We start from the raw sequence: 72,089 nt of genomic DNA on the forward strand, positions 1-72,089 counted from the left end.
ATGAGAAACTAACGAGGGAGCCAATGATCAGAGGGGTGATGGACCATATGAACCAAAGACCAGAGGAGAGCGATCAACCAGGTTGTCCAGTACCAGAACGGTGACTGACCAGAGGAGAGTGACTCACAAATGGGAGTCAAGGACCAGAGTGGTGACAGGCAAGAGAAGAAACTCACGAGGGATTGCTGCCAAGTGGGGGGCCTATGTCATGTGAGACACCAGGAGCCATTCCTGGATTTTCACTTTCCATGCTAGTTCTTGTAGGCCCTTACTTATAATAAGTAGAACACAAATACCAGTCCCAGCATTCAACAGGAAATGCATGAACTGGTTCAGTGTCATGCATGGCCGGGGCTACCCGGTAGGTATGCAAGGGAGCCAAGGGCCAGAGGAGGGCCGCTAATCAAAGACCAGTTGGACGATGACCCGAGAAGCCAAGGACCCAAAAAGCCAACGATGTGCTTTTATAAGTCACACACATACAAGAATCAAAATAGGCACTAATTGTCAGAAAAATAAAATGGAATTTTAATGAATGCTTTTTGTTCTAACAAACTATGACTGTGTTCTCTATCTGTATGTTTGCTTCATTGTTTTATTTGTCTTACTTTTGAGACCTATCCACAGTGGCTTAGAGGTGCACTTGCTTTTCCAGCTCATTTGGTTGGGAGTCAGCTTGGTTTGGGCTTGTTTTAAATGGTGCATTCAGCTAACATTTTCCTTCTGACCTGGCAACGCTGGGCAAGTGAAGGATGCAACAATTGCCTTCGACATAGTGAGGATGGCACTATGAATCCACTTTCCAGGCTGTTGGGGGATGGTCACCCTGGGGATGGACAGAGTTGCCAGGTGAAGCCCATGGAAATATAGGGGTAATATGGCAGTGCCCAAGACAAGGGTCAGAGGATTGGCCAGGAACCTTTAAAGAAATAAAGGAAGAGGCCATCAAAGGGGTGAGCTGCTGGTGCATAAAAAGAGGCACCAATGGTCTGGAGACAATTGCTTTCTCCCCCCAGTGTTTGGGCATGGATGGCCATCACCTTTTACCTTCCGACCCGCCCTGTTGGCAGAATAAGACATTACTTTGTCGCAAGAGACAGATTGGCAGTTACAAATGCAACCAGGCTGCCCAATGTTATATGCAACAAGCAAATTAAAAAAATGAGTGGGATTTCTGCCCCCTCCACAAATGGACAAGCACCCTCTGGATGTCGAACCGCAGGGGAACTCTGGTATAAAATTGCAGACCCCTTGCCACTTGCCCCCTTCACCAGGAGCTGAAAGTAGCATCACTCCTTTTAGCTCAGGCCAGTGGTGACCAGCATAAACATGCCAGCTGCAGAGGGGACATGGGTAAGGAGTTGCAGTCCGACCCCGGTGGGGGCTTGAAGGAACAATTCCCAAACGCTGGTCGCTTGCGTCACTCCTTGTCCATAAGGAATGTAATGATGGGGTTGATGTGATATTTTTGATTTAACATTATAATAAATCCTTCAGGCTTTTTGTCTCACAAAGTAAAGAGTTTAATCAATTTGTGTGCAATTATATGTTAAACTTAATATGCAAAATAACCCTATTACATTTTTATGGGGCACTGCAGTGGAAGAGTGTCAAGGTATTTAACCTGTGCCCAGCTGTATCAGTATCCTGACCTGCAGCACCTGCCCTACAAGGGGCATAGAGCAGGTTCAGAGGTCACAGGTGCCCAGTTGACCTCTTATGAATTGGGAACATTTAATGGGTGCCCTGCCCTTCGTTACGGTGGGAGCTGGCAAGTGGATTTATGCCCTTGAGAAACATACAGCAGGCATCAACTAGCGGTGGGGAACATGGACAGTCTGTTTGCCTCCCTGCTGGGGGAGCAGGCGGACGTGGTATGGAGAAAGCTAGGGTATAAGGGGATAACGTTTAATAATACCACCCATGATGGCTCCCCATTTAACAACTGTCGAATGCAAGTATGGAACATATTAATGGACTTGTACCCCGACAGACCTGGCCTGCGATCTAAAAAGGCTCATACGATGAGCATCCCACACTTTATATACAGCAGATACAAGATATGTGGCGTTTAGAGATGGGAGAGTCATGGGACAGAAATATCACCATTTTTGATCACGTGTTACTCAAGGGGCTCCCCTTGGAAGTTCAAGCAGATTTTTAAAAAAATTGTTGGAAAAGAAGCAAAGTCGTGGCCCAAGATACAGGCACACATAATACATTATTGTCGTCGGAAACAGGAGAAGGATCAGGCAGTACAGATACAAAAGGCAGAAGCAAAGTTTGTACCAAAAAAATTGCTAAGCTAAGCATGGAAGGGACAATAATAACAGGCACTCTGGAAGGGCAACCTGCGCACAGCCCCCCGCAGGCATGGGCACAGGAGCCTAGGAATGCGAGGATGGAAATAGGAACTTTCCAGAGAAGAAGAGGTCATTTTCAGACGGGTGGAGGGGAGGATTTGGAAGCATGCGACCCCGAATGGGGCAGCAATGTTGGTCTTGTTGGAAGATGAGTCATTTTGCATGAGAATGCAGGAACAGGCCGGCCATACCCTTATACCATAGTGTCCCAATGTATCAACCCACCTTTAGCTCTTAAACAGCCTTCAACCAGCAGCCCCCAATTTTCCCCAGGCCCTGTACCGCAACAACCAGTGCAGCAGCAGGCACATAATTGTACTCATCCCCCCACTCAGCTGTGCAATAAGAACACATTGCCACAATGTACAGTAACTTACTAAACGGTGTGACGATCCTAAAGATGACATCACTACTCCCCATAGAGGAGCCCTTTTCCATGAGGCTACGGTGAGGAGGCCGCTAACGGATAGTTCCCCTAAGGGTGGTAATATGTGGGAGGACGTCATGGGGATGAACTCCAATCCTGGGGATAAGGATTTTAATCCAGGATATGGCCCTTCTAACCCAAACTCCCACGGGCCACAGCATCACCTAACCCTTCCTTGCCGATTATGATATCTGAGGCAATGTGTTATTGTAATGTATCAGATAGTCTAGTATTGACAGATGCTAGTATGGGGAAGAGTTCAAGAACGCTACAGCAAAGCATGAAGAATATTCAAACAGCTGTTGTGTTGTCAATCGAACTGATGTTGCATTGGGGCAGGCCCAACTCTTTAAGCTAAACACTAACGAAGAACAATAAGAACGATACCTGGAAGTCTATGGTCAGTGAGCCTGGAATCCGACAGAGAGCTTGTAAACCCAAAGCTAAGTGTGGAAGGACTGTTTTGAGGCAGTGGTACAGAGTTGAGAAAACGGATGGAAGGACACCCAGAACACTTCTACCTAGACTGTTCAGAGCCGGCACTCCGGAAGCTGAGAGACAGTCTTGTGGATGCGTGACCTGTAGTGGGTGGACTGTGTGGTCCAAGAACTACGCTCAGACTGCCCACACTATCCTAACGCGGAGCCTTTTAGGCAATTGTATGGGAAGCAAGAGGAACTGTGGTGGTAGCGCAACCTGTAACTGGTGGACTGTGGTGTCCGATACTTGCGCCCAGACCACCAACAGTACCAGGTTTCTAAGTCACGTGGACCCAATACAAGTGGTAGAAAGAAGCAAACATAGCAGCAGCTCACTAAGCCAAGCAGTCCTAATGCGAGTAGCATAAAGAAGTAGAAGCAGCAGCGGGTCACTAAGTCGAGATGACCCAAGACGAGTGGCCGAAAGAAGTAGAAGCAGCAGTGGGTTGCCAAGTCATGTAAACCCAATATAAGTAGTTGGGAAAAGTGGAGTAACAAACCCGCGTCCCCTGGCAAACTTTTGAAGAGTTCCATGACAGAAAGTAACGGGAACTGTGAGAAGTCTGGGAGGGGCCGGGAAAGCTTGAAAGACTGTATGTAATTGGTAATGTTAAGAGGGAATTAGAGAATCCCCGAATAGTTACAAAGCCTCTCACTCATCCTAGTGGGAACACCTGTGATGAAAGTGTTGAATTAGAGCCTAAGCTGAGCAGTGGGAAGAGAGATCCAAAGGTCAGGAAATTTGGATGAGAGGAAGACCCAGTCTGCTTGGAGTGAGTTGAAGTAATTAATGAGGAACTTGCAAATTACAACGCTAAGAAAATCTACCAAGAAGTGACTCTAGACTAGGATAAGGGAGTCATTCTCCTAGTCCCCGGACATGGTGGAACTTTGGCAAGCATACCTTAAGAGACTTGTGCCCTGTGGAAGAGATCCATTCTTCTGGGTTCGGATAAGAACTCTTTTCTTAAGTTAGTTTTGTGTTCAAGTGGTAGAGATGGGATGGGGATTTTGACCATGACTGAATACTTTCTTTTGGACACCACCGACTTCCTGACAGGCACGCGTTATAGTTTTGTTGAGGCACTTAAACTACCTCTCGTTTCAGGGATAGTTATGCTCGCTTTTCTTTTTAATCAAATTCTATAGCAATCAACAAGCCCGCTCTTGGTCTGACTCCTCATTCTATGATACCACAACGGGAGCAAGCGTGTTAGGGGGCAATGCTTTCCCGCTCCTAGGATTGAATGTTAACCCTCAATAGGACAGCCCAGTGTCCAGTACTATCAGTAACTGCTGACCCGGATGAGGAACCCTGATTGTGAGTGAAGATAAGGGATCCAACATTCTCTTTTTTGTTCGACACAAGGGCTACTAGATCCTGCATTACGCAAGGGGCGTCCCGCTGTCATACAAAATAATGGGCACACAGGGGTTTTCAGAAGCTATCATATTGGGTCCTTTAACTGAAGAGTTACCTGTCACCGATGGATGCAAGAATGATCAGTCCCCTTATTGTATTCACTAGGCTCTCCCCAGTTAATCTTGTATAACTGTCCCATCTGGAAAAGGATAACACTGAATGGTGCACAGTTTCATGCATTGACCCAAAACAGCGGTTAAGAGATGTGTCCGACGAGCAGCTGTTTGTGGACACTGAGGATTCAGGGGAGATAGTTTTCCAAAGCTCCATACCCTGTCAGTCAAGGGTAGAAAACAGAGGTTCCCACCCCCTGCTCCTTGCCAAAGCATTGCCATCACATATGCAGAAAGACCTACGGAGGGTGCCCATCCATGTGTGGCACAGTAGCTCACATGATGAAAGGCTGCTGTAAAGCATAGGGGTTGTGTGCATCAAACTATAAACGAGGGGCAATTCTGCCCAGAGTCAACCAATTTCCCATGTCAAAAGAAGCAGACAAAGGCATTTATTCCACTCTTCTGGGCTTATGGCAGCACGGCATTATACAGCCATCAGATTTACCATGTAACACAGCCATTTACCCTATGAAAAAAGCAAAAGTGTCATTGTGGAGGATGGTGCTGAATATGCACCCTTTGAAAAACATTATGGAGGCAGAATTCCCAGAGGTTCCTAATCCCGCCACCATCCTTTATAATATTCCCATGGAAGCCACTTAATTCACTGTAGTAGACCGCAAGAATGCCTTTTTCTCTATCCAATTACGCCCTGAGTTGCAACCGCTTCCAGCGTTTACCTACAAAGGACATAGGTTTCAACACATACAGTTGCCCCAAGAGCACTGTGAGTCCCCCAGCATTTTTAACAGGGTGGTACAGATGGACCTAGGAAACGTACAAACCCAGAGCACAGAGATCCAATAAGTGGATGGCCTTCTGGTCTGTAGTACAACAGAAAAGCTACTATTGATTGATTGTTTTGATTGATTGTTTATTTGTATAGCGCCTATACACAATGTGTTTCAAAGCGCTTCAAGGATGGAGGAAACATGGGAAAATACACTTACATTCTTACAGGTCCTTGATACAAATCAGAATGTGAGAAAACTATCATATCATAACAGATAGTACAAGCGCATGGACCAATAAGGGAGAGGAGGGGAAGGAAAAAAGGAGACAATACTAGCAGTAACATTACTATGCCTGATGACAATTGTTGCAGTGCAAGAGTGACAAGAAGAAGGGGGGGAGGGGAGGTGTGGGGGAGGGGAGGGAAGGGAAGAGGAGATGAACAAAACAAGTGACCATCTTAAAGGTCAACGCCTGATCATGGTAGTGCTGAGAGGGAGAGGGAGAGGGAGGAGAAGACAAGGAGGAAAAAGGGGAGGGCAGACAAGCTCTTATCAAAGGTCAACGGGCAATAATAAGAGTAAGTGCCAAGATAATTGAAAGGTGAAGTGGAGGAAAGGGGGGGCAAGATGGCTGACAGAAGAGAAAGAGACATGGGCGAGAGGAGGCAAACAGAAGGACTCAGGAGTGGGAGGGGGAGCACACAGGGACAAGGGGGCCAGTGGAGGCACACAGAGGGACACAGGGGCCAGTAGGGGCACACAGAGGTCCTAGGGGGGCACACAGACATTCACGGGGGCACATAGACATTCACAGGGTGCATTAGGGGTACACAGACACTCAGGGGGTGCATTGGGGGCACACAGACACTCACAGGGTGCATTGGGGCACACAGACGACACTCAGGGGGTACATTGGGGGCATACAGACACTCACAGGGTGCATTGGGGGCACACAGAAACACACAGGGTGCATTGGGGGCACACAAACACAAGGGGCACATTGTGGGGCTCACAGACATTCAGGGGGTGGATTGGGGACACACAGACACTCACAGGGTGCATTGGGGGGCACAGAGACACTCACATGGTGCATTGGGGGCACACATACATTCAGGGGGTGCATTGGGGCACACACACACTCACAGGGTGCAATGGGGGGCACACAGACACTCACATGGTGCATTGGGGGCACACAGACATTCAGGGGGTCATTCCACAGTATTTGTATTGGCGGTGCCGTGGTGATAGGTTTTCCTTGGCAAATATTGCGTCGAGGGTGTGTCCTGCCGAGTGTGTTGCCCCTTTGACCAGCTGTTGTAGTTTCATGGCTGTAGGTTGTCCAATCAGTGAGTTTTGGGAGTTGGCGTGACTTTCTTCAAACCAGATTTTGAAGTCCCTCAGGATGATTAGATGTTAGTGCTTGATGGCTATGTTGGTGATGGCTTCTATGAAGTTATCAACAAAGGTTGCATCGTATGTCGGTGGTCTGTACACCAGGATGAATGTGATGTTGGTTTTTGGGTTTGCTGATAGGTGTATGACCATGGTTTCACAGTTGATGATGTTGAGAGGTTTGTCTGTTTTTATTTTCAGAAGTCCTTTGAATGCTATTGCGATGCCGCCTCCTTTTTTATTTTTCCAGTTTACTTGAAGGTATTTGAAATTAGTTGGGAGGCAGCTTTGGAGTGTGATTTTGTAGTTGTCGTCCAGCCATATTTCTGTGATGAATAGGATGTCAATGCAGTTGTCATTGAGTAGGTTAAAGATCTCAGTTGAGTGTTTTGACATGGATCTTGCATTTATTAGGTTGCAGTGGAGTTTGTAGGTGTAGTTTGCTTTGGGTTTTATTGTTGGGATCGTCTTCCGATCGGTGTTGAGGTTTCCTTTCTGGTCGATCTCTAGTTGAGGTGTTGGTGCAGGTGCGTCTGTGTCGTCGAAAAGTTCTTCTAGTTTCTGTCAGGGGTTTTTATTTTCATCAGGTTCTTCTTCCAAGAATTGTGGGTGTCGGGTGGAAGTTCCTCTTGTTTTGTTGATGTAAGGTGTTATAATGTCTATTGTGTTTTTGTTGTTTCTAGTGTTGTCCGTCCTTCTTCTGCGTTGTTGTGTTCGGTTGTCTGCTGTTGCTGGTTCTAGCGTTGGGTTGGTTCGTTCTGGTGACCGATTGTTTGCGAGGTATGGAGTTAAGTAGAGAGATTTGTCTCTTCTCTCAGTGTTGGTTCGGTTTTCGTTCCTGTCTGTGGGAGTGTGTTCTGCAGTTGTCAGTCTTTGTTGCTGTTCTGGTGTGTTTGTTCTGGGATGCCATTGACAAGGTAATAGAATGACCTGAAGGATGACCCTCAACAGTTATTAAAATAAGTAAACAGGGGGGTCAATCAAGATGAAGAAACCTCTGTACCAATGATGGATGCAATAGCAACTTAGATTAGAATATGTTCTCAAGTATACAGATCTTACCAAGCTAATGGTGGAACGAGGCAAGGCAGTATGCAAACAGTGCCTATGACAAGAGCAATAACAATAACTTGACATATGATGCTCAAAGGCTATCAATATAAGTCAACATTATGGCTGCAAGATAAGCAAAAATCTGTACTAAAGGTAAATGCAATGACAACTCAGTTCAGCATAGCGTCCCAAGTATACAGACCTTATAAGGTTAATGATGGGACGTGCTGGAGGCAGTAAGTAAATGATGGCAAAGTCATAATACTAACTTGGCAGATGATCCTCAACAAGTATCAAAATGAGTGACAGGTAAGGCATGCAAGGCAAACAAGCATTTGCAGTATGGGTGTATGCAATAGTAATTGAGATCAGCAAAGCGCCCCAAGTATATAGACTGGACCAAGTTGATGATGAGAAGTATAAGAAAAGAAGAAGTTGCTCTGGCAAAATGAAGCAGGGATTGGACTAGTCAATGTGAACAGAACGCCATATGCTGAAATGTAGAAGATCCGCTGAGAATGGAGGCTGAGTGAGGTTTGCCTAGGTTGGTAGGCAGATGAGGATGCTATACTGGCAACGTGGGTAACACTGAGAAGGTAGCTCAAAGTGGAGTAGTGTGCTGTACTCTGAACCGCCTGACGAGGTGGGGGCCAAAGCAGATAAATGATGTTGTGAAACCTCCAAATTGAGCCTGAATGGCAGTCCACGGTGAGGCATCAGTGAGGACAGAATGTAGCCAGAGAGGCTCTGTGAAGGAGGATGAGCTCCTGGGTGCTGCTGGCTAAGGGGCTGGCTTTCAGTTACAGGTGTGGCACCTGAGAAGTGAAGCCCCGAATGTGAGAGGTAAATCCACAGGCGTGGTGGCAAGAGACGGCCTGAAATGCCCTAAGAGCACGTTTGAAGGGCAGAAGGTGCTCCAGGAGGAGGTAAAATCCAGCCCAGAAGGAGCAGAAAGTAGAGCAGTATAATGAAGGTGCAGGAGGGCTTTTAGTAGACATTAGCTCGTCGCCATTCTGAGATAAGTGATTTCCGGGTGTCCAGTAGGTTTCTCCAACTGAAGTACTTATTTTCATAAAGAAAAGAATCCCTCCTGCTGCAGCTGATTCCCAACTCCAGAAGGCTGGCTCACACATATACACAATGCTGTAGAACATTGTGCAGACTCTATATCTCAATGATTCTCAACTCCACAAGGCTGGCTCGCACACATATACAATGCTATAGAACCTTGTGAAGATTCTATATCTCACTGATTCTCAACTCCAGAAGGCTGGCTCACACATATACACAATGCTATACATTCAATGCTATAGATCTTTGTGCAGACTCTATATCTCACTGATTCTCAGCTCCAGAGGGCCAGCTCACACAATATACAATGCTATAGAACCTTGTGAAGATTCTATATCTCACTGATTCTCAATTCCAGAAGGCTGGCTCGCACATATATACAATGGGCCTCGTTACAAGTTTGGCGGTTCGGTAATAACGATACCGGTAAGGCATTACCGGCATCGTTTATGGGACCGGCCCATCACGACCTGCAATGCCGGTCCTACAGGCATTGACAGGGACCCGCTGTGGACGCGCACCACTGTACCAGCATGCACGTGTGCGCACGTCTGCCTTGCCTGTAATACCGGCATGCCGCAATGAAGAGGACATTATGAGATGCACGGACATGCCCATACCGGCATCCAGATGCCGTTAAGAAGGGCCACCAGGATGCCGGCAATACCGGCATCTCGGATCACCCGTTAATAGGAAACTGCTGTGTTTCCAACTGCCACAGGTGCACACAATCAGCACAGGTGGAGACAATGGAGCCTGGCCCTGCACAAAAGGAGCACACACACACACCACACCCCTTCAAAGACCAAAATGATACCACTTGCACTCGCCATACTGGAGCAGGAGGACATGCCTGCACTGCTACTCCTTGAGCAGGCAGTACAACAGGCAACACAGAGGAGATGCAGGAGGAGAAGGAGGGTGAGACTGGTCCAGCAAATCCCACCAGTGCAGGCAGTGGTTCCCCGCAGGCAGCCACCAATCCCACGTATAAGGGCCAATCCATTCAACTTAACCCCAGCACAGATCCACACCCTGTACCGTCTGGACAGGGACACCATCACCACCATAATGGAACTAATACATGAAGACTTGGTCAGCCTGATCAACATCTGCACCGCCATCCCCCCTCTGCTGAAGGGGACATCTGTGCTCCACTTCTTGGCCACAGGCACCTACCAGCACACAGTGGGCCAGCTGCATGGCATCTAACGACCATGTTTCTCTGGTGTGCTAGACCAAGTGTTGGATGCACTCTGAAAGTACGCAAGGGCCTACGTATCCCTAATGCAGATACCACAGGAGGCGAATGACACCAAAATAGCATTCCATGCACTGGCAGGCATGCCCAATGTAATTGGTGCCCTCGACTGCACCCACGTGGAGTTGGTAGTCCCACATGCCGTGAAGGTGGTGTACTGCAATCTGAAGCTATTCCACTCCATCAATGTGTAGATGGTGTGTGATGCCAGCACGATGATAACACATTGCTGTGCCAGATTCCCAGGATCCATGCATGATGCAATGGTGCTGCGGAACTCATCGCTACCCCGCTAAATGGAAGGCGATGTCGTACGACGTGGCTGGCTGCTGGGTGAATCTGCTCTCTGGGCCATGGGAGAGTGTTTGGGGGGATGAACATGCATACGCAAGGAGACTGCCCACTGGGCCATGGGAGTTCCCTCAATGTGGTGTCTGGACACTGTCCATGCTGCCTAAAACCGTGCCCATAATCAACCAAATAAGATGCATGACACAGACAATGAAGGCTGATGCACTCTGGCCACACACCAATGTGTAAATGTCAGACTCACAATCAGTGCACACCCTTGAACATGTCCACCGGACATCACCTGACCATGCCCTCAGCATCACAATGCACCATCAGATGTCCACAAAGCTCAATACACATGACCGCATTCAGCCTGCTTTGTAGGGGTGTACGTGATTATTTAGTAGCTGAAAAATTCAAATCAGGAAGTTATGAATTCAAAATGTCCGGCACACAATAATCACGTACATACCCTCTGCCTGCTATCCCACCTCCCATCACCCCCTAACGCTAAAACGTACCTTCTGTGGCACACTTACCTGTTGTGCTTCTCTGCAGGTCTTTTCTTGCGATGTGAGTTCTGCCTCCCCATTGAGGGGTAGAACTTCCACCACAGGGTACTTTTCTTTCTTTCTTTTCTCTTTCTTTGTCCCCCACTTTCCTTGAGATTCAAGGTCTCGAGGTGTTGGTATTGGAAAGCTAACTGCTCTCTCTCTCTGTAGCTCTAGCCACTGGGATGCCGAGTCCGAGAAGAGAAATGTAACAAAAGTCTCTATGAAGGGCAGCAGTTTTTTACTTTGCAGTGCCCTCGTTGGTCGACGATTTCTCCGACTCTAGGAGTTCTGGGAAGATGAAACTTGCTGTGGTCTCCTGTAATGCTTGGCAGATGAGAGTAAGACCTCTGGGGACCTTCGATGACTTCTGGTGGTGACGGCTGCATGGGTCAGGATTTCACAATTTTCTGGCTTTCCGTCCTTTGGTGTTTTTGTTTCTGCAGCTGCAGCACGGACCTCTGAGGGCTTTTGGTGATCTGGACTCGATCACTGGAGTGGACTTCAGGCCCTCATCAGGTCTGGACCCTCTGACATCTTTGTATTATTCTAGTGGCGGGAAACCCACCGATGGACCTTCCTCTGCACTCACTGACCCTGGTCCATCTCCGGCGAGGAAAAAGTAGTCAGTGATGATGGCAAGGATGTCCCTTGAAGTATTCTTCAGCAGTTTGGAACTTTCACAGCTCTGGCTCCCAACTCCATTCACATCGGTCCCAATCCTAGGGTGTACCCTAAAAACACAGTCCCTGGGAAGGTTCCGGTCGGTCTGACAGGAGCCAGCCACAGCGCAATATATGGTACTTCCGCCCAGCAGCCATTCAGGGGGAAGGGGCAGTGTCAGGGCTCCCCAGGACTTTGGGAAAACAAGGTGTGAAGGCAAAAGAAACCAAGAGGCTACAGTGGTCATCTTGCCTTTGTCCAGGAATCCATTGATTCCTATTGCAGGGCCTGGGTGCCCCAAAATGGAGGACACTCAGAGCCACTGTCAATTCAGCAGGTAGCTGCTACCAGCCCATACCCTGTTCTGTGTGCAGCACACGTGTGCCCAAAGATATATACTAGGCATACAAGGTTGTACCCCCACCGTTGCGTGCCATATGGGTATGTAGTTGAGGTGAGTGGGCACAGCTTAACTTAAATCTGACGTGTCTATGATGTCTTTATTAGATTCTAAAGGTGATCATTCTTGTGAAAGAGGTGCACACCGAATGATTAGTGCCTCCGTGCCGGGCTCACAAAATGAATGAACAATAAAATGAAGGCAAGTTTGCCTGCTGTGTGGGCTGCACTCCCTAGACATCACAATGTGGTTATATTCAGTAAGTATGGTTGTACATATCTTTCATTCAAATTCTATATCCCATGAATACACCAGACTTAGTTTTGTTTTTCTTCATTAGCGCCAAACTGGCTTATTTGAACAGAATTCATTTGCTGATGCACCTACATTCGATGCATTTCGGACTATGAAGTCCTTCTTCAGGACTAATAATGATTATCTTACACGTCAAGTCACGTGTTCCAACCCATGTTCAATAATCACACAGTTTATACAAATAGTTGAACCAATGTTTGTTAAGCAATGGTTCCCACATTCACAGTAATAAAACATTCAGGCAGCAAATTCATATTATGCATCAAATCAAACAGTCATCAAATACATTTCCGTAAAATGAATGCACAACGGCCACAAGACAAACAACAAAAGAACAACATGTAAAATAATGCAAAAGAAATATTTGTGAAACATGGTACATCATCAATGTTCTTGAGACACACCACTGTTTATCATGCTTACATAATATCAGCAGGGAGAAGAATAACACCAGAAAGGGCAGCAGCAGTACAGAACACATCGCAGCCTACTACTGTTAAGCAGTTGCCGCAGTTGTTAGGTTTATGCAACTATTCTTGAGCATGGATATTTGACTATTCATCTTATACCAAAGCCCTCTTCCAAGGGCTAAAGGAAGCTAAAAAAACAAAAGGACCAATTGTTTGGACAGTGCAGGTGACTGAATCATTTCAGGAGCTCAAAAACGTGATCAGTAATGCCTGTGTTTTACCCACATCATATTACAAAAACAATGTGTTCCTCTGGCTTATTTCAGTGGTCTCCTGGACCCTGTCATGCAGAGGTACTTCCTGTGTGAGCAGGATCTGGCAGCCACTACATTTCCCCATGCAGAAATCATCTACCATTACCATGGGATTCCCTTTCACACTTTAAGTAGAGCATGTAGTTCTTTCAATCCTAGAAAAGTAAAAATCTACTCTCACCATCCAACGAGCATCATGGTATGAGGTCATTCTGTGAAACCCCTCTATTCATATTGTGAGATGGTACACCATGAATCCAGCAACCTTTATTGTGGAGCCAATACATCCAAATGGCACGGTGCATGATTGCACTACCTATGAGGACACTACTGGTGAAACTGCCCATGTTAGGGAGGAACCGCTCAAAGAGGGGAAGGTGATCTTCATTGATGGCTTGTCAACAATAGATCAGAACACAGGAGTAAGGCACATGGGAGCAGCAGTCGTGATCCTCTAATCAGGGGAATACCATGTGTTAGCAAAGATGCCACTGTCCTTACACTACTCTCCGTATGCGTAGAAAGCTCAAGGTGACGTTTCCCTGCCCTTCGGGCCATTTAAATATCTACATATCGATTACTTGGACGTGGTTAACAGGTGCAGTAACGTTTGTTACCTAATTGGTGGGTTCTGCCCATTCTCACAAGGGATTGAAGCAGGTTCATGTGTTCACCCTGATACTAGGTCTGTAGCAAAAGTTCTAGTATGTGAAGTGTTTCCCCCATGGAGGATTTGTGATGTTTACAGGTCTGACAATGGTACTCATTTTTATAATGAAATGTTTAACAAAATATGCTCTTTGCTAGGTATAAAACCCAAACTATGCACTATTTTTCACCCACAAGCCAGCGGGATGTGCACTGCATAAACGGTTTGTTAAAGCAGACACTTGAAAAATTATGTAACACGCTTAAGAAAAGTTGGTAGCACTGTCTGCCTCTTGCTTTATTTGCTCTACGCAATCAGCCAGGGACTGACCATCACCTCGCCCCACGTGAAATAGTAACAGGCAGGATATTGCATACCCCGCTCACACCCACACACACTGTTAGAGATGCACATACTTCTGCTCAAATTTATCAGGTTTATATCTCACCAGGTTGGGCTTCAATGACATGATCATGATCATCGTGGCCACAACAGGAGCCATCGCAGCTGCAGCAATCACAGCTTTTCCCAGGTGACTGTGTCTTCATCAGGAACTTCGTTCAACAATGGAAGGACCCCAGGTTCGAGACCCCTTTTGAAGTAATCTACGTAACTCCCACAGCTGTTAAGGTCTCCGGCGCAAAGTAATCTATTTATTTATGTATTTAATTATTGTCCGTTTCGGTTGCACATCTGAACCTTTCATGCATAAACCACATTAACACAGTGAAAACAATTAATATTCAATACGTTACAATTTTGCTTCAAAACTACAACATTCCTTACAAGACAATTCATAGAAAAGTACAAAAAACTATTTTAAGATCAGGACTAAAATGCAGTACTAAAATCAGTCAATACCATTTCCACAAATTCTAAAATTGCAATTAACAATGAAATAATTTGTGTTTTGGATACAGACCCATAACTGCTGAGCCCTAGTAATTTCTCGGTTCTGTATACATCTGTTCAACTTCTCATAGCGTTGATTCTCAAGGGCAGGGCACTCCATGCACTAATGTCTTAGGGTCTCAATGCTATGACCACAGTAAGGACATAACCTTTGATCCAGAGGAGAATTCTGCCTCATACCTAGGAAGTCCAGTGATGATAGCACATTCAATAAATGTATTAGCACTCTAGATCTAACATCTCTTCACTGGTGTTTGATCAACTAGGGAGCAATAACGTTAACATTGTTTACATTCCAATTAAAATGATCACTTAAACATCAGTGTTCAGGTAAAAACTCCCATGTCTTAATCTATTCATATCTGTAAAGTTTTAACTTCACTTTAATAAGATTATTACTGAAGACTCTATCTTGTCCAACAGGTCCTTACACTTGCATTTACAACTTAAAAGAGCCCTACTTGTGCTTCCACCCTCCACTTTAAAGGCATTCCCGGTGGTAGTAACCCTAATTCATATCTGATTCCCATCATTGCCACTGAACCAGGCAGACGCAGCACCTACGGATCCCGCCACCCAGCACCACAACCTCATTCATGGATTTCAACATCTATAAGCAGCCGTGGTGCAGAGTGGCGCAGCGACCCTGCAGCAGTGCCAGTTACGCCTCTAATCCCGCCCCATGCGCCATGACCAGCGCACAAATCCAGTACATGGCGCAAAGGCCAGTGGACCAGCATACAGCCCCCCAACCACGAAAACGCGTCTAAAACTATCCCGCGCACGCCACAAAATACACGTTCCCCTCCCGCGGCGGCGAAAACGAATGTAAAACTCCCCGGGCAACCCTCTGAATACACGTAACATGCTCGCGCCAGGTAAATAGTGTAGAAAAAGCCCCCCCCCTGTGGCGTGGGCTGCCTGTGGGGCATGCACAGGGTGGATGGGCTGCCTGCGTGTATTTGTGGGGTGCGTGTGAAGTATCACACTTGATGGGCCTTGGTCGAGCTGGGCATGTGTATTCAGAGAGGTGCGCGTGAAGTATCACACGCGATAGGCCTTGTGCGAGCGGGGTCCGTGTATTCTGAGGGGTGCGTGGGACGTTTTACACGCGATAGGACTTGTGCGAGCGGTGTACGTGTATTTGGTTGGTGCGTGTGAAGTATCACATGCGATAGGCCTTGTGCGAGTGGGGTACGTGTATTCTGGGGGTGCGCAGGGCGTTTTACACGCGATAGGCCTTGTGCGAGCGGGATACGTGTATTCTGGGGGTGCGTGGGACATTTTACACGCAATAGGCCTTGTGCGAGCGGGGTACATGTATTCTGAGGGGTACGCAGGACGTTTTACACGCGATAGGCCTTGTGCGAGCGGGGTACGTGTATGTCGGGGGTGTACGGGACATTGTACACGCGATAGGCCTTCTGCGAGCGGGGTACGTGTATTCTGAGGGGTGCGCGAGATGTTTTACACACGATAGGCCTTGTGCGAGCGGGGTACGTGTATTCTGAGGGGTTGGGTGGGACGTTTTACACGCGATAGGCCTTGGCGGAGCGGGTTACGTGTATTCAGCGGGGTGCGCAGGGAGTTTTACATGCGTTTTCGCTGCCGCGGGAGGGGTATGTGTACTCCTGGGGTGCCCCAACACGAATTGGCAGTGTGTGTCCTCCCAGGTGTGCCCTCTCCCCCCTCCCCAGGCCCTGCAGGCAGCCCACAACACAGGGGACTACCCTGCACCCCTGGCCATGCCCCGCAGGTCGCCCATCCACCCTGGCCATGCCCCCCCAGCCAGCCCACATGTCACCATGCACAAGTGAGAACCGACACATGTCCCCCTGCACCCTCACCCACCCAGCAGTGACAGGCACCTGCCAGCAGGCCCCGACTCATGTCCCTGCTCACCCACCCACCCAGCAGTGACAGACACCTGCCAGCAGGCCCCGACTCATGTCCCCCAACCCACTCACCCACCCAGCAGTGACAGGAACCTGCCAGCAGGCCCGACACATGTCACCCCACCCACTTACCCACCCAGCAGTGACAGGCACCTGCCAGCAGGCCCGACTCATGTCCCTGCACCCCCACTCACCCACCCAGCAGTGACAGGCACCTGCCAGCAGGGCCCGACTCATGTCCCTGCACCCCCACCCACCCAGCAGTGGCAGGCACCTGCCAGCAGGCCCTGACTCATGTCCCTGCACCCCCACTCACCCACCCAGCAGTGACAGGCACCTGCCAGCAGGCCCCGACTCATGTCCACCCCAACACGTCATGACGATCCACAATCATCGGCCTTATGGACACCCAAATCACACCCCACGCCACCCCAGTCCAAACACACAACCAGGTATTACATCCACCCCACATTGAAATCCCCATCACATGATACATCCCAAATTGCAAGTATGCACATCAACACATTTCCGTCACACACACACAATGGGTGCATGTGATTGTGAAAACACACATCGTGACATGCATGAAACCAAAGAGAGAATACCACACATTGAAGTATGAAATAAAAATGTATTAAACACAAAAGCAAGGGAATGAAATGAAACACACAATAATGGAAATAATGAAGAAAAAGCTGCATGTCCAAAATATAAAATAAAAATGTGTGAAAGCAGAATCCAAATCAATCCAAAAGCACAAGGGTCCTGTCCGTCAAAACAAATCCAAAGTGAAAAAACAAGACAAAACCATTAATCCATGGAACAACAAAAAAAAATAAGTGAAATCCAGTGTAGAACTATATACAAAGTACAAATCCAGGGTCCATGAGCCCAACCATTAAAAGGAAACCTACAAAAAACCCTACCTAATGAACAACTATATACAAAAAGGTGGGGCATTGTCCAAGTGCCCCAAAAGAAATAAAAACAGAAAGGAAACCTAACACTAACTAACTATATACAATGGCAGCGGGCAAGTCCTACGGCTCACTCTGTGATGTCCCGGGCCAGGGCATCATCGAACTCCATGTCGATGTCCCGGAAGCAGGCCTCTTCCCTGGCCCCGAGGTCTCGCTGGGATGCAGTCCTGGCCTGTTCCAACTCCCTGCGAGTTGCCTCGTGGCACTCAGCCCGCCTCAATGTCCTGCGCATGGAGAACCCCCCCCCTGACCATGGTGAGCCGTGCCTCTTTCGCCCGCCGCCGCTCCGCATCTATCCGCTGGCCCAACCGCTGCCACTCCCATTCCAGGGTCCTCCTGCCCTCCGGACGATGTCTGCCCCTCTGATGTTGATGGCCCCGAGCCATCGTTGCTCCCACCTTGAGCCTGCTGCTGCTGTCCATGTGCCCTGCCCGATGATGCCGGCACATCCTCCATCTGCTGGTCTCCAGTTGGTGGGGTGTCCACCCCTGCTGGACCTCCGACTCCCGACTGTGGCAGGGATGTGATCTCCACCAAGCTGGCTGCGTTGGTCGGGCCAGGTCCACAGGGGGCCCTGGTGGAATCTGTGCCGGAAGACGGCAGGGAGAACGACTGGCGCATAGTCTCCACAGAGGAGGAGAGAGCCGCCAGAGTGCTCGACACATGTAGGAACCATCTGACCAGGGCCCCTCCCAACTGTGCCACTTTGCCACGCAGCTCTTCATGATGGCGTGCCTGGTCCCCCCAGGAAGCACGCACATCATCACGAATGACACGCGTGCGCATCGTGACACCAGTCAGGACGGACCCCATACGGTCATGGGTCTCCTCGTCCGCAGGTAGTGGAATGCCAGATGATGTGGGCCTCCCCCCTACCTGCTGACGGGTCTGGGCATCCCTGCTGGTGCATGGTGGTACAGTCACAGGGTCAGGGACAGTGACATGCACAGGCCCCTCCACGGCGACCTGTGCTGCCTCCTGCCGCTGGCCCTGGACTGCACCACCTGCACCAGTGGTACCACCCCCACTAGGCCCCATGTGCGGCTTAGACCACAAACCTGGATGGCTCTGCACCGTCGTCCGCCATCGCAAGCCCCTGTGGGGGCTCACCCGGCCCTTCCGCTGCAGCAGTAGTGGCAGCCACGGCACCAGTCCCCTCGCTCCCGGATGATGGTAATTCCTCGGAGGGTGGCTGGGCCTTGCATCGTCGGCCGGTGGAGAAATCCATGCCGCTTTGCTCCACAGTGCCGTCTCCGCCCTCTTCTTCACTCAATGCTGTGTAGAGGGAGACATAGAACACAAGCATCAGGGTACTGTACAATGGTCCCCTAGACAGGAAGCAATAGCACATGAGTGGCACTGTCAAACGTCACATCCATCCTTTCCCTCCACAACACATGGGTCAATGCAGGCAACACACATGGAGAAACAGGCCCGGCGCATGCAATCAACATTAGAATCCATGTACAAGGGCCTCTATTGACATAAATGTTGTCTTCAACTCACATGCATCATGGGTCATACTGATCCCATGCACACACATCACCGGAGGCTAATGCATCTGGCCATGTACACCACAGACACAGTGGCTACAAGGATGACTAGACTGCATCAGTGAATCAACACATCGTCATGGACATGTGTCATGCATCCATGGCGTTTCAAAGTCACAAACACACTACTCAGACACACAGACATGTACACCATACATGTCCATGACAGCAGCACCCATCTCTCACACCCCATTCATGTCCAAGAACAGAGACAGGCATGCATTCATGTGTGCATTCTGCATGCTGCTCCCCATGTTGCATTGGAACACATGCACCATCCATGTGGTTCACGCATGACTGGTCTCACATGCAGCACCATGATGTCCCTGCACACACACATCCATACATGGCCTATGTCACACATACTTTTTTTTTTTTTTTTATTTGTTTTGGCACAAGCCTTTTCAAAATAATAAAATTATAAAATTTGCAAGTGTATTTCATTGTTATCCACCAACCCTCCTAAATGTTCCTAACTTTTGCTGGTTCCAAATTTACAAATGCTTCTACTTTACTTTATATTAGATTGTCAGGCCACTTTCTATTATGATACTGTATGTCACACATACAGTATCAGACTACCAGCACACTGCAACATGCCCTGTTTCACACAGCAATGCATGGCCACTTACCGCTCAACTCCAGACGGTCTGCCTCTGAAGGATCTGGACGTGGAGCACTTGGGTTATGCGTTCCAGGACCCTCATCTGGATGTTGGTCAGGCTGACCCGGCACCCATCTGCATCCTCTGCCTTCAAGAGGCGCTGGGCCTTGCTGAGTGTCCTGGACCTGAAGTCCTCCCAGCGCTTCCGGACGTGTTTGATGTCGCGGGTTGCCACCCCCTCCGCGTTGATGGCAACCACTATGTCCTCCCAGATCCTCTCCCTTGTTGGTGCGCGATGGTGTGAAGAGGGCATCATAATGCCCCAGAACTTGCTCCACCAGGATAGCAACTTCCTTATCGCTGAAGCTGGTAGCCCTCTGCCTCTCTGGCTGGGGGTCACCATTGGTCTCGGATGGTGTTTGCCCCGACATGGCGATCCCCGAGGCAGGTGTGGGTGGGCAACTGGGTCCTGGGGCTGGGCTGTGGAGCAATGGTATACCAGTCGGGAGTCTTATGTTCCAGCAGGGGTGTACACAGCAACTGGACCCCTGCATATGGCTGATGTGCAGGCACCAAATAGCAGGGCACGTGGGCAGCAGGCAGGCAGCAGCAGATGGCAGGTGGGAGCGTGCTCGGGGGTATGGGGGGCAGGAAAATGGCCTTCTGGGCAGGAGCGTGGTCTTCCGTGTGTTGTCGCGTGGCCATCTTGATACGGAGTGATTTGGCACGTGAAAAAACTGCACGTCAGCGTGTAATTCGAGGAAAGGCTCTTAGCGTGTAAGCGTGTCTGTGACGTTACGCACGCGGGTATTTCCCTCGTGACAGGTGCATAGTGATTCAGCACGTGAAAAAACAGCACGTCTGCGTGCTAATGTGTGTAATCCGAGGAAAGGGCCTAAGCGTGTAAGTGACGTGACGCATGCGGGTGTTTCCCTCAGCACGGGTTAAAGGTGAGCGGGGCCAGCAGTTCGCTGTACGTGCCTTTCGACCGACATGTGTGTTGCTACTTCGTGTTGTTTCGCGCACCAACACAACTTCACAGCAGATCAAGGACGTATCTCTTCTTTTGGCGGGGGTATTGGCTAAGCGTGTTTTTCATTATCACGCTAGTCTGACGGTGAGTCGCGCACGCTATTTTTCCCACTGCGGGTGCCCCTGTGTATCGCATAACCATTGTCGAGGTCATAGTCATACTCTCTTTCTCTTGCAACGACCGCCGGAGCGGCTGCTGCTCCTTTCTCCCTCCTACCATCTGATGCCTCGCAGTGCACTGGGTGCACCTCCATGCTGCAGGCATGCATCCCCTGGTCCTCGGCGAGTGGCACACGTCCTGTGCAGAAAAACGAAATGAAGGTACGCAATTGCAGTAATGGACCTTATGCTCAGCAACATTTGACTTTGTGCTACTTTTGGAGCCTGTTAACGCTCAGCTTTGTCACCGTTTGGGTGTACGCTATTTCGTTTTCTTGCTTACTTGCCATTTCAAGATGGCTGTGTGCGCCTGCTATGCACCGGAGTGCTAGGGCTGGTGTGTGCATGGGGCCCAGGATTGGCCATGGCCCTCTACATCTTGGCCAATGAGGAGGCCGGCAGGCTTGGCCGGCCCTCCCCCAAAGGCCCGATCCTAAGGCCCTGTCTACCGCTGTCCACCGTGGTACGCCGGATCGCCGGCCCCATGTGAGTCTTTGTCTACCCCCCGTGAGTATCTATGTGCCCCTCCTGCCCCCCTGCCCCTCGTGAATATCTGTGTGCCCCCCCTGCCCCCTGTGAGTATCTATGTGCCCCTCCTGCCCCCCCTAACCCCTGTGAGTATCTGTGTGCCCCCCTCCCCCCTGTGAGTATCTGTGTGCCCCCCTGCCCCCCGTGAGTATCTATTTGCCCATCCTGCCCCCCCTGCCCCCCGTGAGTATCTGTGTGCCCCCCTGCCCCCCGTGAGTATGTGTGTGTCCCCCTCCTGCCCCCCGTGAGTATCTGTGTGCCCCTCCTGCCCCCCCCTGCCCCCGTGAGTATCTGTGTGCCCCCCTCCTGCCCCCCGTGAGTATCTATGTGCCCCTCCTGCCCCCCCTGCCCCCCGTGAGTATCTGTGTGCCCCCCTGCCCCCCCGTGAGTATCTGTGTGCCCCCTGCCCCCGTGATAATCTGTGTGCCCCCCTGCCCCCCGTGAGTATCTATGTGCCCCTCCTGCCCCCCCTGCCTCCCGTGAGTATCTGTGTGCCCCACTGCCCCCCGTGAGTATCTGTGTGCCCCCCTCCTGCCCCCCGTGAGTATCTGTGTGCCCCTCCTGCCCCCCCACCCCCCATGAGTATCTGTGTGCCCCCCTCCTGCCCCCCGTGAGTATCTGTGAGCCCCTCCTGCCCCCCCTGCCCCCGTGAGTATCTGTGTGCCCCCCTCCTGCCCCCCGTGAGTATCTATGTGCCCCTCCTGCCCCCACTGCCCCCCGTGAGTATCTGTGTGCCCCCCTGCCCCCAGTGAGTATCTGTGTGCCCCCCTCCTGCCCCCGTGACTATCTGTGTCCCCCCTCCTGCCCCCCGTGAGTATCTATGTGCCCCTCCTGCCCCCCCTGCCCCCGTGAGTATCTGTGTCCCCCCCCTGCCCCCCATGAGTATCTGTGTGCCCCTCCTGCCCCCCCACCCCCCATGAGTATCTGTGTGCCCCCCTCCTGCCCCCCGTGAGTATCTGTGAGCCCCTCCTGCCCCCCCTGCCCCCGTGAGTATCTGTGTGCCCCCCTCCTGCCCCCCGTGAGTATCTATGTGCCCCTCCTGCCCCCACTGCCCCCCGTGAGTATCTGTGTGCCCCCCTGCCCCCAGTGAGTATCTGTGTGCCCCCCTCCTGCCCCCGTGACTATCTGTGTCCCCCCTCCTGCCCCCCGTGAGTATCTATGTGCCCCTCCTGCCCCCCCTGCCCCCGTGAGTATCTGTGTGCCCCCCCTGCCCCCCATGAGTATCTGTGTGCCCCTCCTGCCCCCCCAGCCCCGCGTGAGTATCTGTGTGCCCCCCTGCCCCCCGTGAGTATCTGGGTGCCCCCCTCCTGCCCCCCGTGAATATCTGTGTCCCCCCCTGCCCCCCGTTAGTATCTGCGTGCCCCCTGCCCCCCCGTGAGTATATATGTGCCCCCCTGCCCCTCGTGACTATCTGTGTGCCCCCTGCCCCCCGTGAGTATCTGTGTTCCCCCCTGCCCCCCGTGAGTATCTGTGTGCCCCCCTGCCCGCCGTGAGTATCTGTGTGCCCCCCTGCACTCCCCTGCCCCCCTCCCCCCTATGAGTATCTGTGTGCCCCCCTCCTGCCCCCCGTGAGTATCTATGTGCCCCTCCTGCCCCCCCTGCCCCCGTGAGTATCTGTGTGCCCCCCTCCTGCCCCCGTGAGTATCTATGTGCCCCTCCTGCCCCTCTGCCCCCCGTGAGTGTCTATGTGCCCCTCCTGCCCCCGCTGCCCCTCGTGAGTATCTGTGTGCCCCCCTGTCCCCCTGTGAGTATCTATGTGCCCCTCCTGCCCCCCCTGCCCCCGTGAGTATCTGTGTGCCCCCTGCCCCCGTGAGTATCTGTGTGCCCCCCTCCTGCCCCCCGTGAGTATCTGTGCCCCCCCTGCCTCCCTGTGAGTATCTATGTGCCCCTCCTGCCCCTCCTGCCCCCCGTTAGTATCTGCATGCCCCCCTGCACCCCCATGAGTATCTATGTGCCCCCCTGTCCCCCGTGACTATCTGTGTGCCCCCCTGCCCCCCGTGAGTATCTGTGTTCCCCCCTGCCCCCCGTGAGTATCTGTGTGCCCCCGTGAGTATCTGTGTGCCCCCCTAACCCCCCCTGCCCCCTGTGAGTATCTGTGTGCCCCCTCTGCCCCCCGTGAGTGTCTGTTTGCCCCCCCTGAGATTCTGTTTGCCCCCCGTGAGTATCTGTGTGCCCTCACCCTGCTTGCCCCCCCTCTTGCTCTGTGCTCCACCCCCCCTCCTCATTTCCGTCCTCTTCAACTTCCCTCCTACTCCCCCCACCTTTTCTCCCCCCTCTTAGACTTCCGCCTCCTAGCACTTACTCCTATCATCTGTTCCGTGACTCTTGATAGCAGCTTGTCTGTCCCCCCTTTTTGTTCTCCCCTCCCCCCTCCCCTACTTTTCAATTTGTCACTGACTTTTGCTCAGTAGCGTGTCTTGTTCTCCTTCCCCCCTCCGTCCACTTGCCCCCCCCTCCCACCCCGCCTCTTGTTACCACCTGCACTGCGTAAATTTTCATCAGACTTAGTAATGTTACTGCTTGCTCTGTTTTCCTTCCTTTCCATCACCTCTTGCCTTACTTGTTCTATGCACTTGCACTATCAGAAATGTCGACAGGCCTATTATGATAGTTATTTTTCACATTCTGTATTATTTCAAGGACTTTTGCTGAATGTAACTGTATTTTCCTATGTCCCCTCCCTCCTTGAAGCGCTTTGAAACTTATTTTGTATAGGCGCTATATAAATAAACTATCATATCATATCATAGTAGACTGCGTGTCCCACGCGTACGTGTTTTTCGTGTCCCTGGGTGCCACCGCTACACACGTGGACTACCGGGGGTTGCGTGCACGGTTTTACTGCAGTTTTGGGGTGCCTGAGCGTTGCATGACCCGTCACTTTATCACAAGGGGTCACATACAGCCTTGCAGGTGCCGGGGTGCTGTTAACATCTTGTATCCCACCCCCTTCACCCCAATTGCCCAGGACAATTGTCGTATACACCTCCCATTGGCACTACTCCATCCGTGCTGGCACTACTCCATCTGTGCCATGGCTGGGAGGCCACGAAAGGTGAGGGGTGCCTCAGCTGGGTGTATTCCACGTGGCAGGAGTGGTCAGGGACGTGGCCGCGGTGACCAGGGAGTAGGGGGACTCCAGGGTGTCCAGGGTGGCTGCAGAGTGGGAAGAGGCAGGGGTGCAGCAGCTCGGCACAATGTTGTGCCACGTGTTGGTGCAGTCAAGCCACCACCCCCTGCAGGACCAGGAGATGCCGTTCTTGCATCTGACACTGGCGCCCATATGACCCGGCAGTCCGTTTCACTGACTGCCACGGGCCCAAAGGTAGCGGTGGCTGCAGGTGCAGCTGTAGACACCACCACCCAGGCTCGGGGTCTGCCAGCGCAGGCTGCGTTGGCACTTGAAGAGTCCATGGCAGAATCCCAGGTGGTCAGGAGGCACACCGTAGGTGCATGCAGGGCTGCCCTGAGGCACATGTCCCTGGGGCAGCAATGTCATCTACTTCCCCGACCAGCCGGGTGTCGGCAAGTGCAGGGGCAGATGCAGCCGGTTATAAGTCTACCAACCAGGACAGTCACGGTCAATGACCCTGGTACAGAGGATGTTGTTGCACAGGGTCCATTCCAGGGCACCCAGCAGCCACTGATGCAAGTCAGGGACTCACTCCATGTTCCATCTGCCACTCCCTCGGCTCATTCCACAAGCGCCACTGCCCTTACTGATCAGGGCGGCATTTGCCAGCCACGGTCCGGACCAGCGTCCAAGAGGAGGAAGGTTGCACCTGCAGTACAGGCTGGAATCCAGACACACCTACGGCCTCTTGCACGTCGAGGAAGAAGCCTTTCTGCAAGCAGGAACTGGACTTCCTCGTGGACTACGTGCGGGACCACAACCGTGATGTGCTAGTGGGGTCGAATTGTCAAACTACGGCTGCCCATCATGATACCCGCTGGAAGCAAGTTGCGGAACATATGAGTGCATTCGGCCATGAGGTGCACACGGCGCAAGAGTGCAAAAAGCATTGGAATGACCTCAAATGCAGCACTAAGGCAAAGCGTGCCTCAAATTACAACATGACTCTGGTGACTGGCAGTGGGCCACCACCTGAGGAGGAAGACCTCACTCCGCACGAGTCACTCGTTGCGGAGTTCATACCACCAGTATTGGTCGAAGGAGTGGGAGAGATGCAGGACTTTGATGCCCAGTCCAGTGACTGTTGTTGCGTGTTTGTCGAGGCCATGTGTGTTTTACTTGTGTGGTGTGTTGTGCACGACTGGCACTACATGTCATGTGTACATGGTTCTCATGTGCAAGTCATGCAATGCTTCACTGATGCATGCCTGCCGTGCAGGATGGTGGACATGTAGAGCAGACGGGGACTGTCCTCATCACCACACTTGAACCCTACTCACATGCTAGTCACCCGGATGCCCCTCCGGTCCATGTTCCAGCTCACTGGCCCTTATGCATGTAGCCTGGGGTGTCCTTTCTCACAGCACTGGGATTATGTCATTGCATGACTTACATGCATGTGTCCTCTGCCTGCATGCAGGTACTCCACGTAGGCATGCTTCCTTTCCCCTCCACCCCCTCCTGTGCCCCAATTTCAACATTGCACTGGTGTGCATCATGTTGGCGTACTGCAATGGCCTGTTCCAGACTCCTGTCTACATGCAAACTTCCACCAGCCAACCTGCCAGACACATGCAGTGGGGTACATTCTCTGTCCTTCATTCAGGGTGTCTCACTTGGACTGTGCAGATGGCAGATGCTCCGCAGGGACGTGAGTGCCCATTCATGCTCCATGTGCATTCCATGCATGCCCCTATGTGTCCGTGACTGGATGATCACTGTAGTACTTGTCTAGGGTGACCTGCATTTCATGGCATTTCATCAGTCTTCCCATGCCCACTCTGGCTCAGTCCTGCGTCCCACACATGTTTAGGGTGTGACAGTCTGTGTGGGGCACAGGCCTCAACTTGTTTCAGGCCCACTGACTCTGTTCAACTGGTGTAGTGTCTTCTGCACACATGGGTGTACTACTGAGGGTTCATCATGTGTCCTGCTTACTGTCCCATCATCATCTGCTGTGTTGTCAGTTGACTCCTCTGATGCTATTGATGCTAGTTAACACTGTCAGCCAATACTCACGTGTCTGGTCATCCTTTTGATACCATGCAAGCCATCCCTGCATTTCCACTTAGGGGGAGGAGTGGTTCGCTTGTAGCCATGTAACCCATTGCATGCACATTGCACATGATGCCTGAACTTGCCCTTGCACTGCATTCACATATATTCATGTACATCATGATGCACTTGCTCATGTAGATAGTGGGTAACTTACACATGTACTGCACTGCATGAACCCACTTCTGAGCCGTGTTACACCGTTCTACATGCCTACTCACTGATGCCATGTCAAAGTGACCTTGCATGCATGGCAGGTTCTCAGTGTGTTTGACATGTCTGCTTGATGTGTTGGCTGTCTGTGTGATGTCTATGTGTGTGTGTGTTATGTGCTTCTGGCATGTGTACTGATGTTAATTTTCTCCACTTTTCAGATGATGACGCAATGGAGCCAGAGGATGGTGTTGTCATGCCAGGCACAGGGTTTTTACCATAACAGCAACCCAGCACAAGTGGGGGTCGTCGGGTGGCAGACCACGAGAACCCACTTGTGTTACAGACCATCTTGTCTATGGCTGGCAATGAGTCCAGCCCAGATGACCACTCTGATGTCCATGTCGAGTTGGATGTCCATCAGGTCCATTTGACAGGGGTGAGTGATTCTGATGTGGACGCTCCTCTGTCCGCGACACCCGCACTGAGGGGCCAGACGGTGGTGGGACCTCCGCCTGTGGTGGATCGGGACACAGGGTCACCCTCCACACCAGTCACTGTTGTGCCTGGGACATCACATCGACGGGGGAATGTAGTCCTGCAGCCGCGGGCAGTGCCGACCCAACAAGGATGGCCGGTCCTTGGGACTCGCAGGTGTCAAGCCCAGCAACGCGGTGCCGCGCGCCACCGAAGTATACTGAGTGGGAGCAAGACATGACTGCCAATTCAGAACACCAGGGGGAGGCATTGGAAAACATCGCTGTGAGCATGGAGCGTGTGGCCCAATCCGTGCTTCCCCCTGGTAGGCAAGTTCCTCTCCAGCAGCGGGTGGCATAGTCCACGGCCCGCTCGCTCAGGCTGGGCATGGAGGCCTCCGACAAGGCACGCCAGGCTGAAATGTTGTCTTTGCGTCACTCAATTGCTGCTCACGCAGAGGCACACATTGAGGCCCTGAAGGCTGAGTATGAGTACCTCAGATCCACTCTTGGTGTCCTCTTGATGTCCCAGAGGGTGCGGTCAGAGGAGAGGTTTGAGCAGCTTGAGCGTACCATCTCGGCTGAGCTACATGCTTGCCGGGAGGTGCATCAGTTGTCCAGCCAGACCACGCAGGAAGAACTCTGTGTTACACTTATTACCTTGCAAGAGGAAGCACGTGTATCACGGGCGGTTCTGCATGCTGACCTATGTGTAATCGCCGCACAGAACCAGGCTCACCCGTCCGGCAGACTTGCTGCCGACGAGGGGCAAGCTGTGCCGAGACATGGCCGGGCTCCTGTGCCCCGTCAACCTTTTCAGGAAGAGGCTGACTCGGACGACTAGATATCTCCCAAACAGGTCGGGCTGTGCAGGCGTTGACCCATGGAGGTTTTTCTTTTTGTCTGAGCATCATCGCATGTGGGTGTTGAGGTGTACCCTGTACCTCCCCCTTCCTGAGTGCCTCCCCACCCCCTGGGTCGCATGTGGCCATTTTTGATTTTTGATTTTAGTATTTTAGTTTAGTTAGTTAATATTGACTATTTGATAGTTATTTTAATTAGGTTATGTAGGTTGTTCATTGTTAGTTTAATTAGTTAATATAGTTTAATATTGTTTGTCTATTGTGCATTCATGTGTGGTGCTTTGTGGCATTTGAAAGCATCCACTGTCTGTTCCAGCTGGGCCCTTCAAGCTTGTCTCGTGTATGTGTTTGCAGCTTGGGGTCCTGACTCACAGAAGCCACTCCTGCTTCCCTTATCCATGGGCTTGCTAGGATGGTTTGGTTTAACAAACATTTACACAAGGGCTTTGGACTTTCGTCATAACTGTGGCCTGTCTGCTGCTGTACTACTTGTGTTACCACCCCTAGTGGGGATTTGTAGCGTTTTATCCACCCCATGTCTGTAATCAATTTGGGTGAGTACGTGATTGATGTCTCCATTAATTGATGTGGATTGTAATGTATGTTATTTTCTTGCCTGTATATGTACTTGATGCCCTTTCTGCAGGAAAATGAGCCTCCACACTACCTTTGCCAGCAGACACAGGGCCGAGTAATCCTTATGACTGGCCACGTTCGGTGGTGCAGACGTGTGCATGTGTGCGCAAGCAGAAGCAGAGGGCTTGTGCTGAGACGTCCAACAGAAGCAGACGTGTTTCCAGGAGCTCCAGGCAAGGTAAGCAGCACAAGGGCCCACACCGCAGCCAACCTTCCACCAGGCTACTTGCACATGCATGCTAAGTAGCACCAGTGCTGGGGAGCTTTGCCAGGCATTGTTGGAGAAGCGCACAGTGCAGCTGACATGCGTTGAGGGCCAAATGCAAAGTGGCTTTACAAGTTGTCAGGGACACACGCAGGGGCCATCGAACATGTCCTCGAGTACCCCCTGCTACATTGAAGCAGAGTTATTAGGGCAGTAGCGTTCCTAGCCAGAAACTGGTACAGCGCACAGGGACACCCTGCGAGGCACAGACTGCACATGATACGAACTGTCAAAAAGTGATCGCAACCGTATCCGCGGTATCGTGTTTTGTTCATAACACCGGTTCATTCAAACACAGGGTACTTACCTTGAGACATACTGTACAAAGTGAATTAGTTAGTTGTAGTATATATAACGTGTGGTTTTGTTTAAAGTTTAATAGAGGTGTTGTGTTTATAACTGATGGTTTAAAAATAAATATACTTATATTTGTTACCTGAAACCTTGAGTCAGTGTTTGCTTGAGTCACAGTAATTGTGGTCCCTTTGTGTAATCTCTGCTACTGCTCATATACTCTTGAGATAAGCCTGGCTGCTCTGATACTGCTACCACTATAACTTAGGAGTATGGGCTTGTACCAAAGGTAAACTTGCATTGCCACCTGTAGTCTTAATTGTGTGTAGTGGTCCCTAAGGGCACTGCACAGGATTCTATCAGGCTGGGCTGGTGGACTCACCACTTTATCAGGCAAATCAGTAATGTCTTCCTCATCAGTGGAACTCAGCTCGTCTCCCGGTTCCCTTTCCTCCTCACCTGAAGTCGAAGAGTAATTTAGCTTCTTCCTTCTGTCGTGCAGAGCGGGAAGTCTTTTCTTCTTTAAGAGGTAGGGTCGGCCTCGAAAGGAAGCCACCGCGGCTCCTCACAGGAGGCACGGTGACCCCCCTCCGCGACGGACTAACAACGGAGTGAGGGGAAAAGCCAACAGCGTAAAAACCCCTCCGGAGTCCTGGAGCAAGCTGAACCGGAACCAGGATAACTCGGTGAAGCGCACTCTGATGATCCAATGCGAGGTGAGTAAGAGGGGGAGCTATGAGAGGCAAGCTCCGTGGACAGAGATGAGAGCAATGGCGAAACCAGCAAGGGAGGGGGGAGGACCTCACGGGAATGAAGGAAGAAAATACCGGAGCAGTCCGGGACCCACAGATGAAGGAAACAGGGGAACCAGGAAAAGAAGGGCAGAGTCCAGAGAGAGAGAGAGAGCAGGGCAGGAGAATAGGAACAGAGCGGGCGGAGCACCGCCAAGGAGAAAACAATGGAGGAGCGAGAGCAACAGAGGGAAATCCGAAGTTGCAACGCGCCGGGCCGCCTAACGTGGAAGTGTAAATACACGTAGGTGGCGGCCATGTTGGGAAAGACTAGAACGCTGGTGCCGTCAGGGGGGAAACGTGACGGCACAACCTAATGGCGGCCCAGTTTCCACCTCTTCCACAGCCGCCAGCGACCCGCGGTCGTGACAGATTCTGCCTAACAGTATGCGATGCAAAGGGAATCATCACCTCTGTCTATGCAAACAGCCCTGGCTCCACCCATGACAATTTAATATACAGAATGTCTGCCCTGAGCCGGGTCCTGATAGCTGGGAAGCATGGCGACACATGGCTCCTATGTGAGTACAAATGCCTGTGCACATGCATGCATGTCACACACAGCCAAATACACAAACCCCAATAATCACAACCATTATCACCTCCCCAGGGGACAGTGCCTACCCTCTGAGCAACCACATGATGACGCCAATCCGGAACCCCACCACACCACCCCAGGTAAGATACAACACTGCCCATATTGCAACCAGGGGCATAGTGGAGCGCACATTCGGAGTGCCCGCTCCCTTGACCGCTCTGGCAGCCAGCTACTATATGCACCCCCAGTAGTGTGCAGGATCATTGTGACAGCATGTGTCCTGCACAATGTTGCAACACGGCGGGACGTACCAGTGGACATGGTGTTGCCCCCACATCCCCAACCACAGGCACAGGCACTGCCCATGGGAGGGGAAAGGGCACGTGGCGAGGCAGCCCGGACCCAGCTTGTGGTCACATTTTTCACCTAAACTCCCACCCCTGCAGAGTGCACACAGGCCTGGCACATACCAGGTGAAAATCGATGATGACAAAGAGACAGTCAACTGTCACAACCTTACCACCCTGAGAATGTTGCCATGGAAGTGCTACATTGTGTGCATCCCTAGCTACATAACCAATCCTGTGTGACCAAAAGGAACACATGCAAAGTGTGTATCACCTCCCCCCCACAAAACAGGCCATCACAATCCCTGGTATGTCACCCAAACCCTTCCAACCCACATCACCCTTGTCTGCCACATCATGACATGGCATGCAATAGCAAAAGGCCAACACATGACCAATAAGATACGAAGTGACATGTCATAAATGAAAACTGGCACGAGACAATGATGCCTGACATGAAATCAGATGAAATGACTGACCAACAACCTCCCACACATAAAAAGTCAGTCCCAAATGATTTCCATCAGTCGTAGCATGAACACAACACTGAATGCCTGTTCACATGCACATTGGGCATAGCTACTCCCGAACCCGTGTGCTGTGTGTGTCTCCTGCAACACACTGCTCAGCACACAGCACATTGAGCAGCCATTGTGTTGAAGATACACCTTGAGCATCACATGCAAAAGACTAATCAAATCAACAACCAAATGACGCATGTACAGGATACCCAAATGGTAATAGATCATGTGCTGCATGGACACAGGGGGCCTGATAATGCAATCTGTGTGCACCTGTGTTCATGGAAGGGTGGTTGCACGTGTGGTGGTTCATTGTGCAACTGTGTGTGTCATTAGGGACATGCACTCAATATATGCATATGAAATAAAGTGACCCTCAGTGTCCTGCACACATCACATGTGAACATTGCCCATGTGAACACCCCAGCATGTCAAACCACACCAATCTTCTTACACCTGAAAAGTAAAGACAACACAGGAACAGGCATTGACCAGCACAACACATCATGTACATAGTGCCCCACAATTACAATGTCAGAGTGCCCAAAACACTGTAGCCCAAGACAACTGTCCAACAACAAAAGGCCCTCCCTCATTTACACATCACCGTGACCTTCTGAACAACTGTGTCTGGGGTATGTAGCCTTTTTCCTTCAAGTCTACCTGGCTACAGGATCACACTACCCCTCGGTCGCCATGTTCCAGCTTGCATGTAAATAGGGTCCAGCCCCCTCAGAGGCCACCTTGACTGGTAAAAATACCAAATCACAGAGAACTCCAAGGAGCCAAACCTACAAACCAGGGAAAAGCCTGTAGGCACCAAAAAACCCAGGAAGAGTCTCCAGTAGATGACTTGAAGTAGCAGGAAATGTTAAAGCACATGTACAAGCACAATGATAGAACAACCAAGGTAGCACCGTTGAACAATGGTCCTACAGGATGGGTAACATTTATGGTACATAACATACAATGAGGATGCAACAACTGATGGTTAGTGTCACAGCTCCGGTGTCCAGGCGCAGGAGTGGCACGAACCAACCACCCCCTCCGTGGTCTGGGCGCCTGCAAGGTCAAACTTTCACAGGCCTCTGAGACCCCGGCGGGGAAGGAGGGTCAGGGATATGTTGTTTGGACAGGCATTGGTATGCAGGATAACCGGAAAGAGGGGCAGGAGAGGGGAGTCGGATTGGCAAGGGAAAGTAGTGAAAATACATGAAACTACCATTCACAATAACACATACTCAATCTGACAAAACATGTTCATCATGCACATTGTACCAAATGAGTCAAATGCAAGGCACAGAGAGACCTATCTCTGGGGTGAGTGCTGGCCTCCTGCCTGCACACTCTCAGGTCTGGTAACAGGAGAAGTTCAATGCTGCAAAGAGAGCGTGAGTTACTAATCTGAATGTGTGTTAACAACACACACACACACAACACCATCCATGCCCCAAAGTAAGTGACTCCACCACAAACAAACACTCCTGTCTGCTGCTTTGTACCCATACGTTAGCTTGGCCTCCTCATGGTTCATACACTGTCAATGCAGTAAGGCAGGCGAATGTGGGCGCGTGGGAAATGGAAGACCAATGCATCAATAATTACACATGATACAATGGTCCCAGGGTGAGCTGCTGCACGCGTATAGTGAGGTGCAACTTCAGTACAAGTTGTGTTCTAGCAGCCGCGGATTTCAATAGGTAGTGCAGATGGCAATTTGCACATGCAAATGATATGCACTGCTCATGAGTGGGAACTCAGAAACTGATACAGCGCACAGGGACACCCTGCGAGGCACAGACTGCACATGATACGAACTGTCAAAAAGTAATCGCAACCGTATCCGCGGTATCATGTTTTGTTCATAACACCGGTTCATTCAAACACAGGGTACTTACCTTGAGACATACTGTACAGTTCGGTCTACTCAATAAACGCGTATCCGTGACATGAAATGCTACCGGGGTAAAAAGCAGACTTAGCACCTGAGATACCCAGAGGAAGTTGGAGGCAAAAATCACAGGCAATATTTAGGTTAGGCAGACAGTACCGAGAAACACTCAGAAACAGGAGTTCAAAAGTCAAAGGGTCGGAGCCAGGTTTAAGTGACACCGGAGTCCTGTGCCGAAGATCATACTGTTAGACAGTTCACAATTCAGCGTAGCCCAAAAGTACTTGAATATTGTCAAATGTTCAGAAGCAAAAGTTATAAGAAGGAGGGAAGACAAGGACGAGCCTTGAGGATGAAGAAAAGGGATTTACCCAGTTTCCTTGAGTATAACACAGTACCTTATTTCCACGATGCAGCTGGTGCCCTGGCAGTTGTTCCTGTTGGTTTCCCGCAGACACACGATTCCTGGAGCTTCGTTGTGCAGGAGGACGTCTGAAGGGGGTCTGCACCACGCAGGGATGAAGCCGGCAGTAGCGACAACAAAAAAAGGTGTGCTCCTTAAAAACAGGAGAGGCTCAGCAGGTGGCTATCAGGACCACTACAGCAGTGTGCAGCGATTTCGACCACGGCAGAGATCTCTGGCTGAAGAACATGAGCTGGTTATCTCCACCAGGCTCAAGGGAAGAAGACTCCGGACTGGATCTCCTCTTAGTCGTCGAAGGGTAGATAGCTCAGGATTGCAGCAGGGCTTCACCGGGATGGGGTAGTTGCAGCAGCCATCGTTCTCTCCGCTTCTCTTTGGTTCCTTGTAGTTCCAGAGGAGACTCTGACTTCTAGCCCAAGAGACCTGCCTTTTATGCGCAAAGCCCCCATTCACACAGCCTGGCTGTCAATCACGCAGCAGGGGGGTTGTCCAGCCGGGACAACCACCTCAGCCAATCATGGCAAAGTGCGAGTTGGGTTTCCTAGGATACCCTGTGCAGGGGGTGACTACACCCCTTCCCCACATTCAGTCTACCTTGACACCCAAGCACCAAGAGGAGGGCTTCTCTGCAGAAGCCCGCCAAAAGACGGTGAACAAAGAAGGCAAACGTAGTTTGCCACGCAAAGTAAAACAGAAGAAGCACTTTAACAAAAAGAAATGGCAAATAAACCCAACCGGAGCCAAAAGAAAGACGATTTGGTCAAGCGGGTTTATGTTCGAGGCTAATATAATAGCCAGGAACAGTACCACGTTTATCTTATATAATCACGGTAGAAAGGTTTGGGTAGATACCACTGCCACCAGCCAAGTCTAAATGTTAAAAGAGCAAAACAATGCTCAGGGAGGTACAGACAGAAAAGGGGTACAGATTAGCCCTTTCCAGTACTCCATGTAAGATGGGGTGTACTGGGACTGTGGTAAAAATGACTATGTAAAGTAAATGGCAACTTTACCTTTCTCTGGGGGACAGTAGTCAGCCTCAGCGAAATGGAGTCAGAGGGAAGTCTTAAAGACAACCCTGGGTTACTACACTAAAGGTGCTGTGTAACCCGTACAAGAACAGGGGCACCTGAATTGGTGTGCTCCAGTGCCCAAGATCACACAATGAGTAAAAACACATAGGCAAAACACATGTAAGAGTGGAAAAAGGATGTACACTCTTACCAGGTGGAAAAAATAATCTCCAGAAATCCAGCATAGCTGCTGTTTGCACTAACTTTTATCCTGTGCGCGGGGACGCTTCGGCCTGCCTTCGTGTGGCAGACGTGTTGATGCCTATGCGCGTCTTTTGGCGTGCGTGGGTTTCCCGTATTCGATTCCATGAATACGTGTTGTTCGCGTGCGTGTGGGCATTCCGTGTATTTCCCTGCAGTACTTCCCATGTTACGCCTTCTTTTTCACGCAGTGTTCCCCATTCCACGTGTTACGCCCCGTGTCCCACCCCCTTTTTGGTGTGTGCGCCGACCTTGTGCGCTTTCCCTGTGCACGTCGCGCACGACGTTTGGGATGTTGCAATGATGTGTGCGCCCGTGTGCGCCACGCACGGATTTGGTGCACATCCTGGTGAAAACACGCGCAGGACCTTCCTGCACTTGCTTTTTCACACTTGCGCCAGCTTGCGCCAGCTTGCACTGAGATTTTCGGCACACATTTGTTCCATGAATCGGCCCCCAAATACAGTAAATCACATTCTCTGACAAACAGGAAAGAAGGGCACAAGGAGAAGCATTCGGGATAGATCGACTTGACACACTAACTCTGAATGGAATAAATGAAGAATTTGATTTGAATTGCTTTCTCTGAGCGAACAATCTAGAAACATAAGGCAATGAATCAGAGTCACTAGATATTATGTATATGAAGAATGAGACATGTCGTTTCAGCAAGGGGCTTGAGATGAGTCACTTTAACATGCACACTTTATCCAGCAAGTTCTATTGGGCACGCGTATTACTCAAGTATTTTATAAAAACAATGTATATATTTGATTACTGAAGAGTTTTTGGTAGTACATTTTGTTGTGATATATGTTATCACAGTGCTCAGCGTGATTGAATTCATTAAGATGATTACAGTAATTTACTAACATGTACTTGTGTAAGCTTGAGGCTATATGAACGCTAACTGACTGGGGTTTACACTATGATTGGCAGTCCTTAGACCCTTGAGGACAATAGCGTATGGTAGAACAATTGGTGCATCAACACAGATGACGACTATTTTGGACCATTTTTGCATCATGCACATCACTTTTGATATAGATTATATACATAACGCTGAAGGGGGCACCAAACACAGGGCTGGGTACACTGTTCCAAGATGGCCGACGACCATACTGCACGATTCCAAGTAAACTCGCAATGAACAGTGATGACATGGTTCCCATGGTGACCCATTGCTGTCTCCCCGTATCGAGCGTCTGCCGCCTAGCGGTGAGGTGACCAGGCATTCTGGTCTGCAGATACGCTCCCCTCGGTAAGTTCTTTGTCAATGTTATCATACCATGAGATCTCAATCCTATACAGAGACACGTTCTAATTTTGTTTCTCATACCATTATATAGCGGAATGACTCTGTACGGCAATGTCTGTTATGAAAGATTGAGAAATACTACCCATGCAGGTCTGACTACATGAGTTAGGTGATTAGGATACTAACCATGAGAAGTCGCTACAATACTAATGACGCTTAGCCTGGGTCAACCCTTAATACACCAGGACCTTGTTTTGTTGTAAACACAGATGCCTTTTGACCCCCCTGGTGTGTCACTCCTGGGTCAGACCACTGCTGCTAGACGGTGGCACTCTTTTCTGTATATAGATTATTTGACAACCTAGGTTGTTTAGTGGTCGAGCTCCCCATCACTTTCGGGTTTTGGGATATCATTTAATCACTTAGAATAAGCCACACTCAGGCTTCCCTTTAGACAAACATCTCTTTATTTCCTTCTTTGTATTGTCTATTCCTGAATCATTCTTTCTCTCTCTTCCCGAATCGGTTACAGCTCTGCATGGGCTCTATCACCTGTACATGTCCGTAGGCTCTCAGTTGGGGGGAGTCAGATATGGCCGTGAATGCAACCTTAAGCTGTTCCGAGGAAGAAACCATTGAACTGACTCGAGGTCCTTCCTTTTTTGATCCCCCGGATTCCAATCAGCCATCTACCTCATCGAGTACCTCAGACGATCTATTAAAACTTAAAAAGAAAACTTTCCGCACTGAATTACACGGCCACTTCCTTAGGGAATATTTGCAAAACAACATCATACCGAATGGTTTGATAGTACGGAATGAACCCAGATTATTCCTAGAAGATAAGGAATACACCACTAGTTTCAGCCAGATTGCCACCAAGTGCAGTCGCGATCTTATGGTGTTAACCATTACTACTGCTCAACGGATCAGTATCAACTTACAAAAAACTCTAGACACAGAACTAACTAAATTTAAGAATAATACTCTACTCATTGAAATAGAGGCTCAACTTTCTAACATTAACAGGCAATTTTAACAGTTTAAGGTCAACACGTTGACCAAGAAAACAAACAAACTGAATAAAGATATCAAAGACTTCAAAATTGAAATTGTCTACCCATATACGGCAGAAGGGTACATAGATTCTCTTAGGAAGCAAGGAGGAGGACCTCAGCCTCCATCAGGTGGGAGAAGAGGCAGAGTCACATTTTCGGGTTCCAGCAGCTCTGGTTCCTCAAGTGGAAGTCCACATCAGAACTTCCCACCTTTCCAGCCGTACAACTTTGGTCCAGCACAATATCCGGGCCCATATCCACCACCTTTCCCTTTTTAGGCAGAGGAGGACAAGGAGGAGGATGGGGTCCCCCACCTTGGAACACTCCGTACCAAGGAGCACGGAGACGACCGAAAAGGCGCCGACGGTAGACCAAACACTTGATACCAATCAATTAACAATTTATAATCTGGGCAACTTTCATTTAACTACATGCCAGACCTCCCTTCTAACCAAAGGCCTTTCCTTTGTGCCTACTAATGATACTGACTGGTATAAAACAGAAATAGAGATCCGCCAGTTTTTTCGAAAATTAAGACTCCGGGTTTTTTTCCAGGACCATATTGAACACGAATCAGACCTGGATACAGGTCTACACCCTCAATCATCATTTACACCCACAAATAGCCAAACACCGGATGACCTTCTAACATTCGAGAAATGCGTCCTCAAAGATATTAGGCAGTTGAAGAAGAAAAAACATACACTCCAACACAATCTAACCAAGGGTGAGAAAAAAGCCCTTAAAGATTTATCCAAGAACAGGGAAATGATAATCAAACCTGCCGACAAAGGTGGTGGTATTGTTCTCATGACAACTGAGCAATATACTAATATGATTATGACCTTACTTAATGATGGAACCAGTTATCGTTCACTCAAGAAGGACCCATCTGGAGATATGAAAATTGAAATCTCTGAAATGATCTCCTTTGCCCAAGACTGGAATTGGATAACTGAAAAAGAAGCTAAGTTTCTAACCACATCATCAAACCGTACACCATGTCTGTATGCTCTCCCCAAAATTCACAAAACTTTTCGAAATCCACCGGGGAGACCCATTGTCTCAGGATGTGGATCCATTTTGGAACCTTTGGGGCAGTTCATCGATTATTTTCTCAAACCACTGAGCAACAAGACCTGATCATACCTGAGGGATACCATGCACACTATCCAGGTATTCGAAAATTTACCATTCACCAGTTCACAACAATTTCTGGTGACTATGGATATTAAGGCTCTATACACGTCTATACCCCAAGACGCAGCCATTAATTGCGTATATGAACACCTAACCAGAGAATATGCTGAACCAGGATCCTATCGATTACCACCAGAGTTCATTATTGAATTACTAACTTTTGCGCTCAACAAGAATTTTTTCACCTTTGATAATCAGTTTTTTCTCCAGACTAAAGGCACGGCAATGGGTGCAACCTTTGCACCAAGCCTAGCCATCTTATTTATGGCTACTTTTGAGGACCAGTACGTCTATAATCCGATCAACCAATGGGAAGCCAACATCTCCCACTGGCATTGATATATTGACGACATTATCTCCATCTGGACAGGGGATGATATATCACTCCAACAGTTCTTGACATGGCTTAATGCCTGCAACAACAACATACAATTTACTATGGAGTACAGCACCACTAAGATACATTTCCTGGACCTTGAAATCTCAAGTCTCAACAATAAACTTGCCAGTAATCTCTTCAGGAAACCCACTGACCGCAACACACTTTTGCACTACCAGAGTGATCACCCGCATCACATCAAACAGAATCTCCCATACAGACAATTCCTGAGAATCAGAAGGAACTGTACCTATTCGGAGGACTTCTATACTAATGCCGAAACACTCGGCACTAGATTACGCTCACGTGGCTACCCCAAAAGATTGATTAATATCGCCACCAAGAGAGCCAGATTCACAGATAGAGACTGTCTCTTAACACCAAGACCAGAACAAGACACACCTGAAAATGAAAGACTCACATGTGTAATTACTCACGGGCCTAATACTTTTGATTTTAAGAAAGTCATCAGAAAATATTGGCCTATTGTGAGACTACAACTAGTCGATGAACCCATACCCAGATTCGCTTTCAAAAGAGCGAAAAATATCAGGGAATATGTGGTTCTTTCATCTTTTACCAAAACCGTACCACGTACAGGTCTTTGGAATTTACGTAAAGTGACTGGACACTACCCATGTGGGTCATGTACAGTATGTAAATTCACCAGAAAATTACAAACATTCATGATTGGCACCAAACAATGGGTCCTCAATAATTTGACCAACTGCAAGACTAATCAAGCCATATACTGCATCGAATGCCCCTGTGGGCTTCGATATGTGGGACAAACCACACGTAGCGTGGGCACCCGCATCTCCGAACATCGCTCGAGAATCCGATGCAAGAATACTACTTCTCCACTAGTCTCTCACTTTCTGGCCAACCACCATACACCTGATGACATTTTTTGGTGGGTTTTGGACCGGATTAATACAGGTCAGAACATGCAGACCAGACTACTGGAACTAGAAAAGAGATGGATTTATAGATTAGATTCCCTGGAACACGGACTTAATGAACAATCTCCTTTCTAATACCCCCCCTTCGCTTTACACATTCCCTTCATTTCCTAGCACTTGGATTCTTAGGCACAGACATCTATCTTCCGTGTATTCACAGGGATACACGGAATATACTTATACTGTTCTCTTTACCTTTCTATGCGGTACCTCACCAAACGGGACAGACAGATTTTTAAGACCACACTGGTTTGTACAGTTGTCCAGCTACAGCGGTCGTCCACCCACTTACACTCACGCTTCTCGCCGGCCCGGCCCAGGCCCTCGCACATGGGTAAAGAATCCTTCCTCGTTACCCTCGGGGGCTGTAGACAACTGGAACAGACAATCAATCACCTGTTTCCCGGGTTACGAGCATTTTTGGCAATCAGCTTCGGCTCCGCCTTACGACACTACCCCCGGCCTCCGACCACACCATTGGTCTGACGCAGCTTACACACCCCTCGTCACTCGTTTTGATCTGAGATTCCCATTGGACATCTTATTTCCTGGAGGCACCTCTCCCTCCACGTCGAGGCCTGACGCATAGTCCGGTTGCTCTGACAACCACTTCCTTGCCTCTACTTTACAGCTTTAGCTTGCACTCGTGCTGCCAGCGCCAGCGAGGATAGACATGCAGGGACGACTCTGCTCTCCCTCACTCTGTATGAATGCCATCTGACTTGACACATCCTGCTTACCCTACACAGGTAACCACGTGGGTTTCACTACACGGTTCTTTTATGGCCCCAGTTTGCCATAGAATTTTTATAACTCCTTCTCGCCTTGTTGCACTGTCTCGCCCTCTCGCAGAGCCTCGCGCCCAGGGATCCCCATTCAGAGATGCACCGCCAGAGGCTGCTCGCAGGCGGACATCTGTCTATCTGGATTCTGCTCCCCCAGATTTCCTTTCTTCTGTACGCCAGACAAGGCACCCCTGTAGGTAATTATGCCTCCACATGCAGGACAACACTCATTACCTCTGATGCCTTCTTCTTTCTTTCTCTCTTTTTTTAAATCCAGGCATATTTTCGTTCTAGGTCTCAGCCGGTCCACCGGACCTATGATGAGAATCTATGAACATCACAAACTTCTTCAAAAAAACTTTTTTTGCGATTCAAAATAAATAACCATCCTCACGCGCTCTACAAAGACACTGTAACACAATAATAGCCTTCCAGAATCACTTTCCCTTGATCGAAGCTTTTGTGGTGAGTTTTAATTTGCCATTTCTTGTCCCTCTCTCTCCTCCCCCCACGTGTGCCACCGGACTGACAGGTCTGCACGGAGACCCTTGCATTGCACTTCCGAAGGGGACCCAATACCATTATCTTTTTATGTTTTCGGGAGGGGTTGTTCCATCAGCACTATCTGAGGACTCCTCATTCCTATAAACATGTTTACTTGGTAATATGAGACACAAGGCAGACAAGACCAATGTCCTCTGCTCTGCCCATATTCTAGCATGGCACTTTAGTCTGCATGCGGATTTTTGATGTATAATTTGTTACCCTTCACCCATCTTTACAACTTTGTATAACACTTTCATATCCTATCTTTTTCTCTTCACTTAACTGGCTCTCCCCCTTTTCATAATTACAGGGTCCTGCTATTTATTTCCCTGATGAAGGCGGAGTATTCTCTTCAGATACGAAGATCATTATTCTTTGGAGTCTGTACCGCCGAAACGCATTGTTAACCAGAGGGGATATAAGGTACATCACACAACACTGTGACTTTCAGGATCCCTTCCTTTCTGCAACCACCAATCAAAGGACAAGGATACTTTTTCTACAAGCTCCATTTTTGTCACTTTGTCTCCATTACTTCGTCCCCCTGATGCGTAGGCAGACCCAATCCCAATATATAATAATTTTTGATTTTGGGATGTGTAAAAATATGTAAAAATAACTAATTTATTTGTTTCATCACAATTGTCCAACAACAAGGGGCACTTGTTTTTCCTATGATTTCCAAGTAAGGTCACAGTTTATCATTAATACAATTGTTTCTTCAATTCCATACTTCCACTTGTTAAGAGTTCATTTGTAAACCAACTGTGACTAAGAACAAATTTATGTCAACTTTCTTCACTAAGTGTTCTTATTTCCTTAATGACTCTACACCTAATAATTGTATGTACCATTTATATCACTGATTTTATATGCTTTTATATGTTAGATCTCACTTATGTATGTTATTTCTGTTTCCTTGATATAAAGCTTTTACTTTGTAATTTCCATAATGTTTATGTCTCATTTTGAAGGAATGACTTTACTTTTTACCGCATGTAATATCTATGAATTATACTAGCTACAAAGGTTTTGGACCGGATGAATAATTCTAATTCATTTATAGCCTATATGGGCCAACCCTTTATACACCAGGACCTTGTTTTGTTGTAAATACTTAGCCTGGGTCACCCTGACATATCCACGAGGTGTTGGAGTACACAGCAATATCCATTAACAAAAGCACTAAGAATATTACGAATGCACATCAGGAGATAATATGTAAGCATGATAAACAGTAGTGTGTCTCAAGGTCGTTCATGACGTACCATGTTGCACATTCATTTTACGGAAATGTATTTGATGACTGTTTGATTTGATGCATAATATGGATTTTCTGCCTGAATGTTTTATTATTGTGAATGTGGGATCCATTGCCTAACATAGACTTGTTCAACTATTAGTGTAAACTGTGTGATTATTGAACATGGGTTGGAACACGTGACTTGACGTGTAAGATGACCATTATTAGTCCTGAAGAAGGACTTCATAGTCGGAAATGCATCGGATGTAGGTGCATCTGCAAATGATTTCAGTTAAAATAAGGCAGTTTGACGCTAATGAAGAAAAACAAAACAAAGTTTGTTGTATTCATGGGACATAGAATTTGAATCAAAGGTATGTACAACCGTACTTACTGAATATAACCGCATTGTGGTGTCTAGGGAGTGCAGCCCACACAGCAGGCAAATTTGTGATAATAACTTTTGTGTGCTCGGCACAGAGGCACTAATCATTGGGAGTGCACCCCACTCACAAGAATTATCACCTTTATAATCTAATAAAGACATCAAAGACAAGTGAGATTTAAGTTAGGCTGTGCCCACTCACCTCAACTACATACCCATATGACACCCATGGGTGGAGGTACAACCTTTTGACCCTAATATATATTTTGGGCACTTGTGTGGTGCGCACAGAGCATGGTATATGCTGGTGGCAGCTACATACTGAATTGTCAGTGGCTCTGAGTGTCCTCCATTTTGGGGCACCCAGGCCCTGCTATAGGAATCAATGGATTCCTGGACAAATGCAAGATGACCACTGTAGCCTCTTGGTTTCTGTTGCCTTAACACCCTTGTGTTCTCAAAGTCCTGGGGAGCCCTGACGCTGCCCCTTCCCCCTTCTCCCTGAATGGCTGCTGGATGGAAGTACCATATATGGCGCTGTGGCTGGCTCCTGTCAGACTGACCAGAACCTTCCCAGGGACTGTGTTTTTAGGGTACACCCCTGGGGTGGGATGTGTGTTAATGGAGTTGGGAGCCAACTCACATTCTGTGTTATGAGTGTCAGGTTCCTGTGTGTGTGACACAATGCCTGATACATCCCTGACTGAAACTGGTATGAATGCACTGTAGTGCCCTGAAAGGCTGGGTGCCTACTCCAATCCACAATCTGTGTTATGGGTGTGTGGTTTGGGTGAATGGCCTGAATGCCTGTGGGCCTGATTGGTTAATTGCCTGCACAAATTCCCTTCTGTGTGATTGGTTGACTGAGCCTGGCTCAGCCTGAGTGAATGGGGAACAAATGTGTATAACTAAGGTCCCTGCAAGCACCAATTTGTTCCCCAGCTAGAGTTGAAAACGAAGCTGATCCATGGAGTTCAGCTGGAGCAAGAAGATTGTAGCTGTTATTCTTCAGAGAAGTCCAAAGGCTGCTGTGCTGCTTCAAGGACTGCTCCAAAAGAGGACCTGGACTAGCTCCTTGCTGCTCTTTACTAGAAGCAACCTGGAAGCCATTCCTGTGTGCCTGCTGTCCAGAGACGGAGTCTTTGTGAATCCGGAAGTGGATTGCTGGAATGTCTTAAGTCAAATAAGTCTATTGTTGTCACCCAGAGTCCAGGGGCACATTTGTGACAGCTGGAAGCCTGTTGCAGCGAAGCATCCAGAAAAGGGGGTACCCTGGCATAGGGCTGCTAGACACCCAGAGCTGCGAAAGTTCCAAAACTGCCGAAGAATACTTCAAGGGACATCCATGCCATCATCACTGACTACTTTTTCCTCGCCGGAGAAGGTCCAGGGTCATGTTACGTCCGTAATGTATGTGCGCATGCGCTAGCCTCGTTGTGGCCGCGCATGTGCGTAATGAATAAAGTTGGTCCGCGAAGCAGTTGCCGCCGGGACCCTGGAACGACCAGACGTGCGTGTACGAGTCTCATTGTGTGCGTATGCTTGGATGCTAGTACAGGGCGGCCCGAGGCACGGGAAACCCTATCACACTGGCGACGAGGCGGGATATGGGGAGAGAAACGCCCGGCACGTACAAACGTGTCGTTATGGGCATTTCATCTCACGTGTGCCACGATCCTCACACGAGTGACGGCGGCCATTTTGTTTATGGTGTTTAAGGCGGTTGCGGCCCGCGAGGGTGCTCATGCGCTGTCTAAACACTGAGGTAGACAATCCCTAAATTTCTGGACATTCTGCAGTCTTCCTAGGAAGGGAGACTGCCCCTTTTGCCAAGTCAGGTACATCGGACACGGATATAGCCAGGTTTGCGGCCTCTAACACGGTCTGAGGTGCCTGTGCGACCTGTGAACATGATGGACAGCGACGGAGAGGCCTCTGGAACAGTGAGGGTGGTGAGAAGGCAGTATGGCTCATTACAACCGAAGCAAAAATTTGACACCTCGGGTCCCCCGTCGAAACTAGGCCCGAGATGGCTGCTCTGGATAAAAACTTGACATGTTTTTCGCCGCCACTGGAGAAACAGATGATGATGCCAAAGTGGTGACGCTATTGTACTCGGCGGGTACAGAGGTACATGTGGTAAACTACGATGCGATCAAAACCGCGCTAAGGGATCATTTTATCCCCTTATCCAACGTGGACTTTGACAGGTTTGTCATGTGTGGAGAAAAGCAGCACGATGAGGAGACATTAGATCAATTCTGTGCACGTTTGAGACAGCTAGCCACCACATGCAGATGGACGGATGCTGAGTTAATGGTCCGCCACCAACTGATTCAAGGGTGCAGCTCAGGGAAACTGCGGAGGCAGGTCTTGAGAGAGCCAGGTATGTCGCTGGTGCAGATTTTGGACAGCGGAAGGGTATACGAACTTGCCGAGAGTAGAGGGGCTAAAATGGATGCTGCTGCATGCCCAGACAAGCTCGAGGAAGCTTTTGCGGTTGGGAGACAGTCCCAGACAAAGTGGAGGTGGAGCCAGAAGAGGCAGGAACCGACATCTCCACAAGGCAATGCAGTCATTTGTCAGTATTGTGGGTACGATTTGCCGCATTCGGAAGACTGTCCAGCCAAATCGAGGACCTGCGGAAGATGCAACACGCCAGGGCACTATGCCAGAATGTGCAGAGCTGCTCCCCCAGTTGCCACACAGCGGGGACCCGCAAGGTTAAGTGGTGGATATAGAAAAAAACGCAGTGTCGCTACTGTGGAACAGGATGTCCAAAGACTCAACATCGCAGAGGAGGAGGAAGAGGATGAAGAGGTCTTTTTCATCTCAAATTTGGCTACCGGGGCGAGAAAACGCAGACAACCGATGTGTGTTGTAAACATTCAAGGGGTCCCTACGCAGGTACCTAAAGACACTGGTGCCTCAGTATGTGTGTTGGCTAGCGAACATTACGAAGCCCTCCCAGGCCCCCCTCCATTGGACCATTCGAGGGCGAAGATCTTCACGTTTGGGGGTGACACTCCCCTACCAATCAAAGGGGTGTTTGTAGCTCCTGTAGCCCGTGAAGGAAAGACGATTAAGGCAAGGTTTTTCGTCACGGATGTAAGCCTGCGGTCCCTGTTGAGTTGTGCGGCCTCGGAAGCATTAGATTTGGTCCACTTTGCATATGCAGTTTACCAAGGGGACATAGACTCACTTTTGGAGAGATTTGAGAGTACGTTTCACGGGATTGGTCGACTAAAAGCAGAAACAGTGTGACTGCACATAGATGAAACGATCCGCCCAACGGCATTGAAACACCGACGAATTACGTTTCATCTTCGGTCCCAGGTTGAAGAGGAACTCCAAGCACTGATCAGTATGGATATCATTGAAAGGGTGGAAGGGCCGACTCCATGGGTCTTGCCAATCGTGGTGGCACCTAAGCCCAAACAACTGGGCAAGGTTCCAATCTGCGTGGACATGCGGTTGCCCAATGCTGCTATCAAGAGAGAACGACACCTGACACCCACTATAGATGATATCATCAATGAACTGCAGGGTGCCAAGATATTCTCGAAACTAGATTTAAGAGCGGGATATCACCAGCTGGAGTTCAACGCGGACTCAAGGTACATTGGGTTTTTTGGCTTTGTGTTTCATGGCAACGGTGTATCCCCGGAACCGGAAAAGGTCAGAGACATCCGCGAGGCTGCACCCCCCCAATCGCCGACAGAAGTTTGCAGTTTTCTGGGAATGGTGAATTACTGCGGCTGCTTCATCAAGGGGTTGGCGTCACTCTCTGAACCCCTCCGGGCCCTCACGAAAAATGACGCTGTTTGGGTCTGGGGTACCAAAGAACAAGATGCGTTCAATGAGATCAAGAAGGCATTGTCAGAGCAGGACACAGTGGCGTATTTTGATCCCGCAGCCGAGTCTGAGGTGGTTGTAGACGCAAGTCCGGTGGGTTTAGGAGCTGTGCTGATGCAGAAGGACGTGAGAGGTGAAATGCTACCGATCGCATATGCGAGTAAAGCCCTCACGGAGACTGAACGTCGCTACTCTCAGATAGAGAGAGAGGCCCTGGCCACCTTATGGGGCTGCAGACATTTCAGGTTGTACATTCTTGGGAAACCGGTAACTGTCATCACGGATCACAAACCGCTTCTTCCAATCCTAGCGGGTGTATCCTCGAAACCTCCTCCCAGGATAGAACGGTGGATGCTCACCCTCATTGAATACGGGGTCAAATTGGTGTACCGGCAAGGGACGAACAGTCCGGCGGACTACTTGTCCCGTCATCCCAATATGGAGAGGGAAGGTGATCAGGGAGATGTGGCAGAGTGCAAAGAGTTCATACACAATGTCGTGGCAGTTGCCATGCCGGTGGCGTTGGACAGAAATCAGATGGCACAAGAGTCGGCAGACGACAAAGTGTTTAAAATCATCAGAGCTGCAATTCAGAGTGGCGATTGGAGAAGCATTCTGCAGAATAACACAAGGAGGGAGGATAGAGCCCAGACGGATCTTCAAGCACTATGGAAAATCCGTGATGAACTCTCCACTTCAGAGGAGGGGTTGCTACTAAGAGGTCAGCAGATAGTTGTACCACGGTCGCTAAGAGCCCGAGTCATGGAACTGGTTCACACCGGACATCAGGGAGTGGCGAAGACGAAGGCGAGGCTGCGCACAAAAGTTTGGTTCCCAGATCTGGAAGCCCTAGTTGAGCTGCATGTAAAAGGGTGTTTGTCGTGCCAGGCGGCCAGCCCCGTAGAAAGAGCACCCCCGATAAATTCCATGGAACGGAGCGAGAAGCCGTGGGGCACAGTCCACACTGACTTTGGGTCAACTGGAAGGGGCATGTACTTTTTAGTGGCAGTAGATCAATGGTCGAGGTATCCGGAGGTGGAACTAGTTGACTCACATGCCACAGATCATACGATCCTTGCGTTGGAAAAGATGTTTGCCACGCATGGCCTCCCTGAAATCCTCTGCTTGGACAATGGGCCACCATTCACTGGGAACCAATTTGCACAATACCTTAGAGAAAGGGGCATACAACATCGGAAGGTGTCGCCGCTGTGGCCCAGGGTGAATGGAGAGGCCGAAAGGCTCATGAGGACACTGAATAAGGTATTCCGCATAGTGGCCAACAGTGGGGTGGAACTAAAGAGAACCCTATTTGAGTTTCTTCGAGGATATAGGTCGACACCGCATCAATCCACAGGTGTGGCTCTGGCCGGGGCTCTGTTTGGGAGATGTCTGAGGGGACTCCTCCCGGAGGTGGAAGGTCGTGAGCCGGGGATCATAGACAATGACCGGGTGAGAAGGGAACGAGAAGCCCACAATGCCAAGGAGAACAAAACGGGAGGACTGCGAGAAAAGGACATAGTGGTTGGAGACTCGGTACTGGTATGCAACCGCAGGCCAGAGGGAAAACTGTCACTGCCATATGAACCCCAACCATGGGTCGTCACCCATGTCAAGGCATCTATGATTACTGCGGCGAATGCACGGGGAACCGTCACCCGCAATCAGTCCTTTTTCAAAAAATTTGACAGCCGGCCACCAGACACTGATCCGACGAGGCCTACGCAGCAGGAGGAAGATACAGAGGTGCCGGAAGATGACCCATCCTTGGGTCCACCACTGACAGTCGGGACCCACCACTCAGCTCGCAGGCGGAACGGCGGTACCCGGCACGACAAGGCCGCGCCATACCTGTTCGGCTCAAAGATTACATTCTAGACTCAGGAGACTGAACAGGTGACTGTCCTTGATCAATGAGACACTATTCAGAAAGTTAATGTTGGTAACGTTTATGGTTGACATGTAAATGTGTTGCAGTTGTAATTTGTTGTTTCTTTTGTTTAAAGAAAAAAAGGGATGTTACGTCCGTAATGTATGTGTGCATGCGCTAGCCTCGTTGTGGCAGCGCATGCTTGTAAAGAATAAAGACTGTCCGCGAGGCAGTGGCCGCCGGTTCCTGGAACGACCAGACGTGCGTGTACGAGTCTCATTGTGTGCGTATGCTTGGATGCTAGTACAGGGTGACCCGAGGCACGGGAAGCCCCATCACAGGTCAGTGAGTGCAGAGGAAGGTCCATCATTGGGTTTCCCGCCACCAGAATAATACAAAGCTGTGAGAGGGTCCAGACCTGGTGAGGGTCTTAAGTCCACTCCAGTGATCAGGACCAGATCACCAGAAGCCCTATAGAGGTCTGTGCTGCAGCTGCAGCACTAAAAGCACCAAGGGACTGAAAGCCAGACAACTGCGAAATCCTGACCCCTGCAGCCATCACCACCAGAAGTCATCGAAGGTCCGCAGGGGTCTTACTCTCAGCTGGCAAGCATTTCAGGAGCCCACAGCAAGTTTCATCTTCCCAGAACTCCTACAGTCGGAGAAATCACTGACCAACGGAGGGCACTGCGAAGAGCAAAACTGCTGCCCTTCAGAGAGACTTTGGTTGCATTTCTCTTTTTGGACTCGGCATCCCAGTGGCTAGAGCTACAGAGAGAGAGAGAGCAGTTAGCTTTCCAATACCAACACCTCGAGACCTTGAATCTCAAGGAAAGTGGGGGACAAAGAAAGAGAAAAGAAAGAGAAAGAAAAGTACCCTGTGGCGGAGGTTCTACACCTCAATGGGGAGGCAGAACTCACATTGCAGGGAAAGAGCTTCCGGGAAGGACAGGTAAGTGTGCCACAGAAGGTAAGTTTTAGTGTTATCGGGTGATGGGAGGGGGGATAGCAGGCATGGGGTATATACCTGATTATTGCGTGCCGGACATTTCGAATTCATAATTTCCTGATTTGAATTTTTCAGCTACGAAATAATCACGTACACCCCTACAAAGTAGGCTCCCAGCGTATCGGGTTCAGTTCCTCGCATTCCTGGCCCCTGTTTGGGAGTGTGGGGCCTTGGACCACAAGAAGGGTAAGCCCAAGTGTAAAGGAAAGGCACTTGGCGTCCAGGTTGTCAGCCTAACCTACCCTTACTCTATGCCTGAAGTGGAGGCCACTGTCCTCCCCTCCTCTCCAGGGATCACCTTTGGTGCCCCTGCAGAGATTTCCTTAGTGTCCCTTGGCGCCTGGGACCAGTACTCAGAAGTACTGCCTACTATCCCACAGAACACCCACAGATTTTGAGAAGTGTCCTCATAAATGGCCATCCTTCCAATGGCTTGAGAGACACTGGGGCTAGCATGACAGTGGAGGACAGGCCCAGCTCAGGCCAGAGGACTATGTCGGTGCTCCTCTGAGAACCACCAGGTTAGCTGGTGGGCCCCCCAAACGTTCTCCTGTAGCCCTCGTCACCATTTAGATTGATCACAAGGCAGCAAAGCTTCCTGTCCTGGTTCAGGACAATGTACCTGCCAACATTCTGTTGGGTAATTACCTAGTGGAGATGGGGTAATCTCTTATGGGTTACTCCTGACTGCTGCTGCAATTACTGGGTCACAGGTCAAGCAGTGTCTGACTGACAGTCAATTACCCAAGCCAAAGGGGAAACTCAAGGCAAAGAGGAAGAGGAAGAAACCCACCTCTGTGAAGGGGGGCCCTTCTCTTCTAGCTATTTCAGCAGCACCCACTGTGGTCCCAGCTCCTGAGGGACTAGGCCCAGTTTTGACCCCAGATTTTATTTGTACATTTATATAGAGCACATCCCATAATGGGAACCCAGCAAAGAATTGCATTTGACCGCAGATGAAACATTATGGTCAAGTTCTGCGCAGAGTTTATACACTTGTTTTTAGTATTAACAGGGTTTAGTAAATAAATATGTTTTTAATTGCTTTCTAAATGTCCTCAATTATTTGATTTGCTGCAAGTTTTGTGGAAGAGAATTCCAAAAACGAAGGCCAGCGAAGGCAAAACGTCTATCTCCCCAGGTTGGAGTTCTAGATGGAGGAACTGCAGAAAGACCCTGTCCAATAGAGCGCAGGGTACAGTTGGGACAATAAGCAGCAATCTTAGATATGATAAGAGGATTCAATATAACACTACAGCTAAGTCAATGCCTAGTCTGGGATACTGAATGGAAACCGTTATTGATATATCTTTATGTCCAGTTCATGCGTTCTGGATGACTACCCCTATATAACAACCCTCTCTTGGAATCCTCCTGACCCCACTGAGCCAAGAAGTAGTTCTGTTTTGCAAGTTTAAAAGGTTTATTTGATAATTTAAACAATAGATATATATATCACACTTTATAATACATTAATAATTGGATATCACACTTAATCTGATATGATAAAGATTAACAACGGAGAATCAGGCACTAGCACACTTGTGAATAGGAACAGAAGAATAAGGTGGTAGAGAATACTTTATATAAGTTCAGATGGATGTAATGTTGAATGAAAAATGCAATAAAGAAAATACTCAATATGATTTCAACATAACAATGCAATCACTTTTCTCTGGCAATCCCCTCCCCCCTTTATGCAATGCAAGGAAATGGAAGGAAAGCACACAGTTCTCAGAAATGCAATCAAATGTAATTCATTTCACCCCACCAAGTTTAGAGTACAGATCAGAGTTTTAAACACAGGCCCAAAATGCTTTTACATGTGCTGGCAATGAGGTGAAAAATATGCTAAAATGCTTTTAATTCCCTCTAGAGGTTCAGGGTGAGTGGTGTCAAGTTAATATTAGTCCAGGCTCACTCTAGCAATGATACAGGGATGGTTCTTAAGAGGCAAACGAATTTTTAGCAAGGAAAGCAAAGAATCTTCTGTTTTCACACGTGGAGGAATTTTCAAATCGCGGTAAAATTCGCGCGTGCGTTTTTCGCGATTACAGAGGAACTACAAGGAATAGCACTATCCTTCTGGGGTCCTAGGACAGCCTAGGATCTCAGCTTCCAGATGAAAGTTACTGCGAGTCTCTAGGACAAACGGTCACGGAGATATGAGCGATATGGTAAAGGTGGTTTTTCAGATTTGAAATTTTAAAGTTCAAAAAGACAAGTGACAGCTAGCAACTAGAAAATGACAGGTGACAGTTAGGAGGCAGTTCTACTTAGATTAAAATAGATTGAATTATATTATTTTAACTAAGAGATTGGTTCTACACAGTTCTGCTATGTACTCACAATATATTTAGAAATAAATGGGCCTCGCCACCGATCTGGTCAGGTTTTAGACTGGACTCTGGTCTGGTCTCGGCACTTCACAGTGATCTGGGTCAGCTCTGCTCTGCTGGTCTGGTCTGGGTCTCTGGTTCTGGATATTGATAGATTTGAAGTCTGGATCTGTCTGCACAGCTTTCTCTAGAGATTGATGGAGGTAAAGTATGGATTTTCCCGGCAGAGCGTCCCGCAGCAAATGGATTTGAAGGTCCCTCTCTGTCCTGACTGTCTGCTTTTATGTGTTTTGAAAATGGGTGTGTGTGCAGCATCACTAGGCTCTACCCCTCTCCACTTGTCATTGGCCACTTCATCCTCTTCCCCTTGATTGGGGGAATAAAATGAAGTGTCATCATGATGAGGTCTGTTTATGGTACAGAGAACCCACCCTTGTCAACTTTACACACAATCTATATTTGCTCAAAAAGACATATTTGCACAGGTACACATTTGTTTAAAATTACATGCACCCCTCACATATCACAGGAGGTATACCCTGTCCAAATATACTCTTCCTGGGAGCTTGCATTCAGAAATGGCAACATATTTCACTTTTTGGTCAGGTTACCAATATCAGATTCTTACTCAAATTTACCCAAATGTGTGCAAGGGATATGGACAATACTTGATGAAGTGTCAGATTTTTAACATGCATACATTTTAAGTAATACCCTCTTAACTGCTAGCTTGCCCCCAGATCATGCCACTGGTTCTAAAAACCTCTTAAAATGTGGGCAGAAAAATCACAAGAATTATGGTATCATTTAAATAATTTTCACAAGTCCGCTCTATGAATGATCCATCTTTTTAGAGTTATGTTCTGGCCCCAAAGGGGTGTGGTTTCCCCCCAGCACAAGGTTGAATTTCTGGTTTTTCCAGTTCTGCCAAGCCAGCTTGCTCTCACAGGCAGTGCTCCTCCCCTTTACTTCCAGGAGGAAGCTACTTTTACGGCCCCCGTAATAAAACATTTGCCTGAGTCAGGACAGGGCTTTGTTCAATTTCCTGCAGAGCCCAGGTAATTCAATCAGAGAAGTGTCATATCCCTTTTGGTGGGAGCAGCAAAAGGCAGGTAGGTCTAGGAACACAGCTGTTGTGCAAGTCTCAACTCCTGTCGGGGGTAGCTGGTGGGCAGAATTCAGTTCCTTAAGCCAGGCCCCAGCTAATGTCACTTTTAGTTACCCAGTTTAAGTCAAGACAATGTTTACATATGCAGCTAGAATGCTGATTCTAAGTTTAAAACTATGACATTTAAACAATTGCAACCTATGTGACACTCAAAAGTAGGTCACTCATTTCTTTTAAACATTAGATTTTTAGTGTCTTTCAGTCCAAATTTGCTTAAACTGCTGAAATCCATAGCTCAGCCAGTCTTGTTATAAACCTTCAAGTCACTTCAGAATATAACTTTAAATTGTATCCACCTCTCAGTAAGTCTTTCTTTGGCCTGCTTTGGGTTCATTTATTCAGTTTTACACAAAGTCTGGTGGTTTTAAAATGCCGGCTTTCTGATAGTGGTGAGTACTGGTACTGCAACCATTTTTGGGATTTAAGAAAATGAATTCCCCACAATTCTAGGTTGCTTTTGGCAATCAGCATTGCCATTCCCAATGGTTTCAGACTACTGTGTGGGTAGTCCAATGGTGGTTTTAGGCAGTGCTCTTCTGTGCCCATAACATCGGCAAAAATGAGTGGCAGCCTATTCTTCATGCATTTCCCTGTGCATTTTCTGGGAAGCTCTGGCCATCATGATGTTTTCCATGTCAGTACTGCACAGTTTTGAGGTAGGGCTTGGATGCATGGATAAAAACATCCCACACGCCCCCCTCTTGCGATGGCCATTCGGTTTCACTGATGGAACTCGCAAGATCTGGGATGTTTCCTCATCTTCTTCCAATAGATGGCACAGTTTAGCATCTTTTCCTCCATCCGGTACTAATCGATCGGTTCTCCTCGCCGGTCCTGATGGGAATATTGGGCGGTACCCTGGGCCCTTCGCGTTTCTGCTCCCAATCTCCGGATCGTCCTCCCTGGCCAGTCTCGAGGTTTTCTTTCTTCTAGGACAACAAAGGAAGAACGGCAATACCTATTCATGGACATTTCTCCCCCACCATTGATATAGTGGGGTGGCATATAAATTTATAGTCAAAACATATGACCATGCACATTTCTTTTTGCATTCAAAAATGAAAACACCCACATTGAGAAACTCAGAATTTGATAGGCGATATGTAGGATCTTTTAAGTTAGAACTGAATTAATCTGAGACAGCACCCTCTAGGATTCCAGAGGATTCCTCCAGTTGTTGCAGAGTGTGCCTGGGATGGCAACACCTCAACTGGTTAATGTGGACCCACTTGTCTTCCCCCTCTGCCAAACCGCCTTTGGGGATGCGGATCTTATAGGCCACAGGAGAGATTTTGTCTATAATCTCAAAGGGTCCCTTCCATGTAAGCAAAAATTTTCACTGTTTGGCCTGGTTCCTTTGGAAATTGTATAGATAGACCCAGTCCCCCACCTGATATTCCTTCCTGGAAGTTTTCAGGTCATAGTGGGTCTTCATACTATCAGCTGATCTTTCTAGATTCCGCTGAGCATAGGCAAAAGCATGTTGAAGGTGTTTCCTTAAATTCTCCACATACTCGTGAGTTGTGGAGGCATTTATTAGGGTCTGCTCTTGGGTCCTGTAGAGCAAATGCTGAGGAAGCACCATCTTGCGTCCAGTCATCAACTCGAATGGTGACATTTTGGTTGCAGATGAAGGGGTAGATCTGATGGCCATTAGGACCAGAGGTAATCGGATATCCCAACTTGGCCCAGAATCTGCCACAAACTTCTTTAATATGCTCACAATGGTTCGGTTGTATCTCTCCACTGCTCCAGAAGAAGCTGGCCTGTAAGCAATGTGTAGCTTTCTCTTGACCCCCAGTATCTCCCACATCTTTGTCATTACTTCACTGGTGAAGTGGCTACCCCTGTCTGACTCAATCCTTTGAGGTAGACTGAAACGGGAAAAGATGTGGTTAATCATCAGGGCAGCTGCAGTTTCTGCCTTGCAATTTGGGGCTGGGAGACATTCCACCCACTTGGTAAACAAGCATGTCACAGTCAACATGTACTTATTCCCCCTAGCAGAGCGAATCACGGGGCCTACAAAGTCGATTTGTAAATCTGACCATGGCAGTGTCATCCCCCTCTTTTGGAGAGGCGCACGGTGCGTGAGGGATGATGGCTGAAATTGTGCACACACAAGACACCCCTTCAAGTATTGGTCGAGGTCCTGCCCCATGTGTGGCCAGTATGCAACCTCTCTTAAGATTTCCAGTGTTGTGTGAAACCCCCTATGACCGGCGGTGGCCGCATCATGGGCGTGACTTAACATCAGGCTTCGGACTGAGGTAGGAACCACCCACTGATCGTGGCCAGCTTTGGATTTCCTTACCAACAAACCGTCTTGGATCCGGAACATTTTTGGACATTTCATCAACACTCTTAGGTCCTCTTTCCCAGTGTAATCGGTATCCGTCAGGGGAAAGTTCTCAGGGTCCTCAAGGTGCTGGTAAAATTTACCAATTATTGGATCCCCCTTCTGAGCGGTAATCAAATCAGCATCAGGGGTCTCCTTACTCCATTATGCCATTGAAAGGTCGTTGTGAGCATTTGTCTGGGACCTAGTGATAGCAGTGACCTGGATTTCCCCCAACAGGGACTCAATCTCAATTTGATCCCCTTGGATGGCCCCGGTTTTGGCCAGCTGATCAGCTAAGTCATTTCCAGTTTTGTCTGGTCCCTCTACTTTGGAATGACCCTTGATCTTTTTCCAATAGATGGTCATCTCATTCGAGGTGACCAGATCATCAATGTTTTGGATCAACTTCCCATGTTTCAAGGGTTTGTTGTTAGCAGATAACATGCCTCTGGTTTTCCAATTAACCAGGTGCTCCACGAACCTGTTCCGTACATAATCCGAATCTGTGATTATGACCAGTTCGTGGAGTTGATGCTGGACAGCAGTGAGGATGGCCTGATGCACAGCCATCAATTCTGCCACCTGACTACTTCGGGGACCAATTTTGTATCCAGCGGAGGGTTCTGGGAACTCCTTCACCCATGCATTCCCTACGCCAGCCACCAGTTCTTTCTCCCCGTTGTTGTCAACACGGTAAGAGCATCCATCCACATAGACAGTAGGCATTCCCTCACACTTGTCTTCTTCAAAGACTTTGTGTGGGGAATTAAGGTATGCCTCCGTGTTGTCCTTGATTTTTAGACTTTCGCCCTCGAGACAGTTTTCTCTGGCACAATCATGCAAGTCAGCCAGACCTTGCGCGAGGGGACACTTCTTGTTTTGGCCATATCTGACCTCCACAGGAAAATCTTGCATTGACAGAATCCAGGAAGTAATTCGGGAATTACTCACATTTCCGGCCCGGATTCTGTCACTTTGGAGATATTGCAGAGGCTGGTGTGGAGTCTCCACTATGATGTGTTCCCCCTGGATAAACGGGCGGTAATTCTTCAATGCCCACACCGTTGCCAGGAGTGCCTTCTCACAATCGTTGAATTTTTCCTCCACAGAGGATAAAGTTTTGCTCGCATAGGAAATTACTTTATTGACCTTGTCATGCTTTTGGTATAATACTGCCGTCAAGCACGTATTAGAGAACCCCGTCTCCAGGAAGAACTCCTTGTTTCTGACAGGGTAAGCTAGGCAGGGCGCTTGTGAGAGGCTTCTTTTGAGTTGTCTTACTGCCTCTGCTTGTTCTGGACCCCATTCCCACTTGACCCCCCCCCTTCAAGAGATGAATCAGGGGTCTGGTGATCTCTGCGTAGCCCTCAATGAACTTTCTGCTGTAATTCGTCAGTCCAAGGAGGCTCCTTAGTTCCCGCAGAGTTGTGGGGTTTTTCAGTTTCTGAAGTGCTTCCACTTTCTTTTCCTGGGGACAGAGACCCTGAGGAGTAATCTCATGCCCCAAGAAATTAACACGGGTTCTACACCACTGTGCTTTCTGAAAGGAAAGTTTTGCTCCGGCGGCCCTCAACTGGGTCAGAACATAACGGATCTCCGCTATGTGTTCTTCCACAGATGAACTTTTGATGAGGACATCATCTACATAAGCCAGGTTCTCCCTCGCACCCAGGTCGGGCATGGCCTTATGTAGGAAAATGTTGAATTCATTGCCGGAGTTGAGGTATCCGAAGGGAGTCCGGGTCCATGTATACTGCTGGCCCCCAAAGGTAAAAGCCAGCTTGTATTGGTCCTCCCTGCTGACAGGCACAGTCCAGTACCCAGTGGTCAGGTCTATTGCAGTGAATACCTGTGACCCCTGAATCTGGGCCAGCCCTTGGTCAATGTAGGGCAGAGGCCATCGGGAAGTATGGACCCGTTTGTTGAGCTCCCTGAGGTCGGCGCAGAGTCTCCACTGGCCGTTTGGCTTCAATATTCCCAGCACCGGATTATTGAAGGTGCTGTGGACTGGACAGATTATTCCCCGGGACTCAAGGTTCTTAACTATTTCAGTAAGGGACTCCATTGATGCGAGAGGCAAGCGATATTGCTTCACAAACACCGGAGTCATGCCAGGGTCCGTGGGGATTTTTGTTGTGTGGATGTCGGTGCGACCACAGTCATATGAGTCTACCGCAAAGAGATCATGGAAATCCAAGAAAACCTGTTTCAACTTTTGCTTTTGTCCAGAGTCACACAGGCATCAGCTAGGTTGACTCTCTCTTCCACCATCTGCCTGAAGCCTGGAAAGACTTCTGGTTTGGCTATTTCAGCGGCCTCCTCCAGCTGGGTGGAGAAGTCCCTGGTCAGAGTGCTGATTTGGACTGGAGGCTTCAGGTGGGAAAGGCAGCCCTCATGGACCTGGAAAATCACCTCCTCCCTCCTGAAGTCACAAGTCACATCTTCCTTACCATAAGGGCAAGAAGTGTACACCAGGAAGTTCCCCCGATGCCGGGTAAAAATCCTGGTGTTGTATTGTCATCACTGTCACTGTCAAAGCAGTCCTTGGGGATTGGCCCTAACAGTTCATTACCTAAATCTATGGAAAAATGTCGGTCATCAACCGCCATTCCAATAATGGTGCCTGCGGCTAGAGTAATACTCTTTAAGTCGCTGTTATCCACCTCTATTAGAATGGTGTCATGTTCTATGTTGACTAATGGGGTTGGGTTTACCCCCAACCCTTGCTGTTGGAGAGAAGCGTTTAGATGTATGTAAGCATCAGGGTTTTGCAGATATTGTCCTCTTTTAACTTTCACTTCCAGGGAGAATTGTCGGGTCCTTTCTGGGATAGTGACTTCCTCTTTGATCTGAATTTCAACTGCATAAGGTAGCAATTGAGCTGACCAAAATGCTTTTTCTGGATCATCAAAGCCCATGGGATTATCCACTAATCGGGACCAAGCTTTGAAGTTTATTAGGTCCAAACTAATGGCAAACCGATTGAGAATGTCACTGCCTAAGTAAAAGACGGCAGTGACGTCTCGCACGACCCAACAATTGTGGACTATGCTCTTGTTGCCAATGGAGATTTTGAGCATACACCTGCTTGGCAGGAGATGTTTGGAATTGGGTGCTTCCAGGTCCATTTCCCATTTGTCTATCAGTTTGAATGTGGGAATGCCTGGATCTTTTGGGAGTTGGCGGAACATGGCTTCGCTGATGAAGCTCTTACCGTTGTTCACACACACTCGAGCGAGAACAGAGCCCTTCCCATCATTTAATTGGACAGGGATGAACAACTGCTCTCCAATTTGCTGAATATCAGCCAGGCTCTGAGCTGATTTCACATCTTTCTGGACTATAGGAGTGGGAGTTTGATTGTGGATTAGTATAGAATCTCAGAGTGTTTCCTTCCAGCGTGGAGTACCACTTTAGACTGGAAGGAAGGTTGATTTTCAGAAATAGAGAGGACCCTCCATCACCAGTCTGTTGTCCTACTGCTATTACTGTCACGTCTGGAATTTGGCTATTCTGGAAGTGAAATTCTACTTGGTCAGATTTTTGTTCAACCATGTGGCAGGTGCCGTTTAAGCTAACATGGTTGACACTCTGTTTTAATTTTATGGGTCGGCTAGTCTGGGTCCAGAGGACCTTGTTTACGCAATCTATTAGGGTTGACAACCTTCTCAGGAGGTCATTCCATAGTAAACAAGGGGTGCCCTCTGGAGTCACCACTATGACCGGGTGTTTCAACTTGTGTCGCCCAATTTTAATGTCCAAGTCTGCAGTCCCCTCAACGGGAATTTCCTTCCCGTCAAAGTTCTGCAGTTGTCCAGGAAGAGAGGTGAGAGGAATTTGGTAATTCTCTCCCCTTCCTGCATTCAGTTCATCAAAGGCCCTTCTGGACAGAAGGGTAGCTTGAGATCCAGTGTCCACCAGTGCCAAAATTGTACCCTGCCCCTGTACTTGTACCGGGGCATAATATCTTCCCTCCTTCTCCTCAAGGGGGCACAGATAATGCACATTTTTGGACAACTGGTGGGCTAACTTTCTGGTTTTGGACATCGCTAGCGAAGAGATTTGGGCAGAATTCTGTGGAGAGCCTTGGGAATCTGAAAGAAAAAGTTGGCAACTGGAGATCAGAGCCATTGTGGGTTCCCCTGGCTCCGGTTCTGGGCTGCCCCCCCTTTTAGGAGGCAGTCATCAGGATGGGTTTGAACCAGGGGATTTTCTTGCTGTTGGTTCTGGGATGAGGTGATGGGCGGCGGTAGCTCAGTCTCCATATCTCCCCAGTCTGGATTTGCATCCCTAGGGACACATTTTTCTTTGGGAAGAGTTCCCCCCTCTCTGAAGGAGAAGATCCTTTTCCCAGGATCCTCTGAGGATCCCTCTCCCTCAAATTGGAAGATCTGTACCTCCTCCTCAAACTGTGTCTGTTTGGGTCTTTTGTTTCTCCTACCCCCCCCTCTGCTCCTTAGGAGGCAGACTTTCAGGGGCAAGAGATTTTGTTTCCGGTTCCTGGTTTTCCAGGGGCTGTTTACAAGTTGGGAAGGAAGCTTCCTCCAAGGCTTTACACCCCCCTTCCCCTTGTGCCTCCTCCCTGGGAACCGGTGAGTTATCGGGGTGCTGCCCCTGTCATTGTTCTGGAGCACCAGGTCCAGAGTTGGGTGCGTTCTGCGCCGGCATGCCGATCTGAGGGTTCTGCTGAGCCCTCAGTATGTGACCCAGATCCCGTGCCATGTTTTGAAACTGGCGCTCTAACTGGGAAACCCGCTCAGGCTGATACGGGGCCCTGTTTTCTCCCCTGGGCTGATCCCGGGAAGGGTAGCTATCCCTTCTTTGGTAGTACCCCTGGTTGGGAAGATTTGGATACCCCTCCACCCTTGGCCTCCCCTCTCCCGGATTCGGTTGTCTGGGCTCAGGGAATTGGGGAAAGAAGGGTGGAGGATTTTGGGGTTGGAAGTTGGGTGGATACCTGGGGAAAAAGTTCTGGCCAGGATTTGGAGAATTTCTGCCCTCCGGTGGGAAGTTAGGAGGGAGGTTCCCTGGGTTAGGTGCTTGGCTGGATCCCCCCCCTTGGGCTGGAGGAGTCCACACATAACCCAGGATGGGTCGATTTCCCTTGTAACGGGGACTAACATAATCAGGAGAGCGAGGGACCCCATTTGTGGGGCTGCCTCCCTGGCTCCCTGTCTGTGACTGGCCCGAGGACCTTCTGGGCCTAGCATTATTAGGTGCAGGTAGTTTTTTAGGCCCCCCCATCTCCAACTCTAAAACGGGGGTGACCTTTACCTCTGCCACCTTGGCAGCAGCAGGGGTGTTGTTGGCTTTGGGGTTTTTGGGCGCATTATTTTTATTTTCTATTGGCTTCTGCACCTCATAGATCCGGGTCGCCTGTTCAATGACCCAGTCTAAAGATCTTTTCTCGTGAAAATCCCTCACGAGCTGGGTCATTATGTATTTGGGCAAGGCATGGAAAAACGTATTAATAAATTCTCTGCTATCCGTGCGCACCCTTCTTGTGGTCTGTGCAAAAGCACGCTTTAACTCCTGCACAAATTCTTGTGGGGCCTGATCCTCCCCACATTGTAAATTGTAGGCTGCCTTGCGAGCCTCTTGAGGATTTCTATGAGTAGAAAAATGTTTCAGGATGGCCGCCTTATAGGTGGACCATCTTAAATGATTTTGGTCCTCCAGCCCCGCAAAGAAACTGGAGTATTCCGGGGAGAAGGTCCACTTTACATATTGAATACAGCTTTGGCTGTCCTTCAAATGGAAAGTCTCCATCATTTGCTCAAACAACTCTAAGTGCTCCCAAACAGAATACTTGGCGTTCTTATGATAAGGCGTGATGACGCTCCTGATTGCCTTAATCTGCTTTAAGGGGTCCTTAAGCAAGGCCCTTTTTGTCTTATTGGCCCTTTTGGTCCGGATAACCCTGGTCCATTCATCTTCTGACTCAGAGGCGCTGCTCCCAGAGGTTCCCGTCTGTTCTTCCAGGTTTTCCCGGATTCTGCGAGCCTGGGAATGGCTGGCAGAATGTGGGGACCTGGTCTCCTGTGTCCTGTACCGCTCAGAGGAGTCTTCAGATTCCTCCTAGGTGCCAGGATTTGATGGTTCACCCCCCCACTGACCTAACTGGGCAGAGGTTTTCAGGATGCCCTTAATGGGCCTACTCACCTGGGGTTCCCCATCAAATTGCACTGTGCTTGGGTGCCCATACCCGGATGCCCGCCCATCCATTCCTGGGTGGTACTGGCCTATGAGCCCCATGCTTCTGGCTGGATAGTAATCTGCCATCCCTGTGGCCCGGTGCTCATGTGCGCCAGGGGACATGGGGGTGGCAGAGTCCAGTGACTGAGAGAGATAAAGGCCTCTGGTACTAGGGCTTCTGAGGTTATGCTCATGAGTTTCTCTTTCCCAGCGAACCTCATCTCTATCCGCCCCTGCTCCCTGTTGCAATGCAAGAGCCTGCGCCTTCAGTTCCTCAGTTAAGGCCTTACTAGACTCTATCAGTCTCTCCTGCATCGCTACCTGTTGTTGGAGCCTATCATTGTGCTGGCAGAGAGCCTCATTCTCTCTCTACGTTTCCTGATTGGTCCTGGAGCACTGGGCCAGTCTTTGCTGCAGGAGGGTTACCTCCTGAGCTGTGTCCCTATTGACCTGCTCCTTTCTTGCCAGAGCATCCTCCACCTTCCTGGTGTGCTCTAACAAGTTATGGTGTTCTTTTTGGAGGTCACCCAGTCCCTGGAGGGCCAGGTGATTTTCTTCCATTTTCCTTTTTAAGTGGCAGACTTCCTGGCCTAAGGTGTCCCTTTCCTGACCAAGAGCTTGAATTTGTGACGCCAGGTCGTCCCTTTGCCTTTGGAAGGCACCAGCTTTCTGGCGCTCCTGATCAAACTCTGCCCGGGTATCCAGGTCTTTCAGGATCAGTTTATTGCTCTCCTCTTTCTCTCTGTCTAGTTGGATTTGCAGGGTGGCTACCTGCTCTGTGCATGCCCTGTTGAAATTGATCTGTTGCTCCAGCTTTTTCTGGCTCTGCAGTAGGGAGTCCAAACTGTCTTGGCGTTCGTTCTGCAAGGCCAGAAACCTGGTATCCTGGTCAGCCTTTTCCTGTTGCAGGATGTCCATATCCTTCTTTATTTTAATGATGTGCTGTCTACTCTCATTTTCTGACTCCTGGCTCCCCTGCAGCCTCTGCTCAGAAGAGACCAGGTCAGATTGGACCTTCTCTAACGCCATCTGTCGCTTATTCGCCAGATCTTGGCTTTCAGTACATTTATCCTGCATGTCTCCCATACATAGGTACAGGTACGCCGCTATCCTAACCATCTTGTCTTGTTCATCCTTAGCTTTAGGAGCCATGTATAGTTCACTCAGGGCCACATGTAAAGGACCCTGATCTCTCCATATATCTGACCCTGTTTCCGTGACCTGTTGCGTGATGGCCTGCAACCAGACCATGCGGTCCTGGTGAGTCCACTCACCTCTCACAAATAACTTATGTAAGAAGTGCTCTCTGGCTATTTTCATGTCTACTAAGGTCGTCATTCTAGAGATTTGAGTTCCTTCCTGACTTACAGAAGTTTTGTATTTTATTTTTGCAAAACAGACCTTTTCCTTAGAGCGTTCCTTTGAGGAGTGCTTTACAGCGTAACACAGCGTGGTGATCCGACCGGATATGTGTATCTGGTCAGCTGGCACGCTGTATTAATCTGCACAAATGGTAGATCTAACCCAAACGTCCGGCACGAGCCCCCAATTTGTAAGAGGATTCAATATAACACTACAGCTAAGTCAATGCCTAGTCTGGGATACTGAATGGAAACCCTTATTGATATATCTTTATGTCCAGTTCATGCGTTCTGGATGACTACCCCTATATAACACCCCTCTCTTGGAATCCCCCTGACCCCACTGAGCCAAGAAGTAGTTCTGTTTTGCAAGTTTAAAAGGTTTATTTGATAATTTAAACAATAGATATATATATCACACTTTATAATACATTAATAATTGGATATCACACTTAATCTGATATGATAAAGATTAACAACGGAGAATCAGGCACTAGCACACTTGTGAATAGGAACAGAAGAATAAGGTGGTAGAGAATACTTTATATAAGTTCAGATGGATGTAATGTTGAATGAAAAATGCAATACAGAAAATACTCAATATGATTTCAACATAACAATGTAATCACTTTTCTCTGGCAATCCCCTCCCCCCCTTTATGAAATGCAAGGAAATGGAAGGAAAGCACACAGTTCTCAGAAATGCAATCAAATGTAATTCAGTTCACCCCAGCAAGCTTAGAGTACAGATCGGAGTTTTAAACACAGGCCCAAAATGCTTTTACATGTGCTGGCAATGAGGTGAAAAATATGCTAAAATGCTTTTAATTCCCTCTAGAGGTTCAGGGTGAGTGGTGTCAAGTTAATATAAGTCCAGGCTCACTCTAGCAATGATACAGGGATGGTTCTTAAGAGGCAAACGAATTTTTAGCAAGGAAAGCAAAGAATCTTCTGTTTTCACACGTGGAGAAATTTGCAAATCGCGGTAAAATTCGCGAGTGCGTTTTTCGCGATAACAGAGGAACTACAAGGACTAGCACTATCATTTTGGGGTCCTAGGACAGCCTAGGATCCCAGCTTCCAGATGAAAGTTACTGCAAGTCTCTAGGACAAACGGTCACGGAGATATGAGCGATATGGTAAAGGTCGTTTTTCAGATTTGAAATTTTAAAGGTCAAAAAGACAAGTGACAGCTAGCAACTAGAAAATGACAGGTGACAGTTAGGAGGCAGTTCTACTTAGATTAAAATAGATTGAATTATATTATTTTAACTAAGAGATTGGTTCTACACAGTTCTGCTATGTACTCACAATATATTTAGAAGTAAATGGGCCTTGCCACGGATCTGGTCAGGTTTTAGACTGGACTCTGGTCTGGTCTCTGCACTTCACAGTGATCTGGGTCAGCTCTGCTCTGCTGGTCTGGTCTGGGTCTCTGGTTCTGGATATTGATAGATTTGAAGTCTGGATCTGTCTGCACAGCTTTCTCTAGAGATTGATGGAGGTAAAGTATGGATTTTCCCGGCAGACCGTCCCGCAGCAAATGGATTTGAAGGCCCTCTCTGTCCTGACTGTCTGCTTTTATGTGTTTTGAAAATGGGTGTGTGTGCAGCATCACTAGGCTCTACCCCTCTCCACTTGTCATTGGCCACTTCATCCTCTTCCCCTTGATTGGGGGAATAAAATGAAGTGTCATCATAATGAGGTCTGTTTATGGTACAGAGAACCCACCCCTGTCAACTTTACACACAATCTATATTTGCTCAAAAAGACATATTTGCATAGGTACACATTTGTTTAAAATTACATGCACCCCTCACATATCACAGGAGGTATACCCTGTCCAAATCTGCTCTTCCTGGGAGCTTGCATTCAGAAATGGCAACATATTTCACTTTTTGGTCAGGTTACCAATATCAGATTCTTACTCAAATTTACCCAAATGTGTGCAAGGCATATGGACATTACTTGATGAAGTGTCAGATTTTTAACATGCATACATTTTAAGTAATACCCTCTTAACTGCTAGCTTGCCCCCAGATCATGCCACCGGTTCTAAAACCTCTTAAAATGTGGGCAGAAAAATCACAAGAATTATGGTATCATTTAAATAATTTTCACAAGGCCGCTCTATGAATGATCCATCTTTTTAGAGTTATGTTCTGGCCCCAAAGGGGTGTGGTTTCCCCCCAGCACAAGGTTGGATTTCTGGTTTTTCCAGTTCTGCCAAGCCAGCTTGCTCTCACAGGCAGTGCTCCTCCCCTTTACTTCCAGGAGGAAGCTACTTTTACGGCCCCCGTAATAAAACATTTGCCTGAGTCAGGACAGGGCTTTGTTCAATTTCCTGCAGAGCCCAGGTAATTCAATCAGAGAAGTGTCATATCCCTTTTGGTGGGAGCAGCAAAAGGCAGGTAGGCCTGGGAACACAGCTGTTGTGCAAGTCTCAACTCCTGTCGGGGATAGCTGGTGGGCAGAATTCAGTTCCTTAAGCCAGGCCCCAGCTAATGTCACTTTTAGTTACCCAGTTTAAGTCAAGACAATGTTTACATATGCAGCTAGAATGCTGATTCTAAGTTTAAAACTATGACATTTAAACAATTGTAACCTATGTGACACTCAAAAGTAGGTCACTCATTTCTTTTAAACATTAGATTTTTAGTGTCTTTCAGTCCAAATTTGCTTAAACTACTGAAATCCACAGCTCAGCCAGTCTTGTTATAAACCTTCAAGTCACTTCAGAATATAACTTTACATTGTATCCACCTCTCAGTAAGTCTTTCTTTGGCCTGCTTTGGGTTCATTTATTCAGTTTTACACAAAGTCTGGTGGTTTTAAAATGCCGGCTTTCTGTTAGTGGTGAGTACTGGTACTGCAACCATTTTTGGGATTTAAGAAAATGAATTCCCCACAATTCTAGGTTGCTTTTGGCAATCAGCATTGCCATTCCCAATGGTTTCAGACTACTGTGTGGGTAGTCCAATGGTGGTTTTAGGCAGTGGCCTTCTGTGCCCATAACATCGGCAAAAATGAGTGGCAGCCTATTCTTCATGCATTTCCCTGTGCATTTTCTGGGAAGCTCTGGCCATCATGATGTTTTCCATGTCAGTACTGCACAGTTTTGAGGTAGGGCTTGGATGCATGGATAAAAATATCCCACAATAAGTTATTTATAACGCGCCTGTACACAAGTATTTCTAGGCGCGAAAAGACAATGAAGGAGAGACAAAATGGGGACAAAACAGATGATGTTACTAGGCCTTGTTTCATTCAGATATTGTAAGTGCAAGGGGAAAGGGTGAGGAGAAGTGCCAGAGGGAAGCAGGGGAGAGTGCAATAAGCAAAGCTCAAGCAAGTGCAGCTGGGGTGGCCCGCCCTAAGTAAGTGCAAGGAGGCAGGGACTTTAGGGTTGCAGATACAGTCCCTAAGTGTGCGGTAGGCCTGGAGTCAGTGCATGGGGCTACTGGTCGTGAAGGAGCCTGGTGCACACAAGGTTCAAAGGGTGGCCAGGTAACCAATTAGCGCAGCAGACAAATACATCAGCAAGCAAGGGAGAGAGAGAGAGAAAGCAGAAGCGAAAAGGAAGGTCTTGCGTTGCTTCCAGAACCTTAGGTGGTCCTGCCCAATTTTTATAGAGGCAGGGATACTGTTCCCGATGGAAGCACCAGCCGAGGAGATAGATCTACCCCTACCCTCTGCCTGGAGAAGCGTCTGACCCTCAGAGAGTTGGAGGTGGATGAGCGCAGGGTTCGAGAAGGAAAGTGCTTAGGAAGAGCCTTGTTGAGAGAGTTGGATGTAGTGTGCTACCCAGACCCAGAAAGCCTTGTGGACAATACTGAGGGTCTTGAACTTGATCCTTGCAGCCAGTGGAGAGATTTCAGTGCTGGAGAGATACGATGCCTGGGATTGAGGCCAAGGACAAGTCTCGCAGTCCTGTTCTGGATTAGTTGCAGAGGGCAAAGAGTCAAGGCGGGAAGATTTAGAAAGAGGCTGTTGCAGTAGTCCAACCTAGAGAGAACCAGGGCTCTGGACACAGTGAGCTTCTGGTGAAAAGTGAGAAAGGGAAGAATACCTCTGAGGAAGTGCAGGTGGTAGTGGGACTTCTTAAAGAGGTCCATGATGTGAGGAGAGAAGGAGAGGGTGGAGTCAACGATGACAATAAGGTTTTTTGCCTCTCAGGAAGGCGCAGGCAGAGGGACCAAGGAGGGCGTCCAGAGTGAAAGAGGGAAAGCGGGAGCAGGTGTCCCAATGGGAAGGATCTCGGTCTTACTGGCATTAAGGCAGAGATCTTTGGAGGCACACCATTTCTGAATCACGGATAGACAGTCAGGAATGAGTGAGAGAGGAGAGGAGGCTAAGGGTGCCTGAAGGAAAGCTGAGTGTCATCTGCATAACACTGAAAGTTAGAAGAAAAGGTAGGGATGAGTCTGTGGGATGTATTTACCCATGCATCCTAGCCCTACCTCAAAACTGTGCAGTACTGACATGGAAAACATCATGATGGCCAGAGCTTCCCAGAAAATGCACAGGGAAATGCATGAAGAATAGGCTGCCATTCATTTTTGCCGATGTTATGGGCACAGAAGGACACTGCCTAAAACCACCATTGGACTACCCGCACAGTAGTCTGAAACCATTGGGAATGGCAATGCTGATTGCCAAATGCAACCTAGAATTGTTGGGAATTCATTTCTTAAATCCCAAAAATGGGTGCAGTACCAGTACTCACCACTATCCAAAAGCCGGCGTTTTAAAACCACTCTGTTTCCCTGAAGGCAAGCCAAAATGCATATTTCAAACCTTGCAACATGTGCAAAATATTTACTGAACACCAGCAGACATTTGGCAGAATGGAGTTGTGTGCCTACAAAATCTGAGATATGAAGAGCACAAAACAATGTATAACCAGACTGGCTGAGCTGTGGATTGCAGCAGTTTAAGTTGCACTGGATTGAAAGACACTAAAAAAAAATCTAAATGTTTAAATTGACTGAGTGACCTACTTTTGAGTGTCACATAGGTTGCAATTGTTTAAATGTCATAGTTTTGCACTTAGAATCAGCATTCTAGCTGCATGTGTAAAATTGCAAGTTAATTTAAAAAGCAACAAATAACATGACAGTAGCTGAAAGTCTGGCTTAAGGAACTTGATTCTGCCTGGCAACTACCCCCATCAGCAGTGAAACTTGAGTCACCACTGTGTTCCCAGGCCAACCTTCCTTTTGCTGCCCCCACTGAGGATATGCCATCTATCTGATAATTGAATTACCTGGGCTCTGCAAGAGAGTGAGCAAAGCCCTCTTCACTCAGGCAAGGTTTTTATTACCGCAGTCGTAAATTGTAGCTTCCTCTTGGCAGGAGCTGGGAGGAGCACTGCCTGTGAGAGCAAGCTGGCTTGGCAGAAACTGGAAAGACTGGTTTCTATACCATGTGACCTGGGAAACCACACCCCTTTGGAGCCAGAACATAACTTTAAAAAGATGAATAACTCATAGAGCGGACATGTGAAAATTTTATAAATGATACCATAATTCTTGTGATTTTTCTGCCCACATTTTAAGAGGTTTTTCGACCCGGTGGCATGTTCAGGGGGGTTTTAGCGGAAAAGTGGATATTACTCTAAATGTATGCATGTTAAAAATCTGAAACTTCATCAGTTAATGTCCCTACTCCCTGCACACATGTATGTAAAGTTGGGTCCATGTCAGAAATTGCAAAATCAGTTAAAAAGTGAAATATGTGCCAGTTCTGAATGCAAGCTCCCAGGAAGAGCAGAGTTTGAACAGGGTATACCTCCTGTAATGCATGATGGGTGCATATGATTTTAAAACAATATGTACCTCTGCAAATATGTATTTGTCTCAAATCTAGATTTGTGTGTAAATTGACAGGAGGAGTGGACTTTCTGCAGGCTGTAAAATGACATCCCTCTGACTCACAGTTCATTCCCCAATCAAATAAGAAATGGAAGTTTGACCAATTAGAAGCTGAGAGAGAGGTAGGGTCAGTGATGCTAGAACACACCCACATTCTAAACACATAAAAGCAGACAGACAGGACAGATAGGGACCTTTTCCAAATCCATCTGCAGCGGGACGCTCTGCCGGAAAAATCCAGACTTTACCTCCATCAAACCTCCAGAGAGCCAAACTAGAGACTTCAATCTATCCAGAACTAGAGACCAGACCAGAGAGAAAGCAGTGCTGTACCCAGAGAGACCCAGACCAGCAGAGAGAGCTGACCCAGATCACTGTGAAGAGAGAGACCAGAGGCGAATTTAAAACCCTGACCAGATCCGTGATGAGGCCCATTTTACTCAAGAATATAGTGTGAGTACCCAGCAGAACTGTGTAGAACCAATCTCTTAGTTTAAATTCATCTAATTCAATCTATTTAACCTAAGTAGAACTGCCTCCTAGCTGTCACTTGTCATTTCTAGTTGCAAGCTGCACTCGTCATTTTGAGCTTTTGAAATTTGCAAACCCAAAAACGACCTTTATTAAATCACTCATATCTCCGCGACCGTTTGGGCTAGAGACTTGCAGTAACTTTTATTTGGAAGCTGAGATCCTAGGCTTTCCTAGGACCCCGAAACGATAGAGACAGTCCTTGTGGTTCCTCCGTAATAGCGCTCGGCGCATCCGCGAATTTTGCCGCGATTTGCAAATTTCTTCACATGTAAAAACTGCTGCTGCTTGCCTTCCATTTGCCAGAAATTCGTTTAACCTGCTAACTATCCCTGCATCATTACTAGTGTGAGCCTGGACTAATATTAACTAGATACCACTCACCCTGAACCTCTGAAAAGGGAATTAAAAACATTTCCAGCATATTTCTCATCCATTGCTAGCACATATCAAAGCATTTGGGCCTGTGTTTTCAAAACTCCTATCTGTTTTCTGTTGTCTAAGCTTGCTGGATTGAACTGATTACATTGATTGCATTTCTGAGAACTGTGTGCTTTCCTCCCATTTCCTTGCATTGCATAAAGAGGGGGGGAGGGAATTGCCAGAGAAAAGTGATTACATTGTTTTGTTGAAATCATATTGAGTATTTCTATACTGCATTTCATTCATTCAACCTTGCATCCATTTGAACTCTATAAAGCATTTTGTACCATTTTCTTCTTATGTTCCTATTTACCAGTGTGCTACCTTATCCATTTCATGTCAACTCATTAGTGATTATAAGAAGTGTGCTAGTGCCAGATTCTCCGTTGTTGATCTTTATCATATCAGATTAAGTGTGCTATTCAATTATTAATTTATTATAAAGTGTGATATATATATTTTAAATTATCAAATAAACCTTTTAAACTTGCAAAACAGAACTACTTCTTGGCTCAGTGGGGTCAGGGGGATTCCAAGAGAGGGGTGTTATATAGGGGTAGTCATCCAGAACGCATGAACTGGACCTAAAGATATATCAATAAGGGTTTTCATTCAGTATTATAGACTAGGCGTTGACTTAGCTGTAGAGTTGAATTGAATCCTCTTACAAAGTGGGGGCTCGAGCCGAGACGTTGGGTTAGATTTACCATTTGTGCAGCTTAATACAGTGTGCTAACTGACAGGATACATACATCCAGTCGGATCACCACGCTGCATTACGCTGTGAAGCATTCCTCAAAAGGGACACTCCAAGAAAAGTTCGGTTCTGCAAAACTAAAATACTAACTTCTGTAAGTCAGGACAGAGACCAATCTCTAGAATGACGACCTTGGTAGATATGAAAATAGCCAGAGAGCACTTCTTACACAAACTATTTGTGAGAGGTGAATGGACTCACCAGGACCAAACAGTCTGGTTGCAGGCCATCACGCAACAGGTCACTGAAACAGGGTCAGATATATATAGAGATCAGGGTCCATTACACGTGGCCCTGAGTGAACTATATATGGCTCCTAAGGCCAAAGATGAGCACGACAAGATTGTTAGGATAGCGGCATATTTATATTTATACATGGGAGCCATACAGAATAAATGTGCTGAAGGCCATGATCTGGCAAAAAGGCAACAGATGGCGTTAGAGAAGGCCCAATCTGATCTGGACTCTTCTGAGCAAAGGCTGCACAGAAGCCAGGAGTCAGAAAATGAGACCAGACTGTACATCACTAAAATAAAGGAGGATATGGATGTGCTGCAAAAGGAAAAGTCAGAACAGGATACCAGATTTCTGGCCTTGCAGAAGGAACACCAAGAAGGTTTGGACTCCCTACTTCAAAGCCAGAAAAAGCTGGAGCAACAGCTAGACTTCAATAGGGCATGTGCTGAGCAGGTAGTCACCCTGCAAGGCCACCTAGATAGAGTGGAGGCAGAGAGCAACAAACTAATTCTGAAAGACCTGGATACCCAGGCAGAATTTGATCAGGAGCGCCAGAAAGCTGGTGCCTTCCAAAGGCAAAGGGACGACCTGGCGGCACAAATGCAGGCTCTTAGTCAGGAAAGAGACGCCTTAGGCCAGGAAGTCTGCCATTTAAAAAGAAAAATGGAAGAAAATCACCTGGCCCACCAGGGGCTGGGTGACCTCCAAAAAGAAAACCAGAACTTGGTAGAGCACACCAGAAGGGTGGAGGATGCTCTAGCAAGAAAGGAGCAGGCCAATAGGGACATTGCCGAGGAGGTAACCCTCCTGCAGCAAAGACTGGCCCAGTTCTCCAGGACCAATCAGGAAACACAGAGAGAGAATGAAGCTCTCTGCCAGCACAATGATAGGCTCCAACAGCAGGTAGCGATGCAGGAGAGACTGATAGAGTCGAGTAAGGCCTTAACTGAGGAACTGAAGGCACAAATGCAGGCTCTTGCATTGCAACAGGGAGCAGGGGCGGATAGAGATGAGGTTCGCTGGGAAATGGAAACTCCGGAGCATAACCTCAGGAGCCCTAGTACCAGAGGCCCTCATAC

This window comes from Ambystoma mexicanum, chromosome 5p, assembly GCF_040938575.1.
Source record: "Ambystoma mexicanum isolate Mex_15411 chromosome 5p, UKY_AmexF1_1, whole genome shotgun sequence".
Taxonomy (NCBI): domain Eukaryota; kingdom Metazoa; phylum Chordata; class Amphibia; order Caudata; family Ambystomatidae; genus Ambystoma; species Ambystoma mexicanum.